Source organism: Mus caroli, unplaced genomic scaffold (genome assembly GCF_978045245.1).
Source record: "Mus caroli unplaced genomic scaffold, Mus_caroli_1 scaffold_5, whole genome shotgun sequence".
In the NCBI taxonomy this organism is placed as follows: domain Eukaryota; kingdom Metazoa; phylum Chordata; class Mammalia; order Rodentia; family Muridae; genus Mus; species Mus caroli.
The window spans coordinates 88198066-88270154 of record NW_028227260.1 but is presented as its reverse complement, the minus strand read 5'-3'; the positions used below and the strand labels follow the sequence as shown (position 1 = coordinate 88270154).

The following is a 72089-nucleotide window of genomic DNA, read 5'->3' as shown; positions in this document are numbered from 1 at the left end:
TGCGGGAATCCTGGGGCTGGAATACCTAGGGAGAAGAGGAACAGCAGACACAATCATCACCAACAGAATATGGGAGATGAAATAGGGAGTCTTAGGCATGAAAGATACAATAGAAGAGTCTGATAAAGAAAGTGTTAAATCTATAAATTTTCCAACACAAAATGTCCAAGAATTGTAAGATACCATGAAAAGACCTAACCTAAAATAACGGAAATAGAAGGAAAAAGTCCCAGCACCAATGACCACAAAATTTTTTTTCAAAGAAATCATAGAAGAAAACATTATCAACATAAAGAGAGGCCTATAAAAATATAAAACGCTTATAGAACACCAATTAAACTAGACAAGAAAAGAATATCCTCCCACCACATAATACTCAAAATAAAAATCTATAGTACAAAGAAAGAATATTAAAAGCAAGAATAGAAAAACACCAGGTAATAAAAAAAACCCGACTTATGAGAATTGTATTAGACTTCTCAACAGAGGCTCCAAAATATAGAAAGGCCTAAACACATAGATAGCTTACAACCTTTAAATCAAACCACAGATACCAATTTAGGCTGTGATACCTTGCAAAACTCTTAATCACCACAGATAAGGAAAACAAGACATTTTGAGAAAAATCCAAATTCAAACAATACTATCCATAAATTCAGCCCTACAGAAATTACTAGAAGGAAAATGTCAACCAAAAGAGGATAGTGCTATACAAGTAAACAAAGGAAATAAGTAATGCCATGTCAGGAAAAGCAAGGGAAGCACACACACACACACACACACACACACACACACACACACACAAACACACACACACACACACACACACACACAGAGCGAGAGAGCGTCACAGACACAACTAATACCACCAATATCAAAACAACAGGGAATAACAATCACTGGTCATTAATATCTCTCAATATCAATGGGAAATATTCACCAAAATAAAGACACAGGCTTACAGAATGGATGTGAAAACAGGATCTGTCATTCTGCTGCATACAAGAAACACACCTCAGAAATAAAGATACATATTACCAGAGAGTAAAGGTCTGAGAAAAAATTTTTCCAAGCAAAATGACACAAGAAAGCTGGAGTAGCTATTAAAAATAGCTATCTAATAAAAATAGAATCTAAACAAACTTCAAGTGCAAAAGAAGGATGCTTCACATTCCTCAAGGAAAAAGTCTATAAAGATAATATCTCAATTCTCAACATCTATGCCCCAAACAAAAGGGCCCTCACATTTGTAAAAGAAAAATTGATAAAGCATAACGTATGCATCAAACCCTACACATTAGTAGTAATGGTAGATTTCCATACCCCACTCGCAGCAATCCACATGTCATTCAGACAAAAACTATAAACAGATAAATATTGAAATTAACCAATGCTATGAATCAAATGGACATAACAGATATCAACAGAATATTTCACCCAAACACAGAAGAATATACCTTTTCAACATCGTATAGATCCTTCTCCAAAACTGATTACATAGTTGGTCACAAAGCAAGCTTCAACAGTACAAGAAAATTGAAATAAAGCCTTCTACCTTATCAGATCACCGAGGTTTAAAACTGGACTTAAACAACAACAGAAATACCAGAAAGCCTACACACTCATAGAAATCAAACAACTCTCTACTCAATGATCTCTGGTTTAGGGAAAAAAATAAGGAAAGAAATTAAAAACTTTCAAGAATTCAATGAAAATGAAGGCACAGTAAACCCAAACTTGTGGGACACAATGAAAGCAGTGTTGAGGCAAGTTCATAGCACTAAGTGTCTCCATAAAGAAATAGACAGTGCTCATACCAGCTATTTAAAAGTATACCTGAAAGCTCATGGAGAAAAAAAAATTAGGAAGAACATTGCAAAAGAAGAAGTCAGGAAATAAGCAAAATGGGGATGAAAACGATCAATTTGAAACAAAGGAAACAATTCAGAGACTCAAAGAAACCATGACTTAGTTGATTTCTTTGAGAAAATCAAGAAGATAAACAAAACCCTAATCAAAGTAACTAAAAGACAAAGAGGCAGTATCCAAGTAAACAAAATAGCAAAGAAAAGGCAGAAAATACAGCAGACAATGGGGAAATTCAAAGAATCAATTCATTAGGTATTACTTCAAAAGTCTTTATTATATAAAATTGGAAAACCTTAACAAAATGGATAATCTTCTAGACAGATTCAACTTACCAAAGTTAAATCAAGATAAGGTAAACTATTTAAACAGTTCCATAGTCAGTAAGGAAATAGAAGCAGTCATTAGAAGTCACCTAACCAAAAAATGCTCAAGGCCAAAAGGTGTTAGTGCAGAATTCTACTAGATTTTCAAAGATGACCTAATAGCAATTCTCCTCAAACTATTCCACAAAATAAAAACAGAAGGAACACTGCCAAGCTCATTCATTAAGACACAGCACCCTGATACTTAATTCACACAAAGACTCAACAAAGAAAAAGAATTTCAGACCAATTTCTGTCATGAACACTGATGCAAAAATAGTAAGACACTCACAAACTGAATCTAGGAACACATCAAAAACACCATCCACCATGATCAAATAGGCTTCATCCCAGGAACCCTGGAATCATTAAATACATGAAAATCCATCACTGTAATCCACCATATACATAAACTGAAAGAAACAATCACATAATCATTTCATTAAATGCTGAAAACACCTGTGACAAAATATAACACCCCTGCATATTAAAGGTCTGGGAGAGATCAGGGACATGTGCCTAAATGTAATAAAAGCAATATTCAGCAAACAAATAGCCAACTTCAAAATCAATTGAGAGAATCTTAATTCCATTAAAATCAGAGACTCCAACAGAGTCAACTAGTCTGGACCCTTGGGGGTTCTCAGAGACTGAAGCACCAACCAAGAACCATACTAACACTTGAGCTAGGTCCCCTGCATATATGTAGCATATGTACAACTTAGACTTCATGTGGGTTCCTCAGCAACTGGAGTGGGGTTATCCCTAAAATTGATGCATGCCTGTTAAATATGTTCCCCTAACTGGGCTGCCTCGTCTGGCCTCAGTGGGTGAGGCTATGCTTACTTAGTCCTGCAGAGATTTAATGTGCCAGGGTCAGGGGATACTCAGGAGGGGTGTCTCCATTCTCTCAGAAAAGGGCAGTGGGAATCAGAGAGGGACTGTGTGAGGGGACAGACCAGCAAGTGGCAATGGGGTGGGTGATTGTATGGAAGAGGTTGGAGGGAGGAAAGGAAAGACAGAAATGTTGCAATTATATTACAATCTCTCCTCCCAAAAGATAATAGTATCTGTAATTTATGATGGTGAATTAATAAGCAAAATTAAATTCAAATAGCAAGGAATATCACAAATGGGTGTAGAATTAAGATGTATTAAACAACTGGAATTTTTATAACAAGTCTATGCTTTGTTAAACCCATGGAAAATTTCCCTTTTAAAATAAATGTGTTCTTTAACATTTTTCATACATGCATACATAACATATACAGTGAATTTCTACTATTCTTATTTCTATCTTCTGTTTCACTTCTCTCCCTATCACTCTCCGACTTCTCCCCATTAGTCCCTTTTCCACCATGTTAGTTTTAACTATGTGTTTAACCTCCACCATTTCTATGATTGCATGTTTCAAATTCTATCTGGAACTTTGAGAGTTCATAAGTGTTTAATCTACCGAAAGCAGTGAGTGACTCTCTAACTTTCATAATCTACCATTGACTGTTAGTTCAGTAGAAATATGACAGATCACTTGATCATCTCTCTCAATTTGGTTGGTTTTTCTCAGGACCATTTTTATACAGGCACATCTTAGGCAAGTTTTTACACAGAGTTTATGAATGAAATGAGTGTATTATATCCATATGATGGTATTAAATAGCTCTTCTTCCTGTCTTCCAGATATTATGATTTTCTGCCCCCTATTCTTCAATGTTTCCTGAGTCTCAGAGCAGATGGTATGTCTTACTGGTGGCTGAGAATTAATGTTTAATTTATTCTCAGTATTTTAACCAGTTGTGTGTTACAATCTTTTGTCACCTTTCACTGCAAAGAAAGACTTCTCTGGTTGTAGCTGTGAATAACATTTGTTTATGGATATAACTAAGCAAAAGGTACTTTTAATGTCTACTTAGCTGATCAACAATAGTTGGTTCCTCTCTATGATCCTTTTTTTCCAGGCATGAACTTTTAATAGAAATTTACAGTGTAAGAAGTGCATTCTCTCTTGTGGCAAAGACCTCAGGTTCTAGCAAAGAGTTGTTTGCTACACCTGTAACAGTTGTACCACAGTAGAATAATTAAGCATATCTTGACTGGTAAGTTGCTATTTCAGTTTATAGAGTAAGAAGACCATTATTGCTTTTTTTCCTCAAGTAGCCTACATACTATATTATGGTACTATGGAAGCTCAGCTCATCAGCACAGAATGAAGCTTCTATCTTACTTCTAGCTTTTTTTCTTCCCTTTATCTTTCAACAAAGGAGAATAATGTCTTCACTAATAGGGCACTATTTTTTCTAGTGGACCCCAGTTAATACAGATATTCTCAACTAATTAAAGTGAGTAAAATAACTATATGAAGAGTACCAAGTCATAAATGGGATATTAATATCAAATTCTTTCTCCCCAAGGCTCATGAAAGCTCCTGAAGTAAGGCTTCATCCCAGGAATGGAAGGTTGGTTTAATATATGAAAAACCATTAACATAATCCAATATATAAACAAACTCAAAGAAAAAAATCACATGATCATCTCCTTAGATGCAGAAAAAAAGCGCTTGACAAAAATACAACACCCCTTCATGTTAAAAATATTAGCGAGATCAGGAATTCAAGGCCCATACCTAAACAAAGTAAAAGCAATTTAGTGCAAACCAACAGCAAATATCAAATTAAATGGATACATCTTGAAGCAATCCCAATAAAATCAGAGACAGGACAAAGATGCCTACTCTCCCCATATCTATTCAATATAGTACTCGAAGTGTTAGCCAGCACAATAAGACGGCAAAAAGAGATCAAGGGGATACAAATTGGCAAAGAAAAATTTAAGGTATCACTATTACACATGATATGATAATATGAAGAAGTGACCCCAAAAATTCTACCAGAGAACTTCTACAGCTGATAAACAACTTCAGCAATGTGACCGGATATAAAATTAACTCAAATAAATCAGTACCCTTCCTTTATACAAATGATAAACAGGCTGAGAAAGAAGTTAGGGAAACAACTCCCTTCACAATAGCTAAAAATAATATAAAATATCTTGTAACTCTAACCAAACAAGTGAAATACCTGTATAACAGTAACTTCAAGTCTCCCAAGAAAGAAAGGAAATAAATTCTCACAAAATGGAGAGATCTCCTATGCTCATGGATTGGCAGAATTAACATAGTAAATATGACCATCCTATCAAAGGCAATCTACAGATTCAACACAATTCCCATCAAAATCCTAACACAATTCTTCAAAGACATGGAAAGAACAATTCTTCAATTCATCTGGAAAGGCAAATACACCAGAATAGTGAAAACAAGCCTTAACAATAAAAGAATGGATAGGGGAATCATCCATCATCTCTGGTTCTCTTTAATAAAAAATTTATATACCTTCCATCATTCTGGAAAATGCATATTTACTTGTTAATTTTCATCATGTTCAGTTGTGATTTTCCTAAATGATATCTTTAACTGGCTTTTGTATCCATAGACAGTTTTTCTTCCAACACAGTTTCATAGTAGTTTTTATTTGTCAATTAAGCTATAGAAAATATTTCAAATCTGATAATTTAACTGGTAAATGTAAGGAATTCCAAAGGAACCACTGGATCAAAATTTAATTTCATCTTCTTACCTTTCCTCTAGCTATCATTTCCAGGCCAGTGATACTCCTTGCTTAAAGGTCCTAATCAATGAGGACTGGTCTTTTTTTTTTTTTTTTTTCCTTTGTTCATGATGCTCTTTGGAATGAGTTAGACTGAGCTAGTTCCAGGTACTTCATATACTATGAAAGCTCATGAATTTCCCCAAACGATTTCACAAGAAACTAGCTGTCATTTCTTCTATTCCTAAATCATAAAATTAATTTTCAAGGTCAAGTTTTAGGAGTAGCATCATTTATCATTAGTATATTAATAGACTATCAAAATCATGCTTGAAAATAAAATTGTAACAAAGTAAGTGTTTAGGACCATTGATTCAAGAATATACCAATGATAATTAAACTAATTGACTAAATTATCAATGAGAGCATGCCAAGAAATTTATATAAAAGAATCTCATTCTTCTGCTAAACATATATGTTAAAATGTGAGAGCATATTCTTTATTTGCTTCACAGCTGCAAATATGGGTGTTTTTAAGTAGATGTTGAGCACAGAGCACCTGAGATGACAGATTAGTGATTCATAACTGTTAGTAATAAATTAGGGGTCTCATTATGCTTCAGTTTGAGGGGAAATAAGAAATAAACATTTGCAGTGAGCTTCAGAGTGACTCTAATATTGATTGCATCCGAAATTCAGGGAGCAAGGAGTAAGGACCCAAGAGATATAAACCTTGGAATGAAGTGTGTCTTTTGGGAGGGGAGAGGATATTAGATCTGGATGACCCATCTATCATTTCACAGAATGCTAGCATTGGTTCAGTTGGCTAGGTGTATGTTACCTTCCTCACTCTTTCATGATACCATGGTTTTCCCTTCCAAATATGTACACTTGCTTAAAAAGAAACATCTTAGCAGATACATGAAGTCATTTTGTTGTTTGTTTAATTATTTTTACAGACAAAGGTTTAGAAGCAGCTGTGCATCTCTAATAGAACCTCTAAACAAATCCTCAAATGGTCACAGATGTTTCAGAAATTCAATACTATATTATGATATTTAGTATGCTTTCTCCAGAAATTTATAAAGGGACAGATTTTGCATCAAACTTTTTATAAGTAAAACATTTGAATAAATACAGACGCAAATAACAAGATCTTAAGCAGTAAGGATTTGGAGAATGAAATTGGATTGTGAAGGATCCTGAAATTAGAGATTTGAGTAAATTGTTAACTCTCCTAGGGACTTTGAGGCCTTAGCTGACATCTGGATTTTAATAATGTAATGATTATGATCAGTGCCTACCATATGTCTAGCATTACACCTTATGGAAATTGCTTTATTAATTCTTACAACAATCCAGTAGTATACCATTCCGTTTTATAAAGAAGGAAACTAAGGTTAATGGCTTGGCCAAAGTTACACAGTTAATAGTTTCCATAGTGAGTGTTTTAACCTTGAGCATTCTCACTGAAATTAATTTTCCACTGCTATTTACAAAAAACTAGACAACTTGAAAGAAAAGGGGGATATAAAAAAGATAAGTTTAGGAAAGTTGGAAAACTTATTGAGAGAATAGAATAAGAGAGAAAATTTTATATTATTCTGGTATATTTCCAGCTATGTCTGTTTAGAACCAAATGAGATGACATTTTGAATTCTGATTGATGGCATATATATCCAACTTACTCACTTTGCAGACTAATTTCAAAAGGTGAAACTAGAGGTGAGAGCTACAGTAAAATAAAATTTCTCAGAAAACTTCCTTTTTCACTTAGTCTCAAGCCCTTTGCTTGACATTTAAGACCCCCCACTTGAAAACCCCAGAGAGTAATTGCTTAGTTGCATTCTTTTGTTTGGAATTGTGAGTATAAATCTCTCTAGGTATCCCTTCATTGTAAGCTTCTTTACCTTCAACCTTCCCTTCAATTACAGCAAAGTACTTGAAATGTAAACTGTTGGATTCAAATTTCCCTTTTGAATATGTGACTCCTTTAGACCACAAAGAAAGGAAAAGATGCCTACTTCCCTACACACACACACCTGCACATGCACACGCACATGCACACACACAAATACATATGTGCACACGAGCACGGTCACATTCACAACTTTTAGAAAAGAATTTTCTGATTCTTCTGAAGCAGTTTCTGCTAGAATGCAAGATAAACATTCCCAGATACAATAATATTTACATCACAAAAGTTAATTTATGAGAATGAATACAACACTACTTATCAACATAACATAGGTAAAGTAGTTTCATTTAGTTAGTTAGTTAGTTAGTTAGTTAAGTAGTTAGTTAGTTAGTTAGTTAGTTAGTTTTGATACAGGGTCTCATGTATTCCTGACTTACCTCAGTCTCCTTTTGTAGTTGATGATAACCTTGAATTCCTGAGCTTCCTGCCTCCACATCTGAAGAACTGTGGTTGGAAGCATATATGATCATGCCTAGCTTATATGGTTCTGGGCATGGAATTCAGTGTCTTGTGCATTAGAGACAAACACTCTACCAATAGAGCTTAAACTCCAGCCCTAACTTCTTAAGTTGGGAAGTTGATGCTATATTTGATCCTATAAATTGAGGCTATTTTGACAATGTATCTAAGCAGGTATTTCTTAGATATTTCCTGCTGAAATGGCCTCTATTTGATGCTTAAATAAAATTAGGCCCTTAAACAATTTTTAGGAGCATTCAATTGAAACGTGCAATGAATTTAGAGTAACAGTGGATTCTTAGCTAATGAGTTCCAATGAAAGTGGGGGTTGGGGGAAGGTCCACCTTTTCAGGATGACTTCAAATTTTCTCTTCTACTTCCAACTTCGTTAGTATGTGTTCATGTTTACTGCTAGGCCATGGTTGAATAGCATGTCCCTTCCAGACTCTTCTACCAAGCATAAGCTATAGTTTCTCATCCACCTAAATTTCAACTCTCAGAGTAAGCACTTCTGAGGTTTTTAGCCTTTTTTGTCAATTAGTTCTCTAACAGAAGTTACTCTGTACCAGATAATAAACTGATGGGTCTCTATGATGGTGTTCAACCAAAATCCAAATCAGTTCATGATCAAGTTTGTATTGGTAGAGTACCAAATACTACATTGACTGAAAGTGATAAAAACAGAGAAATAAAAAACTAATATTCAGGAATGACAAGCTTTACTAATTTTTAAATATCTTCATTCCTACTGACAGTAATCTTATTTCCCCATATTCCTGCCTCCTGGGCTTTTGACTCAGATTTTTCATTACAATAAACATATTTATTTAGAACTAATCATTCATTCCCTCCACTGTTCTCTAATGCCTTCACTTTCCTAATTTATTTCATTCCTTTGTGAACTAGAAAATTATTATGGTCATGGGTTTTTAATATGAAACATCAATTAACATGAAATCAAAAATCAATAAAATGTGAATAATGAATGTACTATTATTAACTGAACTGAATACACTGTGTAATACAATTTCAAAATCAGAGATTATATTAAAATATAATTAAAAATGATGGAATTCAGCTTTTAGATCTGGAATTCTTAATTTTTATAATTGTTGCTCTTTAAAAAGCTGGATTAACAATTGCTAATAATAGTTATTTTGATAATCCTAAGTGCAAAATGTTTCATAATGAAAGAAACTTCAGAAATGCAATAAAGTACATAACCTGAAAGTCTCTTGACCTCATTAATTTTCATAAGTAGCAGGAAGTCCTCATTATATTATGGTACAATGTATGTAATACCCCAATGGAGTGACCTGGAGACTCACTTAGAAGAAATTTGCCAACCATCTTGCCAGCCACATTTGAAAAATACTTTTTAGGTATTTCTAATCTCTCATTGTTTTTCCTTCAAGAAAATTTGTTTCTTCCTGGCATTTTTTCCTCTCTGGGAACAAATAGGATCCCACCCATGGAAGTCTGCAATGATCCCAGCATAGACCATCATTTTTCGGGTCTCAAAGGAGAATACCTATCTGAAAGTACCCCTGTAATCTATAAACAGAGAACATTACACGTTGGTGGTAGATTGAGTTTAGATGGAGAACACTTTTACATGGTTCAAGTACAGTAGATTTAGGGTTAGTAGTAACTAGCAGCTTCCATGACAGTAAGAAATTGAGGACTTACACACTATACTGGTTGTGCTACTCTGAAAACAATATTTCCCTGTTAACTCTTCCATTGAACTTAGTCACATAAACATTTCAACCAACAAGCAAACATAGACATGGTGCCCTTGCTTATAGATTATGCTTAAAAACATAATATTAATTCCCTTTTAATTTTTAAGACATGCTTATATAGCATAACACATTCTATCCCTATTTCTTATTCTCTTTGTGTTGCAGCTGTGACATATTCCACATGTCTTCTAAACTCTTTAATATCTTCTGCAACATGACTTCTCACAATTGCTGACCCTTTTTGTTTTATTTGCTTCACTAATTAAAGATTTTGGACTGTATTGGGGTTTCTATTGCTGTGATAAAAGACTGACCAAAAGCAATTTAATGAAGAAATAATTTATTTCAGTTTATACTTCACTGAAGGAAATCAAGACAGGAATGTGGAAGCATGTCCACATTCCTGAAACAGAAGCTATGGAACAGTGCTGCTTACTTGCTTACTGCTCATTGCTTGCTCAGTCTGTTTTCTTATATCATTTAGAACTAGCTGCCTAGAGAAAGTATCATCTACAATGGGCTAGGTCCTCTTATTTCAGTCCATCAATCAAAAACTGTCACACAGGCTTGACTACAGTGTGGACATTTTTCTCAATTGAAGTTCCCTTTTGTCAAATGACTGTAGCTTGTTTCAAGATGACATAAAACTAGCCAATGTGGGACCTGACCTTGTAATTGACTTCAGAGTCTATAGAGAGATTGCTTTCTATCTTTACTTTGCTATTCAGTACACACACTTCATTTGCTTGAGCCCTTATACCAGCGAAACAGAGTTACTGACTTTTAACTGATAAAAAATTTCCCCAGAAACAGGAGTGATTAGGCAGTACAACATCTTAAGCTATACTTAAGTGAACAAAACATCTGGACTTTCTGTGATATGCTAGTGCTAGACCAATAAAGCCATCCCTTCTAACAGATTGTTCTTTGGTCTGAAGAAAATTTGAAACAAGTGTCACTGAATATCTGTGGTTCTTCCCAGAACTTCTCACCTTACCCCCTACCCTAAACCTCTCAAGCTCAGTGGCTAGGCTTCCTTTGGCTTCTGATTCCTATAGAAACTCAACCTTTCTCTTGGTTCATGCACTTTCTTGACTCCTGACTGACTTTGCTTCTGGAACTCTTTTGGCCTGCTTACCCCACTTTTTCCTAACTTGCTTTCCTCTGATTTCTCTCATGACCAAGTTTAATCTGTTGTCTATGTTCAGCATGTACTCTTCTAGATACCTCTGGTTGTTCTCCCCCTCATATCTACAACAAAACTTCTCCTCAGCCTTACCTTGTCCTCATTTTTCATTCACTTGCAAGTCAGTTTCCATGAGGTAGGAGTTCTTCCTTCACAGTTCACTGTGATCAGTCTTCATCCATTTCTATCCTATTTTGTACAACAGACACTGTGCATATAATATATGATATATACATATATGATAGCCCATAAAATATATGTGTATATGCATGTATTTTTGGAGTCATGGGAAGACATATACATACACACATGTGTCTGTGTAATTCAGTTGTCATGTCTTCCCTTCATTTCCAGTCAGGTATCTTTTTTTGATATCTTTAATTTGTCATTTTTTTATGGTAAGTTTTGGTCTACCATTTCTTCAGTGAAGTTTTGAGATGACAAAATCACAAGTTTTCAGATGCATGAAGGATAGTATTTTGTTTGTTCCATAAGTTACACAAGACTCTGATGAATCTCTGATTATTCACAATGAAATAAATCAAATCTATAATTCACCACAAAATAGTTTCAAATAGAACTTTCGACCACATGAGTTAACTAATATATTATTTAAAATAAATACTATTTTTTTTGTTTAAAGCCCTTATATATTTTACAGGTGAACACTGAGGATTGTTGATCCTCACTATGCCATGCAAATGTTATAAATGTAGGTAGAAGAATCACAATATTTTAGCAGAATTTGGCCTTTTGTTGTTAGAGGTAGTTTACTTTTCTACTTTTTGGAGATAACAGATTTGTTTTTTTTTTTTTTTTGAAATAGTGCAAAGTAGCTCCAACAAGCAGTCAAAAACAATACAGAACAAATACAGTAAGTGTGGAGGTTGGTGTAGGAGTGGTGTAGAATGAATAATAAGCATGATGAATAAGGAAAATGTTAGTTGAGTCAGAAAAGTAAGATGTTAGAATTTGGAGGGTGAAACAATGTCATTATAACCTGGAGAATGCTTAGGAAATTTTCCTAGAGATTATTTTTGGATTATAAATTTGCAAGTGTAAATCTGGGCAAAAGGATTTTGTCACAGCCCTAGTCACCAGAGTTCATTCTTCAGGTTTGGAAATTTTCAATGTTTCATAAGGATCTGTTTTAGCAAGGTATGGGGGCACTTAGTACTCTAACCCTGCATCAAAGAAGCATTTGGAAGATCTAGGTAAAGGAAGGAGGTCCTTTAAAAAAAAAAACAAAACTGGCTATTTTATTATTTGTTTACATTTCAAATGTTATCCTCTTTCCTGGTTTCCCTTCTGAAAACAACCTATCCCATCCCCCCTCACCCTGCTTCTGTGAGGGTGTTCACCCACCCACCCATCCACCCACTCCTGCCTCACCAGCTGCCCTAGCATTCCTCTACACTGGAAGAAACACTTTTGAGTGTGTTCCTTGCTTGTTTTTGGTGCCTCCTGAAGAAATTAACCTGATAATGGTTCAAGAGTAGAAAAATAGCCTGTTCTCCTATTTATAGTTTTAAGAAAACTTTGGGTTTCATTCTACTTGGGGCTTCTTTTTCTCAGATCACCTGATACTACTTTGATTGCTTCTTCCACTCCAAGTGTTCTTGTCAAAATGTGCTATGCCTGTGCAAAGAGGATGTTAGAAGAGAATGAGTGCTAAGGACCCCCTTATCATCCCTGCACAGAAAGTATGAGAGACATTAAGGTTGAGGTATTATGTGAGGGGTGAGAAGCACGCCAAGGGGCATTCTTCAGGTCAGTGTCCTCATTTTTGACTTTCACACTAAGTTATTGAAAAGGTAAATGATCTGGAAACACTCTTAGACAATAATCTGATCATTAAATTGCCTTTTCTTTTTCTTTTAGGCAAGATGGAAAGTAGTTAAAAAAAAAAAAAAGCATGAAACAACTCCCATTCCCAATCACGTTGAATTGACAATTACAAACCACAAATCCAGTTTCAAGGGGTGTGCAGTTCTCATAAATCAGCTAAAAGCGTGAAGCCCCTCCTCAAGAACCAAGACAATGCCCTTTGAAGAGTCCTTGTGTAAGTCAATTTAATGAAAAATCTATGTAGATGCATTAGTTCCATTCAGGAACCTTATATCACAGCTTCTTATCTCAGGCCCTGTAGTAGAACTTGTGGAAGAACAGGGAAAGCTTATCACCAAGGGTAGGAATTCAGATCTAGCTGAACACAGTGAAGAGAAATTTAGGGATTTTTGCCAAATTACAAAGGACAGAACAGCGGAGTTGCAAATAGGGCTAGCTTTATGCTTGTTTGTTTGTTTTTTGTATTTTTTTGTTTGTTTTGTTTCTTTTCTTTTTATTTTTCCCAAAACAGGGTTTCTCTGTGTAGTCCTGACTGTCCTGGAACTCACTCTGTAGACCAGTCTGGCCTCAAACTCAGAAATCTGCTTGCCTCTCTCTCCCAAGTGCTGGGATTAAAGGCGTGAGTCACCAATGCCCTGCTAGCTTCATGTTTACACTTTGTGAAATCTCTCATTCATTTTATCTCTCACTTGCCCTTCAGAGGAGAGCAAAGGCTGTTTTCAGATTGAGAACTGACTTATTTTGGAGCTGGAAGGTAGGAATGGAAGGGTGGCTGCAGGGCTCGTCCTGGGTTCAGAGTGGGAAGTGTTACTTTTCCCCTCCTTCCACAACCTCATTCCGGATGTGAATTGACTGGCAAGAGGGCAGAACGTCGCCATGTGTGGAACCTATCTTTTCTCCAAAGGCCACAGCCTAGGAAGCCGCATCAAGAAGAGAACTAGAAAAATGGTCAGTCCCTGTTCCCTAGGAAAGGAAAAGCCACGTGACCTGGAGACAGGGCGAGGGAGCGACCCCGGAGCAACCGTGGTCCAGCTGGCTGCAGAGAAGAATTGCTGCGCGCAGTGACCACGGGATTAGTGGCGAGACCGGCGGGAGCCAGAGCCTTCCGCCGTCTGGGTGCAGACCCTCAGTCTCTCTCCTAAGGCGCCGCCTCCCGCAGCCTGGGGCGGGGCTAGGGCGGAGCCAGGTTGGCCGCGCCAGGGAGGAGCGGGCGCGGGCGCGGGCAGATCGCTTGCTGAAGATTCTCTGTGCGTTTGCTGTCGCTGCAGCAGCGGACGACCTCCTTAGGGCCAGGCGTCCCAGCTAGGCAAGTCCCGTTGAGCACTCGGTGTGCTTAACCTGAGACCCAAGGTACGACTTCTTGGCGCGGTGTACCGCCGCTTTTCCGTTCGGGAGGTCCCGCTCCAGGCTCTTCGGACCCTCCTGGCGTCCTCATTTGCGTCGGGAAGGGCGGCAGCGGCGCCCGGGTATGGCTTCGGCTGGCAGCGGCATGGAAGAGGTGCGAGTGTCGGTGCTGACCCCGCTCAAGCTGGTCGGGCTGGTGTGCATCTTCTTGGCGCTGTGTCTGGATCTGGGAGCTGTTCTGAGCCCGGCCTGGGTCACCGCGGACCACCAGTACTACCTGTCCCTGTGGGAGTCCTGCCGGAAACCCGCCAACCTGGATATCTGGCATTGCGAGTCCACTCTCGGCAGCGGTGAGCGCCCCCACCCCACCCCCGGTGCCGCGCCCCTTGCTCCCGCGTGGCCATCCAGGGCTCCTCTGCTGCCACCGCCTTTCTGGGAGCCACCTCCCCCACTTTCCTTCGCTCCCCTCCCTTCCTCCTTGCCCTACCTTCTCGGCCCTTGGACCCCAGGACCCTCTTGCTTGTGCCCCTCTCTCGAAGGGGTCCGGGTAGGCAAGACTCCAGAGACCTCCTACGCCCTCTACTCCTCCCTTGCTTATCCCTCCAGTTTTCGAGTAACACGTATGCTATTTTGGGCAATTGTTATCATTGAGGGCGAGAACCATGTGGCTGTGTAAAAGACGCAATGCCTTCCACACCCCCGTTAGAAAAGAAATGGGTAAAACGCTCCAAATCTGTGTGGGTTCTCTGTTCCAACCCTCTAAGAGAAATTTGCTCAAGTTTTCCTAAAGGCCCACATTTCCCCCTATTCTATTTCACTTTACCTGGTGTATTGGCTAGAAACCCTGACTAAGACAGCTGGCTTTTCCCGAGTGAATTTTCTTGTGTGTGTGTGTGTGTGTGTGTGTGTTTCCCCTTTAAATTTTGGGGAGGGATACCGAGAGTCAGGAGAGACTGATGAATTTTCTTTCCTTTTTTGGCGACACCGTTGTTGCTTCTGAGTTGCCTTTCTTTCACTCCCACAGTAAGAAACTCCCCTTTCTTCCACTCCGTTTTCTCTCAGCTAGTTACTCACAGTTGCCTGGAAAGTTGTGCTTCATTCAGCAAGCAGTGAAAATTGTGTGCGGATGGGAAACGGGGTAGAGTAGGCGGTAGCCATTGTGGCTACTAGCTCAAAGGGACTTTGTGGCTTTATTCTCTTCCTGACCCTCCAGTTTTTGTTGTTGTTGTTTGTTTTTGTTTTGTTTTGTTTTTAACCCCATTTCCAGAGTCGCATTCCTAAGAATTTGCCAACTTCCAATTTCTTGCTGAAAACTATTCCTACTTGAATTATGTTTCTTCAGCTGCTGGTGTGTGCACAGATTAAGGAATGTAAAAGGAAGGCTCTGCTGGGTGCTTTTTTTTTTTAATGCTGGCGCTCGGGCTAACACACACACACACACACACACACACGCACAAGCTCACACTCACATACTGACCTGAGAAACTCATTAAATCCCTTCTTGATAGTTTCAAGTCTTTTCTGAGACAATTTTTTTTAAGCTTTGCTGGAAACGTTTCAAGTTCTAATAAAGTTGAAATAGCACAAAGACCACAAAAAAAAAAAATCCGACTTTTCTTTGTCTTACGTTTTTTGTTATAGGAGAAATTAGTTCACTTGGTTAAATTCCTTCCAGAAATTTAATTTTGTGCTTACAAAGGCTTTTTCTTTGCTGTTACCTCAGAATACCTATTGAAGGCTTTCTTTGTTGATTGATTCATAGAGGAGAGGACTGGTTGGCAGCAGGAGGTCAACACTCAGGCTTTCTAATTCTTTCAGGATTAGTTGTTTACAACTGAAGATAAAATAAACCCACAAAACGCCTTTCTTTGGTAACCAGGGGATCCAAATAAACTTTGGAAAAAATATCTTTTCTTTCTTCCTTCAATAGAAATGGAAATTTATGTAGGAATGCCAGCTTCAGCAGATCTCCTTAGCAACGTGAATCTTTTGCCCCCTTCACTCTGTCTCCTGAAATAATAGCCCTCTGATTGCATAAAGACTTTTCAGATAGGTTGGAGAAACCAGCTTCAGCTCCCATTTGCTTTTTAGGCTATTATCCTTTTCTCTTGGCTTGGAATGTGGGGAATGGAGGAAAGGCAGCTTCAGTTTGTTTGCTAATCTTTCCTTAATTGCCTCCATACCCATTGATTTTAGCTACAAAGAAATTTGTAACTGGACCAAAAAAAAAAAAAGTAAAAGAACAAAAAAACCAAAGATTTCAGCTGGACAAATACGGAGACATAAGCTTAATGCAAATATGGTGTCCATAGGACTGTGGAAAGGGAAAATCAAAGGCCAGAACGCTTTCTGAGCACCCCCCACCCTGTACCCCAGCCTAGGCCCCTTATTCTATCTCCCTGTACTTCAACTTGGGTTCCTTGGCTTCAATTTGCTTGAAAAAAAATAGTTTTCTGCCCCTCTAAAAGATAACAAGATAGGTTACAAGTGAGGTGGTTTGGTTACAAGTTATGTGGAAGTTCTTGATTTTGTGTGTTAGCAGAAAAGTTGTGAAGGGAAGGGCCAAAACACAGAAAATTGCTATGGCCACTTAGAAAATGTGCTCCTAAAAATGTTATATGGGCTTGAAGCTTCTATCAAGCAGTGTTTTAAGACAAAGAGGGACACTAGGATCAGCTCAGGAATGCTGTTCTTGTCTGTTCCAATGGTGGGCAGCTTATTTAGTCTGTTCGCTGTACAGAGTAGCAGAGGGATAGGAGCAAAATGTCTTTCTGAAGATTTTTAAAGATTGACTTCATTCTCTCTGGAAAATCAATTACTTTGGGAAAACCCACCAAGGACAGTTTTACTTCGCCAGGATCTTCAGGGCTTAATTAAAAACCTTTGTTTTAATTAGTTCAAGAAGGAAAATTTCTGGAATGTTTTTCTTCTGAAAACAACATTCCCTACTTAGGCCCAGTTTGTACTGAAACTTTCCCCTAAGCCATGATTTCAAACTTGCATTTGAATTTTGGTACCAAATATGCCTCATTTGCTGTTGATAACTGGTTTTGTGGTTTTAAGCTAGTGCAGAGCCATGCCTCTTGTGTCCTGTTTTATTGAAGGTTGCGTCAGCACTTCTAGTATAAAGCAGTAATCTGGTTGTCAGTCAGCCAGAATGCTTTTCACTAGAGTCTCAATTCGCGATATGAAGGACAGCACTGGCATTATCTTTGCTTGTATGGTTTCTAGGAAGACAAATGGGAAAAGGGAGAATTGGCTGTCACTGATAGTTGGGTAGGGGAAGTTTGGAATATGCAGTAATCACATGGCTGCCTGCTCCAGAATTTTTTTCTAATGATGATTTTACCCGGGACATTGGTACAGCATTTTAATATGTCTTCAGTCCTATTTAAAAATTTTACAATGTTTAACCACTGCTTCCTGTTTAGTTTGATAACTTTTCCCCTAGGATACAATAGTTAGGGTTTCATAGCCATAGCAATTACAAGAGAATACAGGATTAAGGTTCCCTAAACTCCATATCAAGAAGTTGTGTAATTCCTAGGATGATTTTATGTTTCTGCTAAAAACAATTAATATGTAACTACTTCCCATGAAGCAGATGGCTTTTTACTGTCTGTTTTTTGACTCAGCAAAATAGAAAACATAGGTGACTCAATAAACAGGTTTAACTAAGAGTGATTTGGGCCTATAACAAGGGCGTGTTTTAACCATTTTTCTATCAACAAAACACTTGATCAAATAGTACCCTTTTCAAGGAATATTAATAGCATCATGGGTGCACTTCTCTAAGAATAAGCTACACTTGTAGCATGAGTTATTGGTAGTTTTGAAATGACAGGACACTATGTACTAAAACAGGTGAATATTATTATTTTCAGTTGACAGAAAGCTCTTTCAAGAGTGCTTATATGTAGCTCATGTTTTTAACTTCAGTATAAAAATTCCCTTTAAAAGGAATTTATGACTAAAACTATCTGAGGTGTAATTTAAGATAAATGGAACTGTCTGAACACCTGCAATTCCTAGAAATTCTAAGATACCGTGATTCCAAGTTCAGGTTCATGTCATCTTTGAATATTTTGAGATTACACCTTGATTTGGAAATGGAATTTCATCAGAAAATCTCACAATATGATTTGGTCCAGGAAGGTTTAGGTGCTCCCAGAGATGAGTTGACACTGATAAATGTGTTTACAAATAGCAAGCTGCCTACTTACTACAAGTATACCCCCTTCCAGTTTCTTTTATGAGAACATCATCAGGGAAAATGCACTAGTGGGTGGAAAAAGTACCAGCACTAGCTAGCACCTTAACTAATAAACCAAAGAAAACCCAGGATGAATTAAATCAAACTATTCATGATGATTTTTTCCTTTAAGGTCTTCTTGGATTTCAAATTCACTAAAGGATATTTTAATTTGTGGTCAAGAAGAATCCTTCTTTTGCTCAGACTCATGGAGAGATTATAGTCTCCAGGGAGTCCCCTAGTGGAGTCTATTGGCAACAAATGGGTTTTGATAGGAGTGTGAAAACTGGCAAATAAAACAAATGCTGGCATTGCAAAGCAACAAAACCACAACAAGCAAACAAAAACTTTTCTCAAGCAAAGGATCTTTCCTGTTGAAAAGAAATGAATTTCAAGATTTTGTTCATTTTGTTTATTAATTATACAGTTTAGAGAGACCAATAGCTAATATTTCTGGTTTCTATTAATGAAAGTGTTTGTAGGTATTTCAAAATAAGTCTCCACAATAATCTTCTGTATGGACTATGATAAATTATAGCATAATCTAGTGGTAGGACAAAGTGCTATTATGAAGAACACATGGGACTTCAGCTCCCTTCTGGCCAGAACTTGGCCACTCACTGATCAGCTTAGCATAGAAACTGTAAGGCTTCCTTCTGAACTTAACACCAGCCAGGGCTGGCATGTAGATTGTGTTTTTAGTAACGTGTACTGTGAGCTGTCCTCTGTATAATGTATTTTGTAATGTATTTTTCTCATCTACCAAAGGATGAATCAAATAAAGTTATTTAAATAGTTTGGCTCTCATAAACTTATTTAAAGAAAAAAAAAAAAAAGAAAATGTTCTTAACTTCTTCAGATGGCACGTCATGAAGTTTAAATACATGAAATATTGTTTTTCTTTCATATTATATCTTTAGAAAAGTAAGCTCAATGTTATTTTTCAATGCAAGTAATATTTCCTTTTACATTGGATAGTGAAATAATTGTTTTTGTATCAGAATTAAATATTGGTCTGAATTAAATATTGGTTACATAGCATTTAATAAAGCCCCTGGTAGATCATGGCCAGAGAACTATTATCTTAGTAGCTACATTTTAGTCAATAATATTAAAGGCCAAATACCTCACTTACTTCCAGTGTCATATTAATGTCTGTAATGTTTCACAGAATACTATGGACTTTCGTAAGTTTACAGGCTCTCAATTTGTGATAAGAGATGAGCATTTGCTCATTTCACTAGTTCAAAAAACCTAACTCTACCAACATTTAGTTGTATAAAATAGGCATACTGTGGAATACTGAAGGTAAGGAATGCACATAGAGCATAATGAGCCTAACTTGTCCATAACCCAGATATCTGTGGTCATAGCTGAGCATGACTTTTACAGTAAGGGACTGGGATATTAATTCTGTAGGATCCTGTTCTAAATCCTTTTGCTCAAGGGTTTGGCACTTTGATGGGAAAGATTGATAGGCTTGTCTTGCCTCCAGAGCACTTGCAGGCAGTCTTTTTAGCATGGGGATCTCAGGATAATTAGACTGGTTACCTACCAAGTGAGAATTTTAATTGAGCTATCTTCTCTGTGAACCAGCTGGGAAGTCTTCTAGCTAGCTTTCCTATTACATTATATTGGTTACACCTAGCCACATGGCTAGCTAAGATTTAAATGGAGAGTTGGACTCCACTTCTCAATGATATTCACTAATATTAAAGGCCAAATACCTCACTTACTCCCAGTGTCATATTAATGGCTGTGTAATGTTTCGAAGAATACTATGGACTTTCGTAAGTTTACCAGGCTCTCAGTTTGTGATAAGAGATGAACATTTGCTCATTTCACTAATTCAAAAAACTGACACAATCTAGTTATACATCTCCAAAATCTTTATTGCCTTTGAAGAGCAAAGAAAACTACTTATGTAGCTTTTGCACTTGATTTTTCTAATGCATATATAAATAACCCGTGGCTAGTATCCTAAATACTATCCTTAGCCAATACATGGCTTCAATGATTGGTCACTTCTAAGAATTTAGAATTTATTTGGGTAGGATGAGATGAGCATAAGAACATAAATGCAAATATGGGTGGGGAGCTAGATAGGTACATATAGATACAGCCATCTTTGCTCTTTGAGTTCATAGGACCAAAAATCAGGCCCATTAGAAATTGGTTTAAATATTTCATGTCAACGGCACTGACAGATGAATCTACCACTCTTCAGATTATTAGATCATCTCTCTTGAAAATTAGAGAAGGGCACTTTAACTTTTGCTGTTAGATTTATATTGGATTGGGGAAAACTAACTAGTAAATACTTGATTTTCTTTTCTTTTGGAATCTTTGCCACATAAACAACATATAACCCCACATATAAAGTGCAAATATATACAAGAATGAAGGACATTTGTGATCTCTCAAAGAACCAGGAAAACATATGTGGACCATTTTAGTTTGTCAGCATGATTACTAACTGTTGTGAAGTTTAAACTGATAATTTAAGGAGTCATTTCTGTACAGTGTCACAAACTTTGCATATAGACAGTCTTTTTGTTAAACTGTTTGTCTATTAGAAAAAAATGTAGGAAAAATAGAAGATGAAATCTCCTCAATTCTCTATTATTTGTATCAAAACAGGCACTAAACCTAAAATTCAACTTTTTTTTTTAACAAGAGAATTTCTTGATGCCATATTTAAGACTTCTAAACCAATAGTCACCAAAACATTGCTATAGTCTATTGAGAATAATACTGGGAGACTATTCCTAGCACCATCTCCATTTTCTTACTGTCTTAGAAAGCACCACTAAGTTGACCTCACTAATTCATTGAATAGCAAGGGGTAGATCCTTATCTGAACTTAGCCAGTAAGTCTTCTGTACTATGTAGGGAGACTAAGTGGTTGGTGAAACAAATGATACAATTTAAGCTAATGAAATAAGTTTAAAACTTGCTGAAAATGAAGCAGTAGAAGTTCTACCCTGGGAAGTGAGAAACAAAGAGCTTTCTGAGAGATTAGCTCATCTGTTTTATTCTCAAGTATTTACTCCTGCATTATATAATGTATGTGTGTGTCTATTTGAAGATCTTCCTTCTTTTTTAATGTTATTAGCTGTTTTATATGTTATTTTCAAAGCTTATAGTGGCTAGAAGGGTGTCCATTCTGTGGGTTTTCAGCTTCCAGCTTTTTCCAAAGAAACCCAGGTATTTTGTCTTTTTCAATTTTCTGTGCTTGTTTTTCAAGAGAGGGATTCTCTTTGTTGCTATGGCTATATTGGAACTTGCTCTGTAGCCTAGTCTGGCTTGGAACAGAGAGATCTGCCTGCTTCCCTGAGTGCTGCAATTAAAGGCTTGTCCCACCACAAGAGTCCTCTCCTCTCCTCTCCTCTCCTCTCTCTTTTTCCCTCTCTCCCCCTCCCCTTCCCTTCTCTCCTCCTTCTCTTCTCTTCTCTTCTCTTCTCTTCTCTTCTCTTCTCTTCTCTTCTCTTCTCTTCTCTTCTCTTCTCTTCCTCTCTCCCTCCTTCCTTCCTTTCTTTTTCTTTTGTTTCTCTTTTAAGAATTGAATGGAAAAAGCCTTCAGTTTACCAAACCTAATAAATCTTTGAACAAATACTCCTTAGTAGTTACTATTGAGAAGTAGCAGTGCTTGCTAGCTAATAGCATCATCAAATGCCAGTGAAAGTTTTCTCATACAGCACATGAAGATACAGCAGTCATTTGGCATGATGTTGGCTTTCTTTCTTTGTAAGTGCTAAAACATGCTTTAATACCAAGGCTCTTTGCTAAGCACTGTATATAACAGTTTTATTTGAGAGGAAACACCATATGTTACAGCACTCAGATTTTAAATTATATTTCCAGAGATTTCTAATATACAACTATGTGAACTAGCTAAGAGGTCCTTTTGTTAAAGAAAATGGATATCTATTTTTTTAAAACTAGTAAATAACAGCTTTAAGGGTTTGAATAAAATTGTCATGATTGAACATGAGGAATTCACCTGCTACTGAGAACATTTTTTTTTTTAAATATATTACCTTGGTGTTTTTAGTTCCTAATGATAGAAAGGAATTTACAATAATGAGTTATCTTTCAAAGTTGTCATCAACATAATTTAATTGAAAAGTTTTGTTATAAATATATCCTACAATTAAATTAAATTGGTCAGATACATTTGTTAGATAAGAGTGGGTGAAAGTACTCAAATTTATTTAGGTAGATTATGGAGAATTTGGGGAAAGCTTATGAGGAGTGAATAAAAATGATTTTTATTATTTGATCTACTGAGTGACTTTCACTAAAATTATGCATTTCATTTTAAATAATATAATTTCCTCCTATTAAAGATAAAAGATTAAAGATAAAAGATAAAGATTAAAGATAAAATAGAGGTGGGTACTAGTCAAAAAGATAAAAATAGAGGTGGGTACTAGTCAAATTTTATTGTGATTTTACAAGTTTGTAAAAATTTATATTTCAATTTCCAATGAGAATTTTAGAAAATGGTAAATAATTTATTATTATAGCAATATATTATATTAATACATTAAGTTGAATCATACATTATATTTAGAGAAATACTGTTCATTCAAACAATAGAACCATAATTTTAAAATAAAAGTGCATTTCTTTTTATTGTATCTACTTTTGTGAAATAGGAACAATTTTAAGTTCAGAGAGATATATAATTGAACTTAGCAAACAAAATAAACATGTATCCTCATTAAGATTTTCCTTTCTTGGAAATCATTAATGAATTTTGACTATGAATTTCCCTGTGTGAAGACAGTTCTCCAGCTGGTCAGTTGTACCATAGGCTATAGAATTTTCATAAAGTACTACTAACTTCTAACCAGTCTCACGTATTACACTGCTAAAAATAAGTCAGCACAATTCTGTAGAATACTAATGTATTTATAGACAATGGAAAGTCTGATGCTTGTGAGTAAAAATACCTTGAAAGAAGACTCAAATTTAGTTCCTGAACTGCATGTTAATAATATTGAACTTAATAGTATAATACAAGGGGCTTCCTGATTTTTGTTCTGTTACTGTGGAAGGAAATACTTAGTATGTATGCATTTTTGCTTGTTTACTTTTGCTTTTGTTTCTGTTAGGAAAAGTACACAGTTGTTTTAGGTTGTTGCTTCCCTAAGTTCAGTTCCAATGTCTCCAGTGTATTCCTTTATCATTTTTGCCCATATACTCTTGAGGGAATGTGATAAGTAATATGGCAATATTTCATTTTGTATGTTATCTGGCCATGTGAGCCCTCACCCATTTTATACACTAAGAATGTTAAGAATTGTATCAAGATTGATTATCACCTGTTCTCTCAGATCTTAGGAAAAGAAGTACAGATTTGCAATCAGCTACCCTAATATTAAAGAGAAGACTACAGTGTTTAAATCAGTGCCATAGGCCACTGATGTTCTATAGAACTGCTTTTTATATGTACTGTTCCACTACAGTATCACATCATAATTTACAGAAATTTGTAAAGTGAATACAGAACTATTACTCTCAGGGTTTTATACTTTATCTGACCCAGTTCTATGAGGTATTTAACTGGAAAGAAAAACGAAGATCAATATAGAGATTAACTGATAGTAAAAACTTAAAACATATGACTTTCTTTTTATAAGAAGTAGACCTGAAAATTACAAATGTTACTATCTTTTAATGTACCTTACAGACATTGACTGTAAGGTATCACTTTTTTTTTCTTTTTTCTTTTTTTAACTAAAATACTACTGAGGTAAAACTGAGTATTTTGGTCACTTGTTAGTGAATTCCTTTTATAATTGCTCGGATTTTGCATGCATTTGTGCTAAATCCAATTTTTAGATGTTGGTTGAGAAATAAATATTATAAACCCCAACCTGTTACTTTAATGACCTAAGTATACATAAATCCTTTATACTTTTGTTTTTAATTCTTGACATCATAGTATTGTTCCTAAAGAGAAAAGGGAAATGTTAACTACTTATCCATGACTTTAAGATCCCCTCTTAGCCTTGTCCTTTGGATTCGAGGCTTCTATTGGTACACAAAGCAAAAGCTCTGTTCTTAGCTCCAAAGGTTCAAACAGACACTTATAAAGCATACTGGACCTCCCTGATTATAGTAGCCCTTCATAATCATTGTTTATGCTGGTGAATTGAGTATTATCTGACTGGGAATGTAAAGTTTAAGTCCTAGGCAAACACTCAGCCTGAATGAATCCTTGCCAGTGGACATGATGACAATATTTAAAAACTTGGCACTCTCCACCAGGAATATAGTCTTGCTTTTCCAGTTCAAAGCCATGGCTTCTGGCCAGGACAGTGACAATCATGGCCCATTCCTAGTATCTCTTGGAAAATTAAATAGCTTTTCTGTTTGAGCTGTAACTCTGGTTGCAGACCAAAAGGAAGGGTAAGAGTATCACAGTAACGATGGTATTGTTTTTCCTTGTTGACTTTGAGTCTAGAGAGATGTTCTGCATTAGCCATAAAGCCATCACTAAAAATTAATACAGGCAATCTAGTAGAAAACCCAGAAGTGCCTCTGTTTATTTGCTTTTTAATGTCTTTCGTGGCCTGCAAGATGTTCCTTTCCTAGTTGCTAGTCTCTCTTAATCGTGTAGTTTTCCTGTGTCTACTACTGCATTTTTGCATTTTTTTTTTCTATATGAAAGGAAATACCATTGTTTGAGAACATTCAACCTTATGTGAAATTAGGAATTCTTATTTTGTTTTTTTTTTCTTCAGATTTGTATGAGTATCACTTGGTAATACAGATTTATTCCATTTAATTGTTATGTGATTTCAGTTGTTTGATTAGGCTTTGCTTAGGAGAAAAAGAATAACATTTGAAAATGAAATAGACCATAGTCATATAACAGTCCAAGACAAGGTAAAAACCATCCAACCAGCCTACCTCTTTTTTTTCTTTTTTCTTTAATGTTTTTACATTTATTTGGGGTGTGTCTGTGTGTGTGTGTGTGTTTTTCTGTGTCTCTGTATGCACAATTTTGTATAGCCAGTGTGCTTGGGGAGTAGGTGTATTTTCAATCAGATGTGATTCAGGGATTGAACTCCGGTCCTCAGGCCTGGCAGCATGTGCCTTTACTTGCTGAGCTATCTAGTTGGCCCACCATTCATTTCTGTAATATATTTTTATTAGCATCTGTTCATTTACTTGTTATGTGTGGCCACTTTTGCACTATGTCATAGTTAGGCAGGCACAACAGAGACCAATGCCCTCAAGGCTGAAAATATTGATTTGATTTTTTTTTTTTCAGAAAATTTACTGAGTGTTTTTCCTAGTTTGTCTTTACAAAATGCAAATAAATATGTGACTTGGGTCTTTGGAGCTATTAAAAAGTTAGATGATACTGGTCAAGACTATTTCTTGTCTGATTTTGAGTTAAAGTAAAAATAGTATAAATAGTGCCGTTTAACCTATGTTTTAGGAACATGGAAGAACTTAGCAGGAAAAACAGTAAGTTTGTATTGAGACTTTTAAGGAGGTGGCTATTTAGTTTTATCTTTATTCGAAGACAGCTAAAATTTCCCTTAAAGTGATAATTACTTTATAACAGTAATAATCCAACGAAAATTATCCATGATGTAGCTGTTTAAACATCAGGTGTTTTATTGATCTGTGAATGCAACAATGGATTTTGCTCTTTTCTTTTTTTTTTTTTTTCTATTTATTGTTTTGGTGTAATTGCACTGATTTTTTTTTTTTAATTCAGAAGTTTCAACTTACAAGCTTCCATTATGTCAAATAATGTACAATATATCAAGTTTTCCAAAGTAATTTAGAGGCTTCCAAGTACAAGGATTATTCTTTCGGCTTTTAAATTTAAAGCCACATGCTGTTGGAGAATAAAAATGCCATAATATAGCTATCCTTTTAACTTCTAGTTGAAAGCCAGATACACTTTTGTTTGAAGTTATATGGCTTTGTTACAAATAGATGCATTAAAATTGCTCTCTACTTTCTTGTGATTGCTCCTTATACTTTGAAATCTGTGGATCTGTTTTATGTATTTCTTTTCTGATGACTGTTCAGGTTCTAGTTGAAAGCTAGTGAAACATCCAGAGCTTTTTGGAGGTAAGGATGTGGAACAGGGTGTTCAAGAATCAATAGAAAAAGAATGACTTTAGGGTTTCTCTCATAAACCTGTCTCATATTTAAGCACTTGAGAAGCTTTGAAGGATAATTTCAGGGGCAAGCATCAAAGTATTATGGGTTATGGACTTTGAGCAGAATGCATTGCAGATGCAGTTTAGCAATTGATTAAAATCTATTTGCATTTCCTGTGCATACATTAAATTGAGCAGAAGAGGCATTTTGGGATTTTCATTCAAATTACTATGCTGTAGTGTGTCAATCCCTATTATATCCTTTATGTGATAGTTCCTGATCTATATGTATTTTATAAATTCATCTGTCTTTTTATTGACTGAAACATTCATCATTTTTCTGTTATACCATGGCTACATCTTTATAAGACATGGTAAACTGTCATCAGTGAGGGTTTTTTTTTTTTTCACTCAATCAAACATGCTAAGTGATCAATATAGCTTTACATGTTCTTGATTAAAGAAAGGAGCTAAGCAATCATTTAGAGTTTGTCTGACTCTCTGAAATTCCCTACTTCAGAAACCATTTTGGTGATGGTGATTTCAGACACATGAAATGAAAAAAAAAAAAAAAAACTATCAAACCTTTCTGATGGGAGTTGACTGGGAAATTGTTTTAGCAGTGAGGGAAAAGAATTTAAAAAACTGTTTTCTTGAAACATATAATAATGAGATGATTTTCAGAGACTTAAAGGAAAGGCACAGAATTGTTAATATCATTTATGAACAGATTAAACTAAATTAGTCATGGGACTAGATCTTGTCAGTAGCTCATGTAGTAAGAACGCTATTGACTAAGAAAAGGCAGAAGGGGAGTTTCTTGGTGATGAAAATATCTAAAATATACATCTGAATGGTGGTTATATACAATTTATCCTTGTCCTTATTTTCTATACTTAAAATTTGTTAACTTTATAGTTAAATGCAATTTTTAATCTTAATATTGAAAAAAAGTAGGTCATAGAGGTGGACACTCAATTTAACATTTGAAGATCCCATGTAAGAATTGTGGCAAAACTCTGGCCTAAAAACTGCTCTGAGCTTAGCAAAGAAACCATTTCTTAACAAGGACATTAATATTAATTTTTTTCACAAAACATTTCAAACCCCAGAGGATGCTTAGCATGAAAACAAATCACATCGAGAAGTGCTTCAAGGTGAAAGGTGCTGAGCAGAGTTCAGATGATTCTTTGGAGTCATTTTGCTTAAAAAACATCCTTTTCTTTTCTTTCTTTTTTTTTTTTTTTTTTTCTTTTCAGATTGGCAGATCGCTACTCTGGCTTTACTCCTGGGCGGTGCTGCCATCATTCTCATTGCATTCCTGGTGGGTTTGATTTCAATCTGTGTGGGATCACGAAGACGCTTCTACAGACCTGTTGCTGTCATGCTTTTTGCAGCAGGTAAATATATTCATTACATTCAAACCAGCATTAAAGATTCATGAACCTTTCTACCATTCTCCCACCTTATGCATCAGTGTGTGTTTGCTCCTTACATAAAAATTGAAAGGCATTTGTTATATTTTAAGGTAATTTGGCTGAAGGTTTATCTGAGTACCAGTTTTTAGCATGTTAAGCATTTCACAGAACACTGTCAATTTCTAAACTTCTTACTAAAGCATGAATAAATAAAACTTCTTGGGCTGCAAATTTCTTTAGCTTAGTAGTAGAGTGCATACATAGCATGACTTAAGCTCTAGGACAGGGCATGGAGACTAGATTCAATTCTCAGTAATGCAAAAATAAAGACACCAAATTAAAAAAACAAAAAACAAAAAAAAAACCAAAAATACCTTTCACAGGGCTGCTGGGCTATTGCTTTAGAAATTGTAGCAGATGTATTTATCAAATTTGTATTTTTTATTTTTTAATTTTTAAGGATCAGTTCTTCCCTATCTCAACACCTAGCCTCCTGTGTGATCTTAGGGCAATAGCTAGCAGTATTTTTTTTTTTTTAATTCTGAAATGAAACAAGGAAAAAAATTTTTTAAATATATACTCTTAAAAGCATACACATTTTGAAAAATAAGCACCCTTGTATGGAAAAAAAAAAAACATGACAGCTAATGTGAACTATCAAAGTTAATTGTATGAGGGCAGCTGGATGTCTACTACTTTAACAGCCATTATTCTGTGAAGCATATTTTAAATTGAAATCTCAAACAATGTAAACAAAAGACCAACAGCTGTGTTCAAAAGGGGGAGAAGCTTGTGGACTGTTACAAGCCCAGTTCATTATCTGATGTGAGTTGTAATTTTCATTTAGAAGAACATCCTTGAATATATTATTCATTTTGACTCTTAACTAAAATATCCTTGTGGTATCTTCAAAATTTCCTGTCAATCATATCTGATTTGAAGTCTGAAAAATAAGCCCCTGTGACTGTCAATAATGAAGACACTGACAGAACCATCTAGTCTGTTAGATGGAGTTTTAAAAGCTGTTTAAAGTTGGAAGAGATCAAATTTCTCAGGATTTAAAGGATAGAATGAGTTAAACACAAAACCCGAAGTGTTCTACTGCCCCCTGCTGCTTGTGTTCCATTGATAACAAAGAAGACTGATCACAGTGCAGACATCATGAAAGGGAAAATACAAAGGGCTGAACAATAATTTAGAAATATGTCTTATTCCCTTACTTAAATGACCTGCTCAAAATCAAGTAGTGACTGGCAGAGTTGGGACTACAATTGAGGACAGTGAATCTTAAACAAGTAGTTCATTCATTACTGACTTCCTCATACATCCATTCAACTATTTCTGGGATGTCTATTATGGACTAAACATTTTATTAGGACAGCTCTAAAACTGGTGGAAGTATAACCACAAAACTTCTTTTAGCAGACAACAAAAGTGTGACTACATAATATATTTTGAAGTGTTTGTAATACTATAGTATTATTGTTGCCACATGTAATAAGAGTCTCAGTTGGGAATGATACAGTAACAAATAAAAAGCACCCTTAAGATGTATCACTATTTGCTGGCTTATTTCTTGGTTCATTGATTTACCATTGGGTCTTTTCCTGTTTTAGAGTAGAACAATGTAGGTATTTTAATTAGGTGTAAGTTTGTCTTTGAAGATAGGACTTAAAAATAGAACAATGAGATAATAAGTTGAACTCTTTTTTAATAAACTGTTCCCCATAAAACACTATGTTATATGGCTTTAAAAAGTAGAATTGTTATCAGCCATTTTTAGAATAAAAATTTCTTATTGTAGAAGGGCATAGAGATACTCTAGTTATTTTTTTTTAATATTCAATGTTACTGTGAAAACCTAATTACTATTCCATTTAGCAGTTTAGTTACTGCCTAATGAAAACTGTAAAGATGTCCATTGCTGGCACCATCTAGAAATTTGTAGAAAACTAACTAGGAGTTTGTTTCCCCTTTTTTATCCTTAAAATATACATTTTGCCAAATATAGAAACATTTGTGAAAATGAGTCCTGATTATACAAAATATGATAGAATTTAGCAACATAAAGTTAAGAGGTTTGTCCAAAATAAAGTTTTTTATTTAGCTTTAGCTATTACATATTAGTAAATGCTAAAATAATGAGAGGAAACCCTGTAGCAAGATGCATATAGTGTCACTCCATGCACTAAGGCCTAAAATGGGCATTATACTGACAGCTACACTTTAAAAATGTGCATGTCCTCAGATTTAATATTTATCTCTTTGAAAATAATTATAGAAAATCTGTTTTGAAATAACCATTACCTTAATGTTACCTTTTCATATAAGGAAGATTAAACATACTTGTTATTTTATATTTCACAAAATGCCAATAAATCACTACATTTGATTGATTTTTTTTTGGAAAGCATTTTCATTGTACATAGTAATCAATTATTAATATGGATTTATGATATAAAAACTTGGAAAATCTGCATAACTGAAACTAAATGTACTGAAGTAGTTGGCTTACCTCACTTGTAATTTCAGTCATTCTTTAAATGCATATCTGAGAGCATTTCAGTTTTATTTATATTGGCATTTGTGAATATTGTAATTAGATCTGTTAACAAAATGTTTTCTTCATCAAATATCAACAAGCCTTGTACCACCAAGCAGTATTTGTCTCTCTTCATGTAGAGAATGAGATCTATCAAAGGAAATGTCTCTTTGCTTCTGCTGAGATGAACAGTACCTGTATTAAAAAATAGGCATACCAGTCTTCTGTGCTGGTTGATATTCATGGATACTCAAGAATAGTCCTTGAATGACTGGTAAACAACAACTACATTTAGTGGATAGTGTTGTGAGGGAAATCAAGCATGGAAACTACTGTATTTGATTCATGTGATATAACGTCTTTTTTTTCTCATTGAGGCTCAGAAAGAAACAGGTTTCAACTGACCCTAAAAGTTTTTGTTTGTTTGTCTTGAAATATTCTAAAAACAGCCAAACAGATCTTGTTTTTTGGTTTTTTTTTTTTTTATCATCTTTCTTCCTGAAACTCTTGACTTCATGGTGGGCTTGAAATTAACTTGAGCAGCTGCTAACAGAGCTAAAGGTAGCCATCATCACAGTTCATTTAAACCATTGCTTCAGTTTCCAAAACTTTCTTATCCTTTCTAAAAGTCAAGATTTAGATCCAGGTATTATCTCTAATAATACTGTTAATAGTAATAATTAACTGAACACCTGTCTGTGCCACACTTAAGCATATTCTATTTATGATACAACAGCCCTTATTGTTGAAGAACTAAATTTAGCATGGTTAATTAAGCTCCTCTCATCCCCAGTTATCCAAGTACTATGTTGGAGGGCCAGGGATTCTTTTTCCATTAATTTATTTATTCACTTTAAATTCCTATCACAGCGCCCCACTCCCACCTAACTTTCCTCAACATAGCTTTTTACCTTTTTTCACTTCTCCTCTGAGAAGGGTAAAGTACCTCCCACACCCTCCCAGGTATCACCACCACTCTGGCATATCAAGTCTCTGCAGGGTTAGGCACATCCTCTCCCACTGAGGCCAGCCAAGGCAGCCCAGTTGAGGAACAGATTCCACAGACAGGCAACAAATTTCGGGATAGCCCCACCCCCTTATGCACTCTAATTGAAGGTCATATGTTGGGGGCTAGGTCCAGCCTGTGTATAGAGAGCCAGGGTTTTCTATTCAGGGTATCTATATTACATGAAAGACGAAGATTTCTGAATCATCTTATAGGTTACCTGTCACATTAAAAAAAAAAAAAAATCCAAGAAGAAGAAGAAAGAAAGAAAGGATAAGAAGAGAAAAGGAAAAAAAGAAAAGACAGAAAAAATCAGCTTTGCATTTAGTTTTCAAACTAAAATTTTCCCTCTTCTGGCTATCCTAGAAACCTCTTTTTACTTTCTAAATTATTTACTGTAGTCTTTCTTTTATCTCTCCAATAGAGTCTATCCTGAAGATGCAGTTGTTCTATCTCACAGGAACAATACTCCTTTAGGAAGTCAGAAGCTTGAAATGTCATAAAGACCACAAACTGTCTTGTACTAAGCAACTGACCTGACTGAACTATAGCCGACTTTATCCTTTTTGGATAGCTGATAGTGATAGATGTGTTGAGATTCTGATACCTGCCATTCAACTTCCCTCACTAATGACTTAGTGAAATCAAAAAGATTGTCTCCTTGGATCTTCAGTGTCTGCTATTTTACTCTACTGATAATTAGAATGAGTGTTTTCTTTTGTCCTTCATGGATTTTGAATACAAATTAAAGAAAATATTTAATGTTTTGTAATTTAAAATTTGAGTGATATTGCACTAATTCATTATATTACTAAAGATGCTTCCTTTTTGTCATATCTGGAAGAAACCTCCTGTAAGTGATTATATGGAGTGATGGCTCTTTCCCTCATGATCTTGCAGCTAATTTTCATTTCTGAGTTTTCTCTGGTCCATGATTAGAAGCTTGTGTTTGCTACCTCTTGTCATCATCTTAAAAGATATTGTGAAAATGGGCAGTCATTTTAAATCTCTGTTTGACTAAAAATTAACTGAGATTACAAACTAAATGGATGTTCTGCTCACAGGTGTTTAGATACTATGTTACTTTCCATGTGTCAGTATGCTACTATACTTCTGTTAGTGTGTTTTACACTAATTTATTTTATACTTGTACTACTTTCTGAGTTATAAATTTAATTAATCGATAGCCCAACATTCCCTTTGTAGGAAAAATATTTTTATTATCCAAATTACAATTTCCTTTACATGCTATATTTAGGAACCTAGCTGGAAGACCTTCTACCTTTAAGTTGTCTCCAGAGTCTTCCCCTTGTTTGTTTACAGCATGAGAATTGCCTTAGTTGAGGCCACACTTTCTTGTTTTGTAAAAAATAATTATTTAGCTTATGTATGAGTACACTGTCTTTAGACACACCAGAAGAGGACATTGAATGCCATTATGAATGGTTACCATCCACCATGTTGATGCTGGGAATTGAACTCAGGATCTCTGGAAGAGCAGTCAATGCTCTTAACCACTGAGCCATCTCTCCAGCCCCTACAGTTGTTTCTCAAATGACACATTTCAGTGCCTAAATGTGGTCTTCTGTTTTATTTATTTATTTTCTGTTTTTTTCCCTTTTTTTCTGTTTTATTTTAAATTAGTAATTTCTAACTTAATTATGTGATTCTTTCCTTTCCTTTTTTCTAGAATCAAGATGATATTCCTTTCTTAATAGTTTCTTTACCATTCCAACCTTTATTTTTCACCTGTATCTTTTTCTCCCTTACCCCCACTGTCCAGGATGATACATGGACAAGTACTGATCTCTTAGGCCCTGTCTTTTCATCTTTTTAATTGTTCTTGTATACAAGTGTACTGATTCCACTTCTGAAGTAGGAATGTATTCTTTTCTCTTCCTGATTTGGTTCCCACAAAAGTAATCCTTAAGACAATGGACTCTAGGACAAACAATCCTATTGCAGAGTTAAAATAAGGACTACAGTGAGAAACCTAGAAAGTAAAAAGAGCTTCAAAGCACAGCCAGAAGAGAGAGGATTTTCAAATCCATTTTTCTGAGCCAGAAGCAGCTGGATTTTCTTCCTTATTAGAACAAGTTTCGAAACTGGTAGAAAGCACACACTTCAAGATGTCTCTCATTGGAAGCAATGGAAAGCTAGGGTATTTAAACATCAGTTTTTATGAGGTAGAGGCTTTATGAGGTAGAGGCTGTTGGTTTTGCTTAATGGACTTCAGCATTAATTTTCCAGAACTTGTCATCATTTTTCAGGTGAGCAAAATAAATTGAGTTACTAGAGGCAAAGAAATGCAAGTGGTAGCAATTGGAAATCTATTTGCTATGTGATAGAGTGCCAAGGATAAAAGTTTCTGGATGGGGCATTAGCAAGTTCTGTAACAGAAACAAATACCTCAACCAAACCACAGGAAGTACCCAAGACATTTTTCTTAAAATGTTAAAAAAAAAACATTCTCTTAGAAGAAATGTTGAATGTTTTTGTTGACAAACTTCTGATTCAAACTAAAATCAAAATAGTGGGTTTCATGTCTGTGATCTTGGGAGGCAGAGGTGTGAAAATCAGAAGTTCAAGATCAGCCTGTGCTGAAGTCAGAGGACTGATATAACTTCAAGACCAATTGGGCATACACATCACATCAAGTTCACTTTATCTTAAATCTAAGAAAGCAGATAAAACAAAACTAAAATCCACACAAAGGTTAGTAGCTTTAAGTTCCTCTCATATGTCTAGCCATGCAATTTCATAATCATATTTTTCATCACATCTGCAAAAGAAACAAAGAAAGAGAGAGAGAGAGAGAGAGAGAGAGAGAGAGAGAAAGAAAGAAAGAAAGAAAGAAAGAAAGAAAGAAAGAAAGAAAGAAAGAAAGAAAAAGAGAAAGAGAAAGAGAAAGAAGGGAATAAAGTAAATTCCAGCATTTAAAATTCTGAAATGCTCTGTAACTTTCCCAATGTTGTATCGGATGAAGGGCACAGAATACAGCAGACAATGCCCACTATTTTTATATTATATTTCATTGATTGGTGGTAAGATACAAATACAGCATGATGTCATTGTCCTGTACTGCAAATGTTGGTCCTTCTTCCCCCTTGCAGATATTTCTGAAAAGCAAAGAGGCATTTTTCTTTTACTATATATTTTATAAAATGGAGAGAAAAAACTGTTTGTCATTACAGGTTTATATTTTTCTTCAGTTTTTCTATTGCATGCATTTTTTTTTCTGTGGGTCCTGAAAGAATAACACAATTCAGAAAGCTAATTCATTTTAGGGTAATCTTTCATCTTGTTACAACACAAGAAATGTCTAAGCAACCGGTTCTACTAAGTTTCCCATTGAAGCCTTAATGGAATTGTATTTCCACTTGCCCTCTACCAGGAAATTATGTCATTACATTTTACAATAGGGTCTCAGATTTTGCTAAATGAAATACATTGAAATGAAGCTTTAGTGCAGCTTCGGTGAGTACCTTACTCAAGGGACTGGCTGCTTGCTTTTTGAATAAATTCAAGTTGGTTATTACTTCTTTGCTCAAATTCCTCTAGCAGCTACCTATAATGTACACTGGAGTACAAAACCCTAACTCTGGTCTCCAGGTTAAAAACCTAATCAGGAATTGATGCCTGATGGGTTTGTTTTGGGTTTTGTTTGGTTTATTTGGTTAACTTTTTACCTACCTTGTTATCTGAACCAGGCCTGCAGCATTGGCTTCTTCCTTATTTAATCCGTTTCTCCATCATGAATTTATCCCTGTCTGTTCCCTGGACACTCGTCCTGCTATGTTGACCTGTATCTCCATTCAGAATTCATGAATATGCTCCTATCAACTTCCCAGGAGGAAAAAAAAATCCTTTGTGAATGTAAAAAGCATCTCTCAGCTCTTTTTCTGGTCATTATTGGATCTTAGTAGTACTTGCTATTATATTCAGAGTAGACTGACTGATAGACTTGATGCTTTGTTTGTTTGTTTTTTGATACAGACTGCTTCTGTATGGTACAGTATGGCCTCCAGTATTCTCGTGCCTCAGCCTCCTCAGTTGCTGAATGGGATCATAGGCATGGACTAAATGGCCAACTTTCTAGTTTGTACTCATTTACTATTGAACTGTCCATAAATGAGAATAGTAGCTTTGATTCCCTTGTGATTAATAATGCTTTAAACTGTATATCTCAGAAACATGCCAGTATTCATTGAATGGATGAATTCATTAGATATATTTAAAAAATATGTAATCCACACCCCCATTTTAATTGTATCCTGGATACTTTTGCTATGATTTAGTAATGAGAGTAATAAGACAAGCCTTTAAAATGGGGGGAAAAACATGCTAGGTATCTAATGTTTTTTTTCTTTTGTTTTTGTTTCTTGTAATTGATTCATTAGCTTTATGACATTTAAAAGATGATCATTCCCTTTCACCAAGGTAGAAAGCTAACCATTTCTTTTTAATTAGTGCACATTATACCACTTAGTGGTTAGAAATAGATTAAGTGAGGTTATATAATTGTGCTGTAGGCAGAGGCTTAACTGATATAAAACTTTAAACCGAAAGGAAGGTGTGGTTTCTATTTTTGGTGTCAAGAGATTCTCCTTTTTCCTGTTTATCTACTCTCAGAGGTAATGTGGAAGAATGACAGGCAGTTGTAAGCCCAGTGGAATTGTGCAACCAAACAACTACATTTGGAATTCTATCTGGATCCAGATAGTCTTTGCTTTCTGGTTATTCTTACAGAAAGTATTGATTTTGAGGTACTATTCCCTTCATCATAACTTCACCAAAACCTCCTCAGTTTTATGCCAAAGGTAGATGATTACAATGTAGTCTTGCTAGGAGAGTTAATCATATAGGTAATGTGACTCTTAACAAAATTCAGAAGTGTTTAGGCACAAAAGTCTCAGAATGTGCTGAGAACATATGAGGATAGGTCTTAAAATCTGAAGTCCTTTTGTTCTATTTAAATTTAAGAAACCTCTCTCTCTCTCTCTCTCTCTCTCTCTCTCTCTGTGTGTGTGTGTGTGTGTGTTTGTCAACATACATATGTACATACACTGGATCAAAGTTTATTGTATTTGTTCATATTTTTGTCTGTGAATTTATGATCTTTTAATAAAAACTAAACAGTAATCATGTTTAACAAAAATTTTGTTTCTTAAGTCAGGGCTATTTTTAATTTTTTAAAGATACAAAAAGCAAATACTTTAGGGTTTAGAGATACTGGGTTTCTTTTGTAACTATAGCTTTGCCATTGTAATGTGAATAGCATATACCTGAATGAGCATGGCTGAGTAATTTTCAGCCCCATTTTATGTATATCTTTACCTGGATTTTAAATGGAAAACAATCACCTTTCTTGCATGTTAAAGCTAACATAATAGGCAAGTATGGAAAGTATAGCTCATACATTCTAATTAAATTATATAATAGTTGATCCAATAGGAAGCTACATATTTTAAATAGGTGACTTCATCTTCCGTGTAACACACAGTATAGTGACTCTCATATAAAAATACCCACAGGATATATGACACTCTAGTTTTAGATAGTTAAAAGAAACCTTCCCCTTCCTTCCCTTACTGATTAATGGGTTGTTTTCTTTTATTAAATATGACTCATCGTAGTTCTCTTTCATTCCTGAGTTAGAACTAAGAGCCAACTAAGAATTAAGATCTAAAGTTTGTCTCTGCTATAGTAGTCTTCTCGTCCTATCTTTTTTTTTCTTTTTTTTTTTTTTGGATCTCTATTCCTCATTCCTTCATTAATTCTTTTTTGAGTACCTGTGGGAAATATATGTGTATGCAAATATGTGTAAGATATACTAAAAGGATATAATTAGTTGTGGCTTTGTGGCAAAGATGACTTTTGAGTCTCTTAAAGATGAATGGTGTGGACTGTGAGAGGAAAAAGTGAAAGTAGTTTCTCATTAGAGTAATAGAAAAAAAGACATTAAGATTAGTCTTTCTAGAATATTGGCTGAGTCAGATGGTTGTGAACATCATTAAGTTATAGGTTGTTATAGGTTGCTCAGCTTTATCACTAAAAATGTTGAATTCTTCAGTTCCCTAAATTCAAAAATAAATAATGAGGGCTTAAGTCTGCATGGAGGCCACTCTTATTAACTCTATAGATATTATATGAAATACTTTAGTGTAAATAGTACTGTCATTAGTGATAAGTGTACATGTGTTTGCAGAGCAAGAATCACTTTGTATATTCATGAATTAATTTTTTAATAATTTCATTTTTGCTAATATCAACTACAAGTTATTAATAGGGCAATGAGTACTTAAGTAAATAAAGCTGTTAATATTTTAAAAGACAATATTTAGAATTAGAAGTGCTTTAATTTTTTGGCTTATACTTATTGTATTAAAAATTAACTCACTGTTTTGCTGTTTTATTTGCTATAAAATAACATCATAATTTTGTTTGCTTTTTCTTTTTCCAGTTGTTTTGCAGGTCTGCAGCCTGGTTCTTTATCCAATCAAGTTCATTGAAACTGTGAGCTTGAAAATTTACCACGAGTTCAATTGGGGTTATGGCCTGGCCTGGGGTGCAACTATATTTTCATTTGGGGGTGCCATTCTTTATTGCCTGAACCCTAAGAACTATGAAGACTACTACTAAAATCAAGTCTGAAAACAAACACACATATACATACACACAAAAAAAGCATACACTACACACACCACATTACACACAAACACACACACACACACCACATGAAAAAGAGAAACTAACCATCCAACAAAAGATTTGTGTTGACATCTTTTCTAACACTATTTTCTAAAACACTTATGGAGCCTCAAGCAGTTTGCTCAGTTGATTTAATATCCTTGCCTTTGGGTGTCAACATCATAACCAGCTTTTATATCCATTTTAGGGACCTGCACAAATTAAGAATGCTGATTAGATATAGGCATATGCTGCAAACTTCCAATATGCTTATGCCATTTCTCTTGACATGTGAAGGATCTGTATGACAGCAACCATTTTGAGAAGCTAGTTGGAATGAGAATTGCCAGAGTCTCTTATTGCCTGCAGGGAAACAGCTGCCTAAGCAACATGTAAAAGTTCCATTGCTCTGACAACATTTCTTCTGTTGGAGCCCTTATCACCTGTTTATACTGCACAGTGGCTATATTGGTTATTGGTTACTTTGCTTTGGAATTCGAAACTGCCATTTGGGCATCTAATGAGAATCCTAGATATAGCCATTTAATCCTACCTTTAACGCTGTTCTTTTTAATAGCAAATTATACTTTAGCAATTATCATCTCTTGGGAAGGAAGTCAATGTTTGGAGACATGTGTTTTTCATTCTGCAGTTAGAAAATTGAAGGTGTCTGCTTTCCCCTGGGGCAATCAGAAAGAAATGTGCATGAGTTGCTTTTGTACCCTTAAAATCCTTTAAAAATTTTGCAGCAAACAATTGTCCATATGTAACAAGCTTATTCTTCTACACCACAAGCCATTACCATACTGGTAATAAGTTGCTCATTAATAGTCCACATACATGTACCTATCATTCATATAATCAATACTTGCTCTAGTGAAGCAATTTGAACACTAACCTTGTATGCATCAACAGACTCAGTATTCACAGTTACTTACCATACAAAAGTTCATATACCTTAAAGCTTTTGCTCTGTGTTCTCTACTGATTCATTGGAAAGTATTAATAGACTTGCCTAAGAAGTAAAATTGAAATGTTGTTAATCTGAAATTTAATGATTCTTTTATAAGTATTGTAGTTCAAAAGAGAGTAGGAATTAGAATGATCACTTTGTGTAAAATTCATTAAAATACAAGGCTGCTATTTTTGCAAGTATTTTAAATGTCTTCATTTTAAAATAAAGGAATAGTGATAGATTTCTATAAATGTCTAAAAGTCTCAGTAGACGAGTAGTATTCCGTTGTTACCTGGTCCTCTGAAGTTAAATGATGGGCTAACTGATTTGTGCACACAAGTATGATGAATTTATGTTAGGGAAATTATTCACTGACTGTTCCAAGGGAAGAAAACATCAACAATAAGGAATAAGTTTGCAGTTGATCTTTACTGCAAACTTGTGTTAATTCTGTTTATTATACAAATCTGGATAGTTTAAGTATAAACCTATTTTTATATAAAATATACAATTCTGATAGGAAAGTTATAAATGATTATTTTTGTTAACAAAGACATTAAAGCAAGTTTGCTCTCATTTGACCCCCTTGAAGACAGAAACATTGGGGAAGAAAACATTAAAAATGCATCTATTTACTAATATATTATACAATCTACTAAGAACAAGACTGTGTCAATAGTATTTAATAATTTGCTTTACCTCCCAGAGCAGATTTCTGCTTTCAGCTTATCTTAAGAATGGTTGCCAAGAACAACTGTCTTTCCCTGACCTGAAAATGTTTTATTCAAATGTCAAAATAAATTGTGAATTTACTATGGAATCAAAGTAAATATGAATACCTTATTCATTCTTATTTTAGTGGTGATAGACAAACATTATTAAATGCATCTTAGAGATCAAACTTTATGAAAATGTATGATTCTATCAAGAATCATAAGGAACTGAATGGAAAATTTCCAGAAAGGTTTTAATATTATAGAATATTTTGAAGCCGCTTTCTTAAAATCAAAATCTGGGATAGGTTCTCTTATAAACTTCATTGCATATTGTGAGAACAGAATGAGGAATGTGATATTTGGATAGGGATTTCAGCTACAGACCACAGCCTCTTGTGAGAGGATCTCTTTATTCTTGAATAAGAGGAGATCAAAACTTTGGTGCTGGCATCAGTGAGGCTTGTTGAAGGATACAGTGTGCAATTAGACCAACATCAAGAATATTATAGAGGTTCCATTCTCTGTCCACATGGCAAGCCAAAAAGTGATAGGCTATGTTACAGGTTGAAGCACAGATATTTGTAATCTACTGAAAAAATAGATTCCTTCTGCAATTTTCTCCCTTCCCAGTTAAGGAGCCCTAAACTACATTTTTACCATATTTGGAACTTTTTCATTACTAAGAAAGCTTAGTACAGTGGGGAAATCATTTTTTCTTGTCCAAAGGAATATTGTGTCTATCTAAATAAACACAAGTGATAATTTCAGCTATAGTAGCATCATTTCTTCTAGCTTTAGGTTGGATTGGTGTTTTCTTAAACAGAGTTGTTAGTCATGAACCCATCCATGGTTAACTTAGAGAGATGATATACACACACAGAAACCCTAACAGTATTCAGCAGGGCTAGCTATTCAGATTTCTTGCACAAGTATTTAGCTTTTTGTAAGGTCAACATGTAAATTTTAAAGACAAATATAGAGAGACTTATGTGTTTGAAATATAAATGATATATATGGATTAGCATGTACCTGTATATTATTAAACATGCAGTGAACTGACTGGTAAGTGATTGTCTAATTGTATGGCTAGCAATGTAATTTATTCAGACTGTATTTTTGTACAGAGCAGCGCACACTAACCTATGCCTCTGTTTCCTCCTTAATGCCTAAAACTGTGCCTAGAAATTTCATCTGTCTTAAAGAAAATAAAATATATTCCATGCTGTTTTATGATATTAGTTTCTTTCCTGCTATTCTCTATTTATTATTTTTAAATATCTGACATGTTTACTACTTAAATATGAGTTTATGTTATCCTGGTTCTTTTTGTTTTATTTTATTTTATTTTATTTTATTTTATTTTCACGTAGAAGTCATCTGGGGAAATCTGTTTGTCACTCCAGTGATGCTTGAGTGTGCAGTCTCATTATCTGTTCTTCATTTAATGATTTTTGTAGTTGACCTAAAGTTATCTATGTGGAAAAAATTAAAAAAAAAAAAGTGGTTTCACTAACAGTGCTCTCACTTTGTGTCTTCTTTTTTGTGTAAACCTATTAGAGAAAAATTTCTAGATTGCATATCATGAGTTCATTTTCTATATTAAAATATATTTAAAAACTGCATAGTGCAACATGTGTATAGTTTTATTTTCAAATCATTAGTATTTATTGCATAAAGCAAAGGATTTCATAGTGACATCTTTGTTCAACTACAGCACTTTGACTCTATTGTCATGCTTTTTTCTTCTTAGTTCTTTCTCTTCCCAAATCACTGTTTTTTCTTTTAACTTTATTGTGGTGTGTGTGTGTGTTGTGTGTGTTTATTTTTGCTATGCTATCCATTGATCCTAAACAAGGTAGGCAAGCACTCTACTACCAACTTACACCCTCTGTCCCAAAAAATACAGTTTAAATTTTTCTTACTTGAGGTGGGAACATCCTCTTGGAGACATGGTAGGAGGAATGGAATGAGGAACTGTCAGAGGGCAGACCAGGAGAGGGATAACAACTGAACTGGAAAAAAAAAAAGGTTAAATAATAATAATAATAATAATAATTAAAAAAAATTTTTTTTATATTTTCATCTATGATCATTCTTGTCCTCTGCAAATGAGTGAAATGTAGAGTCTGATAACATCAGGAAATCTTGTCTTCTTGTCTTGAAGGTGTTTCCATTAAAATGTACATACAGGAGATGCAATGCATCACCTTTTCCTACCCTATGGAGATACCCTTTTGTGTAAATTTCAGTGTTTGCACATTGTATTAAAGCAGACTTGTTTGGTGCTCTGTATTAAAGAACTGCTCCCTATATGCAGTGGGGAAATGAAAATATACTCACACATACTTTTATGGAAAAATCATAAAATTATAAAAGAAATTGACCACTAGCTTTTTGTGTTTTTAAATAGTATATGTTGAAAGCAATTTCAATTAGACATTTAGCAGAATTCACTTAAATGTTTACCAGAAAATTTGTCTGAAGATATAAGTACAACCATTCAATTGAGCAAGCTTTTTTCAAGACACAAGTTTGAATATAAATGTGTTTGTCACAGAGATGGTTTTGTCAAATTGGATGAATCTTCAAATTTGAGGGGTTTATAGTTTTTCTGCTAAGAAAACTAATGTATTTCGCATCTCAAACTCAAATACATGTATTTAATAAATTCTCACCTTTTTCTTAGTCTTTCTATACGAATAGTTTTCCTTTTCAGAAACCTGGTATCACTCACTCACTGCATTATATTTTCCATATAAATGCTTACTGATTTCATTGAATTTCACATGAGAAAAATCACATTTATAAACAGGTTTTGCTTTGTAATTACTCATGACCTAGTTTCTGTGAATTTGCAAACATGGAAACAACGTCATAGGATATAACAAGGAAAAATACTTTAACTTCAGGGGTTTCATTGTGAACATAAAACAGGAGAGCAATTTCAATTTATTTTTTCATAATAGCCATGCAGTATGAGCAGTCAGCTTAATTAAGTCAAGCCCGAAATATCAAGTGTTCTATTTCCATAGTATCAGTCATTTTGCTTAGGAAATAAATTGATAACAAAAATTGTGTATCCTGCAGACAAAGTCTCTTAAGAGGTTATCAAATTTTCATGTTAGGACATACTGTATGAGGTTTCAGAAGTACAATTTCAAATGAGATAAGCTGGAAAGTGTAAATGACAATTAGAATTGTTGGCTTAACAATATTTTTACATGAAGCCTAATTTATTTGAATGATTTAAGTCATATCAAGTTTTGGAACACTATTATAACAACATTACCTCTAAAGCTAGAATGAATAATTAAATTCTTCATAATTAAATGGTAGAAATTTTCTAATATATGCAAGTTGTGTACTGTTTAGCTATGAGTAAACTTTACCCTGGGCAATGGTATTGTCTCATCTAGAGTGTAAGGTGAACCCTCATTCATGTGGAAATTAGAATAAGTACACACACTTGGAAAAATCTTTTTCATCTTCACCAGATAGGTGACTCATATGCAAATTTATTTTCCTGAAGTAGGTGTCAGAACTCCAAAGTTTGGTTAAGAGAACAGCAGCTGAACTGTTCAAGTGGAAAAGATAAAATGTGGTGTTACTAAGCCAAGGTTAACAACACACAAAGAATAGTCTTTGTCAAACTAAGGCTGTGTTGAATAGTTAACCAGAAAAACTCAGTTTGGGCAGGCAATTGTTTCCAAGTTGAATAGACTCCACAGAATGGCTATAAAAGAAGTTAGGAGCAAGTACTGGAAAGTCATGTCATCAAACCACAGGAAACCTGGAATACTTCAATCTACATGTCAAGAATTTATGAAGTGCATGTGTGTGTGTGTGTGTGTGTGTGTATGAGAGAGAGAAATTGAGCGAATGTATACATGAACGAGGATGCATCTGTTACTAGACATGACATTAAAGTAAAACATTTCATGTGTAAGACGGTGCCCCTCAGTTTGCTTTGAATTTATCCTCACAAGAAATATCAATAAACCATAGAATACATTTAAATTTTAAATAAGATAACTCACAAGTAAAGCAAAACAAACAACTAAAAAGCAAACCTGTTTGAACCTGAGCACTTTCTTAAGTTTATTCGGAATGGGAAGCTAAATTGTTTGGGTTAAATGGAGTAGCAGTACTGTCTTGCTGGTTTTGATAACTACATGTTAACTACAAAGGCAAATAATGCTGAAATGCTAATAAATTTTCTACATAGGCTTCTGCACAACTTTTTGCAGAGTAAGCTCCTTTTTTGCTTGCACTCTGTGGTAGTGGGACAACTTCTTCTATAAAGCATATACTATCTAGTTATCAACCTTAAGATGGTTCTTCCTCATAAATATTTAGCTACTATCATTGTGTTTATTCTAGGTATGTAGAATATCAAACAAAAAAGTTGTAATAAATGTTTTGTCACATGGCCTTGAAAATATGTTTCTAACTCCATTCTATGAATTCTTTTGACCACTGAGACAAATTTGGCATAAATATGACAAGCTATAGAAATCTCTGTGGAAAAATAAATTTTCATATGCAGTTTCCAGTTACATTCTCTAAATGAAGACTTGGTAATTGTTTTATTTAATCATAATATTTATTTGTCTTTTCTCATTTTATTTTATTTTTATTAATCATTTTACTCATTTACATTTAAAAGGTTATCCTGTTTTCTGGCTTCCCCTCCACACAGCCCCCATCCCTTCCCCCTCTACCCCCTCCCCTTTGCTTGTGTGAGGGTGCTTCTCCACCTACTCACCCACTAATGCTTCACAGCTATAGCATTCCCCTATGATGGGGCATCAAATCTCCACAGGACCAAGGACCTCCCTTCCCATTCATTTCAGATAAATGCAGTCCCCTGCTATATATGCAGCTGGGGCCAATGGGTCCCTCCATGTGTACTCTTTGGTTTAGTCCCTGGGACCTCTGGGTGGTCTGGTTAGTTGATATTGTTCTTCCTATATGATTGCCATCCCCTTCAGCTCCTTCAGTCCTTCCCCTAGCTCTTCCATTGAGGTCCCCCAGCTCAGTCTAATGGTTGACTGTGAGTATCTGGATGTGGATTAGTATGGTGCTGGCAGAACCTCTCAGGTAACAGCCATAGCAGAATCCTGTCAGCAAGCACTTAAATGCTTCATTATAATGAAGAATTTTGAAAAAAATCTGTCACTCAGATGTTACTGAATAAATCTCAGTCATGTGCACACATCTTTCTAGTAAACCTTCCCAATATGGAATTCTTTAAATTGCATTCCCCTACTTGTCAAGCTTTCATGGAATATTTCTGTAACCAACTCTGGAAGTTAATGAATATCAGAACATATATAGCCAGACATTTCAGCTTTAGGAAATTCCAGTATGATTCAAAGTAAACTACTGCCAGTGATTGTATGCTGTCTTCAAACCAGAAATGCTTTAGTTAAGATGGAGACAACAGGTAAACAATCTATCTACCTCATCAAACCTCAAACACTGTGTAGCTTCACTTAGTGTTAACTGACTTTTATGATGTGTGGATGGATGGAGAAAACACATGTAATAAACACTGACTAAAGTTAGCCAAGTTGTGATTCATAAGGATAAATAAGCACATTCCAAACATACATTCAGAATTGTTTCACAATATCCATTTTGGAGATGGAGTACTTTGTAAATGGTTTGCAATGTGTGAAAATACAATGTTGAAGTCAAAAGTAATGGCTGTGGAAAATAACCTACAGGAAAGGGATATCAAACAGTTGGCCATTCCAAGGGTTGTCATTTGTACATAATTGTATGCTATAAGGCTGTATGGATATGAGAAACATTTGATGTAGTTGATTGATTTTCAAATTTGATCCACCCATAATGATTTCTCTATGAACAAGACTTGGCATGCAACCACATTTCCATCAAATGATGCTGCACCCTGGTCAGAGATGATTGAAACAGAGATGCTCCCTGCCTTAAGCTATACTCCTCTGTTTCTCTTGCCCATTAATTTTGAATTGGTCTCCACATGTAGCTAGTAATAAAAGGCAAAGAATATGTGGGTCTAGGGTATTTTCAGAGATTCAAGTAAAACAAACTAAGAAAATAAAGGAATGAAATAAATACAAAGAGAAGAGTAGTTAACAAGTAGAACCCAAGTCTCCATACCTAGTTATTATATGTTTAATGAAACACTCATGTCTTTCTAAAAATTTTCAATTTTGGTGAACTAAATCCAGTTGGACATAGAGAAACCTTGACGATGATACTTTTAATGGAAAGGCTAATATTCAGGTCATGTTAAGATTAAAAAAATACAAAATATATGAATATTTCTTAACACATTTTCCATCTGATCCTAGGATGTCTAGTGATCTCTATCAACTGAGATTTCCTTTATCTTCACTGTAATGTTGTAACTATGCTACTTGGGTACAGTAGATTGAACCCACATATAATCAAACATGTGGTACCAGTCTTGCTAAGATTCTATTTATCCTCCCACCTTGGAGGTGGAACTACATAGTTGATTTAAAAATTTAACCCTAGAGTAGTTTTTTTTTCTTTTTTTTTTGATTTTTAATATTTTTATTACATATTTTCCTCAATTACATTTCCAATGCTATCCCAAAAGTCCCCCATATCGCCCCCCACTTCCCTAACCACCCATTCCCATTCATTTGGCCCTGGCATTCCCCTATATTGGGGCATATAAAGTTTGCAAGTACAATGGGCCTCTCTTTCCATTGATGGCCGACTAGGCCATCTTTCGATACATATGCAGCTAGAGACAAGAGCTCCGGGGTTCTGGTTAGTACATCATGTTGTTCCAACAATAGGGTTGCAGATCCCTTTAGCTCCTTGGGTACTTTCTCTAGCTTCTCCATTGGGAGCCCTGTGATACATCCAATAGCTGACTGTGAACATCCACTCCTGTGTTTGCTAGGCCCCGGCATCTTCTCACAAGAGACAGCTATCTTTGGGTCCTTTCAGCAAAATCTTGCTAGTGTATGCAATGGTGTCAGCGTTTAGAAGCTGATTATGGGACGGATCCCTGGATACAGCAGTCTCTAAATGGTCCATCCTTTCATCACAGCTACGAACTTTGTCTCTGTAACTCCTTCCCTGGGTGTTTTGTTCCCAATTCTAAGAAGGTGCACAGTGTCCACACTTTGGTCTTCATTCTTCTTGAGTTTCATGCGTTTATCAAATTGTATCTTATATCTTGGGTATCCTAAGTTTTGGGCTAATATCCACTTATCAATGAATACATATTGTGTGAGTAATCAGTAAGTACATATAGTGTGAGTTCTTTTGTGATTGTGTTACTTCACTCAAGATGATGCCCTCCAGGTCCATCCATTTGGCTAGGAATTTCATAAATTCATTCTTTTTAATAGCCGAGAAGTACTCCATTGTGTAAATGTACCATAATTTCTGTATCCATTCCTCTGTTGAGGGACATCTGGGTTCTTTCCAGCTTCTGGCTATTATAAATAGGGCTGCTATGAACATAGTGGAGCATGTGTCCTTTTTACCGGTTGGGACATCTTCTGGATATATGCCCAGGAGAGGTATTGCTGGATCCTCCGGTAGTACTATGTCCAATTTTCTGAGGAACCGCCAGACTGATTTCCAGAGTGGTTGTACAAGCTTGCAATCCCACCAACAATGGAGGAGTGTTCCTCTTTCTCCACATCCTCGCCAGCATCTGCTGTCACCTGAATTTTTGATCTTAGCCATTCTGACTGGTGTGAGGTGGAATCTCAGGGTTGTTTTGAGTTGCATTTCCCTGATGATTAAGGATGTTGAACATTTTTTCAGGTGTTTCTCTGCCATTCGGTATTCCTCAGGTGAGAATTCTTTGTTCAGTTCTGAGCCCCATTTTTTAATGGGGTTATTTGACTTTCTGGAGTCCACCTTCTTGAGTTCTTTATATATATTGGATATTAGTCCCTTATCTGATTTAGGATAGGTGAAGATCCTTTCCCAATCTGTTGGTGGTTTTTTTGTCTTATTGATGGTGTCTTTAGCCTTGCAGAAGCTTTGTAGTTTCATGAGGTCCCACTTGTCAATTCTCGATCTTACAGCACAAGCCATTACTGTTCTATTCAGGAATTTTTCCCCTGTGCCCATATCTTCAAGGCTTTTCCCCACTTTCTCCTCTATAAGTTTCAGTGTCTCTGGTTTTATGTGAAGTTCCTTGATCCACTTAGACTTGACCTTAGTACAAGGAGATAGGAATGGATCGATTCGCATTCTTCTACATGTTAACAACCAGTTGTGCCAGCACCATTTGTTGAAAATGCTGTCTTTCTTCCACTGGATGTTTTTAGCTCCCTTGTCGAAGATCAAGTGACCATAGGTGTGTGGGTTCATTTCTGGGTCTTCAATTCTATTCCATTGGTCTATTTGTCTGTCACTATACCAGTACCATGCAGTTTTTATCACAATTGCTCTGTAGTAGAGCTTTAGGTCCGGCATGGTGATTCCACCAGAGGTTCTTTTATCCTTGAGAAGAGTTTTTGCTATCCTAGGTTTTTTGTTATTCCAGATGAATTTGCAGATTGCACTTTCTAATTCGTTGAAGAATTGATTTGGAATTTTGATGGGGATTGCATTGAATCTGTAGATTGCTTTTGGCAAGATAGCCATTTTTACAATGTTGATCCTGCCAATCCATGAGCATGGGAGATCTTTCCATCTTCTGAGATCTTCTATAATTTCTTTCTTCAGAGACTTGAAGTTTTTATTATACAGATCTTTCACTTCCTTAGTTAGAGTCACGCCAAGATATTTTATATTATTTGTGACTATTGAGAAGGGTGTTGTTTCCCTAATTTCTTTCTCAGCCTGTTTATTCTTTGTGTAGAGAAAGGCCATTGATTTGTTTGAGTTAATTTTATATCCAGCTACTTCACCGAAGCTGTTTATCAGGCTTAGGAGTTCTCTGGTGGAATTTTTAGGGTCACTTATATATACTATCATATCATCTGCAAAAAGTGATATTTTGACTTCATCTTTTCCAATTTGTATCCCTTTGATCTCCTTTTGTTGTCGAATTTCTATGGCTAGGACTTCAAGTACAATGTTGAATAGGTATGGAGAAAGTGGACAGCCTTGTCTAGTCCCTGATTTTAGAGGGATTGCTTCAAGCTTCTCACCATTTACTTTGATGTTGGCTACTGGTTTGCTGTAGATTGCTTTTATCATGTTTAGGTATGGGCCTTGAATTCCTGATCTTTCCAAGACTTTTATCATGAATGGGTGTTGGATCTTGTCAAATGCTTTTTCCGCATCTAACGAGATGACCATGTGGTTTTTGTCTTTGAGTTTGTTTATATACTGGATTACGTTGATGGATTTCCGTATATTGAACCATCCCTGCATCCCTGGGATGAAACCTACTTGGTCAGGATGGATGATTGTTTTGATGTGTTCTTGGATTCGGTTAGCAAGAACTTTATTGAGGATTTTTGCATCAATATTCATAAGGGATATTGGTCTGAAGTTTTCTATCTTTGTTGGGTCTTTTTGTGGTTTAGGTATCAGAGTAATTGTGGCTTCATAGAATGAGTTGGGTAGAGTACTGTCTTAGTTAGGGTTTTACTGCTGTGAACAGACACCATGACCAAGGCAAGTTTTATAAAAAAACAACATTTAATTGGGGCTGGCTTACAGGTTCAGAGGTTCAGTCCATTATCATCAAGGTGGGAGCATGGCAGTATCTAGGCAGGCATGGCGCAGGAGGAGCTGAGAGTTCTATGTCTTCATCCAAAGGCTGCTAGTGGAAGACTGACTTCCAGGCAACTAGGGTGAGGATCTTATACCCACACCCATAGTGACACACCCATTCCAACCAGGTCACACCTATTCCAACAAGGCCACACCTTCAGATGGTGCCACTCCCTGGTCCAAGGATATACAAACCATCACAAGTACCTTCTGTTTCTATTTTGTGGAATAGTTTGTGAAGAACTGGGATTAGATCTTCTTTGAAGGTCTGATAGAACTCTGCACTAAACCCATCTGGTCCTGGGCTCTTTTTAGTTGGGAGACTATTAATGACTGCTTCTATTTCTTTGGGGGATATAGGGCTGTTTAGATCATTAACCTGATCTTGATTCAACTTTGGTACCTGGTATCTGTCTAGGAACTTCTCCATTTCATCCAGGTTCTCCAGTTTTGTTGAGTATAGCCTTTGGTAGAAGGATCTGATGGTGTTTTGGATGTCTTCAGGATCTGTTGTTATGTCTCCTTTTTCATTTCTGATTTTGTTAATTAGGATGCTTTCCCTGTGCCCTCTAGTGAGTCTGGCTAAGGGTTTATCTATCTTGTTGATTTTCTCAAAGAACCAGCTCCTTGATTGGTTGATTCTTTGAATAGTTTTACTTGTTTCCACTTGGTTGATTTCACCCCTGAGTTTGATTATTTCCTGCCTTCTACTCCTCTTGGGTGAATTTGCTTCCTTTTGTTCTAGTGCTTTTAGGTGTGTTGTCAAGCTGCTAATGTGTGCTCTCTCTAGTTTCCTTTTGGAGGCACTCAGAGCTATGAGTTTTCCTCTTAGAAATGCTTTCATTGCGTCCCATAAGTTTGGGTATGTTGTGGCTTCATTTTCATTGAACTCTAAAAAGTCCTTAATTTCTTTCTTTATTCCTTCCTTGACCAAGGTATCATTGAGAAGAGTGTTGTTCAGTTTCCACGTGAAGGTTGGCTTTCTATTATTTATTTTGTTATTGAAGATCAGCCTTAGTCCATGGTGATCTGATAGGATGCATGGGACAATTTCAATATTTTTATATCTGTTGAGGCCTGCTTTGTGACCAATTATGTGGTCAATTTTGGAGAAGGTACCATGAGGTGCTGAAAAGAAGGTATATCCTTTTGTTTTAGGATAGAATGTTCTGTAGATATCTGCCAGATCCATTTGATTCATAATTTCTCTTAGTTTCACTGTGTCCCTGTTTAGTTTCTGTTTCCATGATCTGTCCATTGGTGAAAGTGGTGTGTTGAAGTCTCCCACTATTATTGTATGAGGTGCAATGTGTGCTTTGAGATTTACTAAAGTTTCTTTAATGAATGTGGCTGCCTTTGTATTTGGAGCATAGATATTCAGGATTGATAGTTCCTCTTGGAGGATTTTACCTTTGATGAGTAAGAAGTGTCCCTCCCTGTCTTTTTTAATGACTTTGGGTTGGAAGTCAATCTTATCAGATATTAGAATGGCTACTCCAGCTTGTTTCTTCGTGCCATTTGCTTGGAAAATTGTTTTCCAGCCTTTCATTCTGAGGTAGTGTCTATCCTTTTCTCTGAGATGAGTTTCCTGTAAGCAGCAAAATGTTGGGTCTTGTTTGTGTAGCCAGTTTGTTAGTCTATGTCTTTTTATTGGGGAGTTGAGTCCATTGATATTAAGAGATATTAAGGAAAAGTAATTGTTGTTTCCTGTTATTTTTGTTGTTAAAGTTGGCATTCTGTTCTTGTAGCTGTCTTCTTTTAGGTTTGTTGAGGGATTACCTTCTTGTTGTTTCTAGGGCGTGGTTCCTGTTCTTGTATTGGTTTTTTTCTGTTATTATCCTTTGAAGGGCTGGATTCGTGGAGAGATAATGTGTGAATTTGGTTTTGTCGTGGAATACTTTGGTTTCTCCATCTATGTTAATTGAGAGTTTGGCTGGGTATAGTAGCCTGGGCTGGAATTTGTGTTCTTTTAGTGTCTGTATAACATCCGTCCAGGATCTTCTGGCTTTCATAATCTCTGGTGAAAAATCTGGTGTAATTCTGATAGGCTTGCCTTTATATGTTACTTGGCCTTTTTCTCTTACTGCTTTTAGTATTCTATCTTTATTTAGAGCATTTGTTGTTCTGATTATTATGTGTCGGGAGGTATTTCTTTTCTGGTCCAGTCTATTTGGAGTTCTGTAGGCTTCTTGTATGTTCATGGGCATCTCTTTCTTTAGATTTGGGAAGTTTTCTTCTATAATTTTGTTGAAGATGTTTGCTGGTCCTTTGAGTTGAAAATCTTCATTCTCATCCACTCCTATTATCCGTAGGTTTGGTCTTCTCATTGTGTCCTGTATTTCTTGGATGTTTTGAGTTAGGATCTTTTTGCATTTTACATTTTCCTTGATTGTTGTGCCGATGTTCTCTATGGAATCTTCTGCACCTGAGATTCTCTCTTCCATCTCTTGTATTCTGTTGCTGATGCTCGTATCTATGGTTCCAGATTTCTTTCCTAGGGTTTCTATCTCCAGTGTTGCCTCATTTTGGGTTTTCTTTATTGTGTCTACTTCCCTTTTTAGGTCTAGTATGGTTTTGTTCATTTCCATCATCTGTTTGGATGTGTTTTCCTGTTTTTCTGTAAGGACTTCTACCTGTTTGATTATGTTATCCTGTTTTTCTTTAAGGATTTGTAACTCTTTAGCAGTGTTCTCCTGCAATTCTTTAAGGGATTTTTGTGCTTCCTCTTTATTGTCTTCTGCCTGTTTAGCAGTGTTCTCCTGTATTTCTTTAAGTGTGTTATTAAAGTCCTTCTTGAAGTCCTCTATCATCATCAGGAGATATGCTTTTAAATCCGTGTCTAGCTTTTCCGGTGTTTTGGGGTGCCCTGGACTGGGCGAAGTGGGGGTGCTGGGTTCTGATGATGGTGAGTGGACTTGGTTTCTGTTAGTAAGATTATTACGTTTACCTTTCGCCATCTGGTAATCTCTGGGGTTAGTTGTTATCGTTGTCACTGTTTAAAGATTGGAGCAGAAGCTGTGTTCCACTCACCAGCAGTCTCTAAATCCTGCGGCGGGGGTCGTGGGTAGCTGATGGTACCCCGGTGCTGGTCCAGCCGGAAGAGGCCTGTGGTCCTACTCAGGCCGGTTTTCTGCTTCCCTAACTAATGCAGTCTCTGGTCCCGTGTGCAATTAGATTGGAGCAGAAGCTGTGTTCCACTCTCCAGAAGTCTTAAGATCCAGCAGTCCCAAAATCCTGTGGCGGGAGTCGTGGGTAGCTGGCGGGTGTCAGGCAACCCTGCGCTCCCGCTACCCTGGCGCTGATCCGGCCGGATGAGCCCTACAGTAGTTTTATTGTCCTTCTGGACACATGAAAAACATGTAAAACACCAGGACACTGAACACATATCAAGGACTTAAGTTTTGGCATATTTGTCATGTAACTCATTCTGGGGTTATATAAGATATGTATTACTCATATTTGCTTAGTGTTGGACTTTCCTAAAGGTAAATTATTTTTTAATAATTACACGTACAATATGTTTTTCAATCTCAAGTGGAGCACGATATAAACATTTTTTAAGGAAACTGACAGTTCCTTTTTTTTCACAATTTTTTTATTATGTATTTTCCTCAATTACATTTCCAATGCTATCCCAAAAGTCCCCCATACTCCCCCCCCCACTTCCCTACCCACCCATTCCCATTCTTTTGGCCCTGACATTCCCCTGTATTAGGGCATATAAAGTTTGCAAGTCCAATGGGCCTCTCTTTCCAGTGATGGCCGACTAAGCCATCTTTTGATACATATGCAGCTAGAGACAAGAGCTCCAGGATACTGGTTAGTTCATCATGTTGTTCCCCCTATAGGGTTGCAGATCCCTTTAATTCCTTGGGTACTTTCTCTAGCTTCTCCATTGGGAGCCCTGTGATCCATCTAATAGCTGACTGTGAGCATCCACTTTTGTGTTTGCTAGGACCCGGCATAGTCTCACAAGAGACAGCTATATCTGGGTCCTTTCAGCAAAATCTTGCTAGTGTATGCAAAGGTGTCAGCGTTTGGAAGCTGATTATGGGATGGATCCCTGGATATGGCAGTCTCTAGATGGTCCATCCTTTCATCACAGCTCCATACTTTGTCTCTGTAACTCCTTCCATGGGTGTTTTGTTCCCAATTCTAAGAAGGGGCACAATGTCCACACTTTGGTCCTCATTCTTCTTGAGTTTCATGCGTTTATCAAAAAATGGGGCTCAGAACTGAACAAAGAATTCTCACCTGAGGAATACCGAATGGCAGAGAAGCACCTGAAAAAATGTTCAACATCCTTAATCATCAGGGAAATGCAAATCAAAACAACCCTGAGATTCCACCTCACACCAGTCAGAATGGCTAAGATCAAAAATTCAGGTGACAGCAGATGCTGGCGAGGATGTGGAGAAAGAGGAACACTCCTCCATTGTTGGTGGGAATGCAAGCTTGTACAACCACTCTGGAAATCAGTCTGGTGGTTCCTCAGAAAATTGGACATAGTACTACCGGAGGATCCAGCAATACCTCTTCTAGGCATATATCCAGAAGATGTCCCAACCGGTAAGAAGGAAGCATGCTCCACTATGTTCATAGCAGCCTTATTTATAATAGCCAGAAGCTGGAAAGAACCCAGATGCCCCTCAACAGAGGTATGGATACAGAAAATATGGTACATTTACACAATGGAGTACTACTCAGCTATTAAAAAGAATGAATTTATGAAATTCCTAGCCAAATGGATGGACCTGGATGGCATCATCCTGAGTGAGGTAACACAATCACAAAGGAACTCACACAATATGTATTCACTGATAAGTGGATATTAGCCCAAAACTTAGGATACCCAAGATATAAGACAGTTCCTTCTTAAAGCGTTCAATTGATGTGCTATGCCAGTTTACTCTGTCACAAAATAATAGACATCCAAATTATATGTTGTTTTCATAGCTTTCATTGAAGGATTAAGTCATGTATATACTTTGAAAGTTTTTCTCCCTTCTCATTATTTAAAGTTACCTAGAATGGTATGGATTATAGTTAGTAGTTTTCTTTTTTTTAATGTGGACAGCTAATGGCCTTAACATAATGTTAGTTATCAGAAGCGTCTGCTAGTATAACACACAATCCCTATATTTTTGTGTATAATGAGTATCTTTTTTGTTGTGTATAGAAAATAAAATTATTGGAAATATAAAAACGATGTATTTATTTATTTTACGTAAAAGAATGATTCTGACAACTGGCATGATGGCAAGAAAGGTTTCCCTAGATTTATTAATGAAATACTTTAATGATACAATGGAATAACACTACCCCATTTTTTGTATTTGATAATACTAAATAATGCAGTTTTCTCATTTATTTAAAATACTCAGCCTTCAGGAGATTCTACAAAATATTTAAAGTCCTGTCCTCTCACATATTCCTTTCCTGTGGCAAATCCTTTTTTATTTCAAATCCCAGGCAATTGTCTTATTTCCTGGATCAAGGGAAAAACACATGTGTTGTTAGTTTCCATACTTACTTGAATCTACTAATGCAGAACAACATAAATTTTGCATCTTTCATCAGGAAAATGATATATGATTCCAAACAAACTTAGAACTTAGCACATTTAAATGTGCTATATTTTACATGCTGTATGTAAGTGTTGCATGAATAAAATTGAAGTCTCATACATCTGGTCAAGACTTTATTCTCTATAGTTCTTTAAATACAAACACATACATGCTGAGAGTACTTACAAAGCTACAATTCTCCCTTTCCCAAGGGATTCACTCTGTTACCATCTATTTATGGAATAATAGCTGGCTGCTAACTTCATTCTCGTATCACACATTTAAAAGACCAATTTCCATTTTGAAGTATTGTTAAAAGGAAATAAGCCATCTTTTATCACAGTGAGGAAAGGTCAGCAAGTCAGTAATCCTCCATTCACTCACTGACAGAAATATCCTCCTTCCTTCCAAAGTGGAGCAGAAAAATGATTTATTTGAGATTGGCATTAATGTATAAAATAGCCATGCACGTAGCTATGCTTCTGCTATCCCTTACATGGTCCAGAGACTTCTTTTATTACTAGATAAATCCATGAATTTAATCTGTTGGAGCAAGCATTGTAGACAGTGTACTCAGTTTCTCCCAAATACTCATCCATAATACCAAATGCTGTCAAGGCCAACATATTTTCATGATGATGAACAATCCTCAAGCTCTCCTCCTTGTTCCTGTGTTCCAGATGTTAGTCTTTCTCTTTGATTCAAATGGACACATGTTCATGCATATATGTACACACACACACACACACACTGATTTGCAGACATTTCTGTTTCCTAAGTGTTTCACATACTTTTAAAATTTACCCATCATTCAGTTCTATTATTTCTAAACATGAACACAAAACTGTGTCTGTATCTGTGGTACTAGATGTTGATAAAGATGTAAGCTCAGAGTCCATGGATCTTATAATATTGGATGAGAGCATAGTTATAACTCTATCTTATACTGTGAAGTAAATTAAGATTTCAAAGTAAAATTGCTAATAGCCTTGCACTGTTATTAATAATATAGTGTATTAAAATATAGAGTAAGATATTGGGCAATAAATTTTGTAGCTAATATAAACAATTCATGCAGGAACCCATATCACTTTTGTCTCCAATTTAAACTAAATGTTTTAAATTAAGTAAAAAAGTAAATTTCTATTGTCAATAACCTATATTATTAAGGTACAAATGTCTGTAACATTTAGTGGGATAATAGGAAAGAAAACTTTATTAAAACTGCATGGAAGGATGGTATGGTGTTAAATTTTGATTGTCAATTTGATTTGATTAGTAAATGCCTACAAAATAGTGAAACACAGATCATATATCCACAGGAGTATCTATATATGACAAGATCCTTACAGAGACACTTGCTCATCCTTGTTCACCTTGTTTGGTGAACTAAAGGTGCTGGAAATAATTGTTCAGAATGAGATAATACAAGCCAGAAAGACAAATATTGCATGTTTTCTCTCATATGTGGAACCTTACTTAAAATTTTGGATTTCTATTTAATTCAGAATACTTATAGAATCTAGAATGCTAAAAGAGGGCCATTGCAGATGGGAAGAGAAAGAAATTATGGTGCATAGATAGCAGACCACAGGTGCTAAGAAAGGAGAAATGGAATGTTCGGGAGAGAGTGAAATGGGACTAAGAGGATAGGGATGAGGAGGAGTGCCCAAGGAAAGCATGTTTGGAAAACAAAAATTTGGAAACCTACAACTTTATAAAATTCATAAAATCTTAAAAGGTGCTAATTGATGTAGAGTTAGTGAGGATCCTGCATATGCTCCACCATTGAGCTCAACCACTCAGGAAGGCAGGGCATGGGAGTTTTGACAGTGCTTACCCCAAGCCATCACTGGGCGGTTGTCTGGTCATAGAGTAGCCATGGGGTGGGAGAGCACAGTCTGAGGTGCAGAACAGCTGGAGCTAGCTCGGGGGTCCCCGGGCCTGCAGGGAGGCCAAGCCCATCTGGTTCTCAGGCTCTTGGGAACCCAAGTGCCACTAGGAAAGGCAGAAGAACTGAGAAGGAAGTGGGGGGCCACAGGTTGGATCTAGCCGAGGGAGAAACAAGGGAGAGCTCAGGCTGGATTCCACATGGAGAGAGTCTTTGGCTTTTGGGCAGCTGGCTTGGACTTGAGCTTGGTCTCACTCTGGCTGGGAGAGCAGAGAGACCTTCTATGAGAGATTAGATGGAGGCTAGGATCCTGATGAAAAGAGAAATGCCTTCTGTCCCCTTTGGGTCACTGGGGTTTCTAGCCTTAGTTCAACCAGAAACCAGGCTGCCTTTCAAGGTCCTACAGAGTGAGCCTATATGGAGGGGGATAATTCTTCTTCCAGAAGCCATAGATTATCAAACAAAAAACTCAGTGGCAGGCATGGAATACTTCCTTTTGTGTTACTAGTCAGGGGAGTTCCAGAGAGCACCCTAACAATAAAGATTAATGCAATTCCTCTTGGTTGCTCACCAGAGCTTGATCTTAAGATTTTACTACTGAAGACACTATATACTTTGGTCACAGGATATTGAAAAATCAAGCTGGTACTGACCTGGAAGCTCTTTCTTTTCTGCTTAGATTTCATCCTAATACCAGAAGATGCTTGTAGGAGATAAGAAATCATCAATAGCCTTATCCACTTGTTAACTATGGGAGCTCATAATGTATGCTCATTGGTGCAACAGTGTGGTGTCCGTTATATGGTTGTAGCCAACAGCTTTCTGTTTGAATAGAAGGCCTACTCCACAGGAGGAAGCTCATAACTTTTTTGCTGTGTTAAATGTGGCAAAGAAAACAAAGTTAGGGAACACACACTTATTATTGTTTTGCTTAATGGATGTATTATCAAAATTACTTCTAAATATCTAATTTTTTTTTTTTTTTTTTTTTTTTTTGGTTTTTCGAGACAGGGTTTCTCTGTGTAGCCCTGGCTGTCTTGGAACTCACTCTGTAAACCAGTCTGGCCTCGAACTCAGAAATCCACCTGCCTCTGCCTCCCAAGCGCTGGGATTAAAGGCGTGCGCCACCACCGCCCGGCTAAATATCTAATTTTTGTACATATCAATTGATGTGCCACTCACCCTACATTTGAGAAGATATTTATGGGAGTGGACATCCTTTAACAAAAAATTCATAACTAGTGAACATGCAGACAGAATAAGTGACATGAAGTGCTTAGTTGAAATAAAACATCTATATCATGCCCTCAGGGTTTAGGAAGCACCATGACAAAAGAAACAAACAAACAAAAAAAAACAAAAAAAGAAAGAAAGAAAGAAACAAACAAACAAAAAACTTGTTGGAGTTCAGGGAGGACTGTTGAAAAAAAAAGTGTCTTCTTGACATGATTGCATTTTACTAAATGAAGTCATAGCAGCGGCTGCTGCTTCAGCAAGACAAGATCAAAAGCCACTGACTACTCTACCATGAAGAAGGGAGGGAAACATGAAGTCACACTCCTAGATGAGAGCTACTCAAAATTGATAGCTGCTCAGTCAGGGTAGTCAAGTTTCCTCAAGAGATGTGATCTCTCGAAAGTTACCATGTCCCAGTGGATGAATCTACACCTATGCTCATTTAGGAAGTATTGACTGGATTCAGTGATCTTTGGTTATAAAAACAATATTAAATTTGAAGGGGGTCATTGAAGGGTATGGGAGAAGATAGAGGGATGGATATGATCAAAATGGACTGTATTCAAGTACAAAATTCTCAAAGAATAAATCAATAAATCAAACAAAATTAAATAAAATAATTAAATCAAATAAAATTAAAACAACAACAAAACTAGTAAAGTAGAAGAGGTACAATTAGGGAAAAAGAAGAGAATGAGAGAGAGTGATAGAGCATAGTTGTGATAAAAATATATTATCTTCAGATATGAAAATTTCAAGAGAAACCCCCAACTCTTCTTTTCCAGTATGTTTTTAAAAAATGGCAGACTGGAACTAAGATATAAAAACAAAATTGCTATTCAAATCTAATTCAGCAAAGTCAGTTTTATCAAAGCAAAATTTGTATAAGACAAACCCCGATAAGAAATTATCACATTCAGTTCAACTGACATTCAGTTAATTTTTTTATTGGGTATTTATTTCATTTACATTTCCAATGCTATCCCAAAAGTCCCCCACCCTAAAGTTACTATGTGAGTACATTATTTTGTTCAATGCTAAATATGAGGTTACATATAGACCCTACAAACAACAATATTAGAGTGTTTCATTTCTACTCAAATCTTTTTATATACGAAGAGACAATTCTTAGATTAATAAATAAGCAAAAATAAAGAATCCATTAAGTAAAATCTAGCAATTTTATTCTTTTAATTTCAGCTATAATATCCAAAGCAGATTTTTTTTCTATTCTGTCCAATGACATTTTGGGTTATTTGAGTATATTTTTCATTTCTGGATTTAAATTGCATTATTATCCTTCTGGATTTTTCTTTTAATTGCATTTTTTTTAAAAAAGCATAAGGCTTGTGCTTTATTTGTAAGAAAGGAATAATATATCCTGTATACCTGCAAGTTAAGTTCTTTTGCCTGCCCTGCTCAGCTGAGCTCATGCTCTTTAATATAGATATGTACATAATTTTACTACTGTTAATTCTTTCAAGAGAATAATCATCTTTGGAAGTTTAAATATACTAAAACATGAAAATCAAATTAATCTTAAAATATGCCTACAGACACTATTCCATGTAAATAGAGTTATAGCATATAAACATAATGCCTATTAGCTTTTCCAGAGTTTTTGTTTTATACGTTTACTAAACATCAAAGCATAATCAGCTTCCTCTTTTGAACTATTTCTATATGCATGGCTTCTGAAGCTCAGGAAGACATGTCCTGTTTCATTAGGATTCCCAAAGATTATTTTGCTTCATTGTGCTGAAATATTTTATTAACCCCTTCAGGTTTTTTGTCTGTGTGATCTATATTACAGATTACATTTACTACAAACATAATCTATTTTTAATGACATTGGCCAAGAAAAGCATGGCTTTATTTCTCTGTTTACTTTGTCATTGCCTAGCAAATAGTAGTACTCTATTACAAATTCAGAAGGAAGGTGGCATGTGGAATTTCACAATTTACCAACTCTTCCTATGTCACTGGCATATCAAAGAACTCTGCATCTTGAATCATCTAACACTTGCTTTAGGTTACATTTTATGTGAAATGTAGAGTACAATTAGCTGGAATTTTATAGTATCTCTGAAAAGGAGTTCCAGTCTCATAATAATGCTTCTTTGTGTGTGTGTACTTTAACATTGACAAGGAACTTAAAAAATAATTTAATTTCCTTTTCAGAAGAACAAAGCCACTCACTCAAGTATAATGGCTAGAATAATGACTCTGGAGCTAGACTTCCTCATTTCCAATGGCCTCTGTTATCTATTATCTGGTAATGTAATTCTGAGCAATTTACTGAACTTTTCTCTTGTCTCTGTATCTTTCTTTGTCTAATGTAGACAGTAATAGTGTCTACAGATTCACTGTGTGTATGGGTAGAGATAATTTCTTGTTACTTATTGCTTCTATTATATGAGCACCAAGATAAACTCTGAGTTGTCTACAACCTTAAGCTTACAGCTATGGATTGATGACATGGGTAGTTTTATTAACAGGTCTGGGATTGCTGAATGTGTAAGATCTAAGATGACCTGAACTATGTTGAAATACTGTCCTTTACTCTATTTCTCCATGGATTTCATTCTTTGTCTATCCTATGGTAGAAAAAGTCTAGCCTGTATTACATATGCTCATTCTAAGGCTCTGTTTACACACATACTCACATAAGCCACTGGACAAAGTAAATCAAATCGTCAATCCCAGACCAAAGGGAAAAGGTAAATTTGATAGTATGAAACTGAAAATGTACATTGAAAAGAGTGCATATAAAGGGATAAATGGAATATTGATGCCATCATTGTCATATGCCACATGTAAAACATTACAAAATCCCCACAACAAAGAAAGATTCTACAAATGGGTATTACTACCTGAATCTTCTAGATGAAATTAACATTTTTGCAAATAAGACGATCATATATATATATGAAACTTTATATGATGTTGTAAGACCCAAATTCAATGTGTTTCTTAGACCCCTAGAAACAAAGCCCAACATGGAGATCTTTGTTCTTTCACCTTCAGCCTGAAAGAACAATGGCCACTGGGCAACCCACCCAGGTGCCTGACTCATTGTGTAAGGGACCAAGAAATTTTGCCAAAGATAGCCTGTAACCTTTCCATGAGAGATGAGCTGTAATTCGTCATCCCCATTCCTTTTTTTTTTTTTTTAATATTTTTATTAGGTATTTTTTTTGTTTTGTCTTTTGTTTTTTTTTGTTTGTTTGTTTGTTTGTTTGTTTGTTTGTTTGTTTTTTCGAGACAGGGTTTCTCTGTATAGCCCTGGCTGTCCTGGAACTCACTCTGTAGACCAGGCTGGCCTCGAACTCAGAAATCCGCCTGCCTCTGCCTCCCAAGTGCTGGGATTAAAGGCATGCGCCACCATGCCCTGCATTAGGTATTTTCCTCATTTACATTTTCAATGCTATCGCAAAAGTCCCCCATACCCCCCCATTCCCCTACCCACCCACTCCCACTTTTTGGCCCTGGCGTTCCCCTGTACTGGGGCATATAAAATTTGTAAGTCCAATGGGCCTCTCTTTCCAGTGATGGTCGACTAGGCCATCTTTTGATATATATGCAGCTAGAGTCAAGAGCTCTGGGGTACTGGTTAGTTCATAATGTTGTTCCACATATAGGGTTGCAGATCCCTTTAGCTCCTTGGGTACTTTCTCTAGCTCCTCCATTGGGGGCCCTGTGATCCATCCAATAGGTGACTGGGAGCATCCACTTCTGTGTTTGCTAGGCCACCGCATAGTTTCACAAGAGACAGCTATAGCTGGGTCCTTTCAGCAAAATCTTGATAGTGTATGCAATGGTGTTAGTGTTTGGAAGCTGATTATGGGGTGGATCCCTGGATATGGCAGTCTCTAGATGGTCCATCCTTTCGTCACAGCTCCGAACTTTGTCTCTGTAACTCCTTCCATGGGTGTTTTGTTCCCAATTCTAAGAAGGGGCAAAGTGTCCACACGTTGGTCTTCATTCTTCTTGAGTTTCATGCCTTTAGCAAATTGTATCTTATATCTTGGGTATACTAAGTTTCTGGGCTAATATCCACTTATCAGTAAGTACATATAGTGTGAGTTCCTTTGTGACTGTGTTACCTCACTCAGGATGATGCCATTCAGGTCCATACATTTGCCTAGGAATTTTATAAATTCATTCTTTTTAATAGCTGAGTAGTACTCCATTGTATAAATGTACCACATTTTCTGTATCCATTCCTCTGTTGAGGGGCATCTGGGTTCTTTCCAGCTTCTGGCTATTATAAATAAGGCTGCTATGAACATAGTGGAGCATTTGTCCTTCGTACAGGTTGGAACATCTTCTGGATATATGCCTAGAAGAGTTATTGCTGGATCCTCTGGTAGTACTATGTCCAATTTTCTGAGGAACCGCCAGACTGATTTCAAGAGTGATTGTATAAGCTTGTAATCCCACCAACAATGGAGGAGTGTTCCTCTTTCTCCACATCCTTGCCAGCATCTGCTGTCACCTGAATTTTTGATCTTTTCCATTGTGACTGGTTTGAGGTGGAATCTCAGGGTTGTTTTGATTTGCATTTCCCTGATGATTAAGGATGTTGAACATTTTTTCAGGTGCTTCTCTGCCATTCAGTATTCCTCAGGTGAGAATTCTTTGTTCAGCTCTGAGCCCTATTTTTTAATGTGGTTATTTGATTATCTGGAGTCCACCTTCTTGAGTTCCTTATATATATTGGATATTAGTCCCCTATCTGATTTAGGATAGGTAAAGTTCCTTTCCCAATCTGTTGGTGGTCTTTTTGTCTTATTGATGGTGTCTATTGCCTTGCAGAAACTTTGCAACTTTATGAGGTCCCATTTATTGATTCTCGATCTTACAGCACAATCCTTTGCTGTTCTATTCAGGAATTTTTCCCCTGTACCCATATATTGGAGGCTTTCCCCTACTTTCTCCTCTATAAGTTTCAGTGTCTCTGGTTTTATGTGGAGTTCCTTAATCCACTTAGATTTGACCTTAGTACAAGGAGATAGGAATGGATCAATTCGCATTCTTCTACATGATAACTGCTAGTTATGCCAGCACCATTTGTGGAAAATGCTGTCTTTTTTCCACTGGATGGTTTTAGCTCCCTTGTCAAAGATCAAGTGACCATAGGTGTGTGGGTTCATCTCTGGGTCTTGTCATCCTCATTCTTATGATGTTTACTCAGCTTCCCCATTCTTTGTGGTCTTATCCTCCCCTCACTTTGGGGTTTATTCTTTAAAAACCCTTGACTGCAACTGCTGGGGGTCGATCTCCTCTGCCCCTCTGTGGGTTATGAGCTCGGCCTCAGCATGCTGATACCAGAATAAACCTCATGTGATATTGCATCAAGAACGGTTTCTCTCTAGTTATTGGGGTGTCATCCCGGGACTTGAGGGAGAGTCTTCCCAAAAATGGGGGTCTTTCAATATAATCTTAAATTACTATTATAACATCATATGATAAGCAATTATTATTTCCTACAGTCTTTGGTTGAAGAAACTGAAAACTAATATTTAAAGTTATTTAGGGGGCAAATTTTAGGGTGATTTAGAGAGCAAATTTTAGGGTGATTTTAAGAATTCTAATGTAGTATTTTAAATTTAAATCTAGTTATTTTCACCTATATTCTAATTGTATTCCAAGATGTGGTGACAGATACATAATTCTGGGGTATAACCTTACATTCAGCACACAGACAATTCTAAGCACTTTATCCTCATAAAATTTATGTGTAGACAGTTGCAAAACCTGGACTGTTACCCACAATAATCCTGTGGCATTCTATTTCTTGGTTACTAGGTCCTAGAAATAGAAACGTAGCTGATATAAATAAATGTTATAGTAGTACTCAGAAATCATCACAAGCAAATATGGAAACTTGTGAACTAAAGCCAAATACAAAAATTAGCTCCTAAAACTTGCTTACACTTCACTATACATGGATGAAATTTTTCATGCTTATTCATTGAACAATTATGTGTAATTATATTTGGACCATGTGAAGAGATACATTATTCATAAAAACCAAACCAAACCAAACCAGACACTATTGCATATGCCAGAAAGATTTTTCTGGGTTGTTATTCCAGTCCCTCTACTTGAGACCCAGTCTATCTACTAGAGATGGACTCTTGAGTTCCCTCTCCCCAATGTTGGGAATTTTGACAAAGGTAACCCCCATTGAATCCCGAGAGTCTCTCTCTATGTGGGCTGTTTTTACTTATGTTCCTACAATATGTTAAGAGTTAACAGTGCCTCAAGTTGATACTAGTTGTTTTACACTGGGAAGGCCTGCATCATGACTCAGAAAATTAACTTGATTAGTTAATAGCCAAGTAGTTAAAATGCAATCCAATCACAAAAGAACACACATGATATGCACTCACTGATTAGCAGATATTAGCCCAGAAACTTAGAATATCCAAGATACAATTTGCAAAACACATGAAACTCAAGAAGAAGGAAGACCAAAGTGTGCATACTTCGTTCTGTCTTAGAATGGGGAACAAAATACACATGGAAGGAGTTATAGAGACAACGTTCAGAGCTGAGACAGAAGAAAGGACCATCCAGAGACTGCCCCACCTGGGGATCCATCACATATACAATCACTAAACCCAGACACTATTGCATATGCCAGAAAGATTTTTCTGACAGGACGCTGATATAACTTTCTCTTGTGGGGCTATGCCAGTGCCTGGAAAATACAGAAGTGGATGCTCATGGTCATCTAGTGTATGGAACACAGGGCCCCTAGTGAAGGAGATAGAGAAAGTACCCAAGGAGTTAAAGGGGTCTGCAACCCTATAGGAGGAACAACAATATGAACCCCGCCCCCCTGTACAAGGAGGCTGGCCAGTGGCCTACATGAACTAGGTATTCCTGGAAGGCAGGCTGGGGCTGAAAGAGAGAGAGAGAGACTAGACAGTGAGAAAAGAATGAAGCCAAGGCAAATTTTTCTCTGATCAAGGCCCTCGAGTTTACTAAGAGATTGTGCTTAAAAGGGGGAAGGCCCATCCATCCCCCTACAACCCTACCCCCCAGCCCCCTACCAGTCCATCCTTGGTGCTTTGTCGCCATGCTGTCAGCACTTAGTCGCCATGCTATTGCTTATTCAGCAATGTCTCAGGAAGACAGGTTCAGTCTCTCAGAAGGTAGCAGAATCTCAGGGCAGTTGACACTTCAAAATAAGCCAGCCAATTTGGAAAGCTGCACCGCAGGTGGCCCCACCTCAGTGGTGACAAGGTCTGTACCAGCCAGCTTCAGGCTGGGGGAGGCTACACCCCTGCCCCCCAGAGCTGTGGCTCTAGGTGCATATGTAGCAGAGGATGGCCTAGTCGTCCATCAATGGGACAAGAGGCCCTTGGTCTTGTGAAGATCATATACGGACAGGGGAATGCCAGGGCCAGGAAGCAAGAGTGGGTGAGTTGGGGAGCAGGGCAGGGGGAGGGTATAGGGGACTTTGGGGATAGCATTTGAAATGTAACTGAAGAAATATCTAATAAAAAATTTTTAAAAATGCAATCCATTTCTCTATATGGATATTCAATTAAATGTACACCTATATAAAATTATTCTTTAAATTGTAAATAATTTTGCATAGAGCTAAAAGAAGAATTTGTTTAAAAATACAATAATCCATCGAAAGTATCTAATTATCCTACATTATAATAAAATTAAGGCTCTTAGGCTATCATTTATCACATTCAAAATAATAAAACTTTCATTTCCCTTTGCCAGTTCTTACTAATATAAGGATCATCAAAATGTTCTTCATTTCCTGACCAAGTGAGTATGAGACTGCAGGATTTTGGGACTTACTGTTCTTTAAATTGAATGAGAGCTGGAATATAGCTCAGCCATGGAGCCTTTGGTTAGCATACATGAACTTCTGTTCTTGATCATAAGCAGCATGCACAAATTGAATGAGCTATGCTGATTTATTTTGTTCCTGTAATGAAAACAAGAAAACAAGCCATGTATTACAAGTGCAAAAAGCCATAGCTTAGAGCTCTATTGACTCACCTGTCTTATGTATCATATTATTCTGTTTAAATATGGAAGCTAGCCGGGTGGTGGTGGTGCACGCCTTTAATCCCAGCACTTGGCAGGCAGAGGCAGGCAGATTTCTGAGTTTGAGGCCAGGCAGATTTCTGAGTTTGAGGCCAACCCGGTCCACAGAGTGAGTTCCAGGACAGCCAGGGCTATAGAGAGAAACCCTGTCTGGAAAAAGCCACAGATAAATAAATAAATAAATAAATAAATAAATAGGAAGCTGTGTGCATTTTAACATCATCTGAATATTACCTAAAAGAAATATGAGGTCAAATGATTCTACAGAATTTATATTTGATCCCAAATTTCATCTTTTACTAGTTGGTTGATATTAGATGAGGTTTTACAGTCCCTAATGTTTTTATAGTGGTGGCTCATTCCTTTAGTCCCAAAATTCTATAAACAGAACCAGGCAGATCTCTGAGTTCAAGACCAGCCTGGTCTACTGAATGAATTCTTGGACAGCCAGAAATAAAGAAAAACCTTATCTTGATACTTACCCCCACCTCAAATAGGAGGCCCTGTGTTGAGACAGGCCCAGAAAAGGGTCTAATGAATTTATAAGCCTTAAGTCATAGTTGGATGGCATATAATTTGGGTATATATAATTTACTCGTAAAATATTGTTATCTACTGCAGGTCAAAAAAACAAAACAAAACAACTCCCCCCAAATGAAAACAACAATAACAACAACAACACCCAGTGCACACAGTCCTTTAATTTTTAGAAGTAACAAATAGAATCTTTCATAATACTTTATTTTATACTTTTTCATGTTATAATTGCCACAGATTATTTTGAAGTAAGTATCGAGTGAAATATTTTCAAACATTTTAAATATAATTAGAAAGTTTTGCTGGTGGGATTGCACGCTGGTACAAACACTCTGGAAATCAGTTTGGTTACTCCTCAGAAAATTGGACATAGTACTATCAGAGAACCCAGTTATATCACTCCTGGGCATATACCTAGCAGATACTCCAACATGCAATAAGGACACATGCTCCACTATGTTCATAGCAGCCTTATTTATAATAGCCAGAAACTGGAATGAGACCAAATGTCCCTCAACAGAGGAATGGATATAGAAATTGTGGTACATTTACACAATGGAGTACTAATCAGCTATTAAAAACAATGAATTCATAAAATTTTTAGGCCAATGGGTGGAACTAGAAAATATCATCCTGAGTGAGATAACCCAATCACAAAAGAACACATATGGTATGTACTCACTGATAAGTGGATATTAGCTGAGAAACTCGGAATACCCAAGATACAATTCCAAGACCACATGAAGGTCAAGAAGAAGGAAGACCAAAGTGTGGATACTTCAGTCCTTCTTAGAAGGAGGAACAAAATACCCAGGGGAGGCAGAGACTGAAGGAAAGGCCATCCAGAGATTGCCTCACCTGGAGATCCATCCCATATACAAACATCAAATCCAGACACTATTGCAGATGCCAACAAGCACTTGTTGACAAGAGCCTGATATAGCTGTCTCCTGAGAGGCTCTTCCAGAGTCTGACAAATACAGAAGCAGATGCTCACAGCTAACCATTGAACTGAGCACAGGGTCCCCAATGAGGAACTAGAGAAAGGACCCAAGGAACTGAAGGAGTTTGCATCCCCATAGGAGGAACAACAGTATGAACCAACCAGTACCTCCAGAGCTCCCAGGGACTAAACCACCAACCAAAGAGTACACATGGAGGGAACCATGGCTCCAGGCACATATGTGGCAGAAGGATGGCTTTGTTGCACATCAATGGGAGGAGATGGCCTTGTTCCTGTTCTCATTGCTCCAGTGTAGGGGAATTTCAGGACAGGGAAGTGGGGAATGTGTGGGTTGGTGAGCATGTGGAGGGGGATCGGATTGGGGGTTTTTGGAGGGGAAACTAGGAAAGGGGATAATATTTGAAATGTATATTTTAAAAAATATAATAAAAATAAAAAGAAATGCATTTTATAGTTCAATATACAAATGCTATGAACATACACATTCAATTGTTTCCTGCACTTTTATCTAATGTTTTCTATTTAGTATCTTTCTAATGTAATTTAATTTATCTTTCAAAAAATTAAAACAGCACCCCAGCTATATGTGACAATATATGCTTAATATAAGTAAAGTAAGATAAGTCAGAATTTAAATGTTGAATCCTGTACTTGCTAGCAAGATGACTATGAACAAATTAAATACCTCAAATTTAGCATTTATAATATGGGAGTTACAAAAACAATACATCTTATTTCTTAGTAGCATTGCAAAAATGAAATTACATAATTAGTATGAAATAAAAGAATATGATTTTTTTCTTTTATAATTTGAGTATGATGTATTTTTCACAGATTCCTAAAGTGACTGTAGAGTCCTCTGCAAGTGTAACTATTTTTTGGGAAGTTGTGGAAACTTTCAGAGTTGACGCCTAGCAAATAAAAGTAGGGCACTATGGGCATATCTTGGGTGACAGGCTTCCTTATTACCTGTTCACCATAAGGAGAGTACCTTGTGACACATGGTTCTGCTACTATAGGACCATATCCAAAAATACAAGTAACCATAGATGGCATCCTCTGAAACCATAATGCAAAGTGAATTATTCCTCACTTAATTTGTTCATGCCTATGATTTCTTCAAAGAAACAAAAAGCCTGACAAATACAGGGACTTTCAAATCACCAACATCTTTAATCTTCAATGCCACATAAAATATTAACAAACCACCAATGTAAAACAATATCAAACTCGGTAGTATTTGTGCTTTCCCTAGCCTGTACATGATGAACAGGGTTATCCTTGACAATTTAAACACACACACACACACACACACACACACACACACACACACACACATATATATATATATATATATATATATGTATGTATACACACAAACACACACACACATGCCACCAACACCAAAAACAACAACAAAAACCAAAGTCAGTATATTTAATTTCATTAGATATAAAATTTTAAATATATTTGAATGAGATTTTCTCTTTTTATTGAATTTTTTCATACAATATAGTTTGATCACATTTTTCCATTTCCCTTAATTCACCACAGACCTTTTCTATCTCCTTAGCAATCAAAATGTATGTTCTTTGTCTCTTAAAAAAAATACAAAACCAAACAAGCATTCGTGCACGTGCACAACACACACACACACCACACACACATGCACAACACACACACACACACCACACATGCACAACACACACACACACCACAAACAATATCATCATCACTATCATCAACAACAAAAGCAAAAACATAAAAGCCCAACAAAACATTAAAACTTAACCAAACTATACAAGCAAAATAACAAGAAAAAAAAAACATGCCCAAATGGTACAGAACTTAAACAGTGTTCAAAATATACTACTGAGTTTATTTTGTGTTGAATTGGTTATTATCAATTTCAGAAAATCCAACAACAACCTGGACTCTTTTAAGTAGTGCTAAGGATAAAACCTATGGCCATGTATATGATAGGCAGGCACTCTCCCAATGAGCTATGTCCAAATATCTTATATTCAGATTGTTAAAGTTAGTTAGCCCTTCTTGATTTTATGAAAAGAAAAATCAAAATTAATTTAGGGATGTTAATACCCATAAGAAACAAATCTAAAAGGCACAAATATCTAGCATCATTCTGAAATTTGTCAGGTACCTTACTGCTGAAAGCCATTGACTAGTTCTGTTTTAATCTAACTCTATTCCCAAATGCTCTACTATGATGTCAACATTTGTAAATACCAGCTTACAACACATCACAGTGTCACTTGTTTCCTTTTACTGGATATGCTACTGAATAGAAATGAGAAGAATATATTCTCCCAAGGGAAATTCCCTAGTTAATTGCACTTACCAGGTGAATCTCAGATAAACACTTCTTCTGAGTGGAAATACTCTTACGTAGTCCCTGATGGAAGATGAAATTTACTTTGTTCTAATGTATTTTAGTCACAATTTCATTAGGGAATCCCTAAAAATATTTTTGAGACCTATTAAGTGTTCAGGAAGCTTTAAGGATGAAGTAGCTTTACAAAAGAAAGAAATCCCATTATAATCATTTACATGCCCTGTAGTTAATTGGTAAGTCCTGTGGAAAATGATCATTACAAAATGAGTTTCCCTCAGAGAATTAATGGTATAGACCTTAGAATTTGATCTCTTTATGAGAAAGTGAAAGGTTCCTTAGAGTCCCCGTTGCTATGAAAAAACCACCATGTCCAAAAGCAACCTTCCTTGGAAATAAAGATTTTTTTTTCCTTTTTTTTTTTTTTTTTTTTTGTCTTACACTTCAGGCCCATCACTGAAGAACATCAAGGCAGCAGCTCAAGCAAGGCAATAACTGGTGCCATGGAAAAGGGCTCCTTGCTGGGATACTCTTCCAGGCTTCCTTAGCCTGCTTTCTTATACAACCTAAGAACACAAGAGAGGTCACCATCTATGGTGAGATGAGCCCTCCCACATCGATCATTAATTAAGAAATTTCCCCATAGCCTTGTCCACAGGCCAATTGTTGGGAACATTTTCGCAATTGAGGATCCTGATTCCCAAATGACATAAATAAATAAGACACAAACAAACAAACACAGCCAATAGCCCCTAAAGCTGCCTCAAATATACACCAATATTCTATACTTTTTAATAATTTCACTTCATCTTTGTGCCTATTTAAAATCTATCAAAGTTCAGAGTTTCTGTGTTGATGGTAATACTAATCTCTTTGCTTAACTGCATTGACTATTGTATCAGTCAAAATTTTGGATCAATTGTCCAAACGATGCTTTGGCTATAATGTCCATATGTATATATCACAAATGTATGCATCATGTTGCCATGCAAACAAAGCAAAAATAAAATGATAGTATCACATCAGGAGTAAAAAAATATAATATATGCCACCAATAAAAATCTCTAAATGCATGAAAGATGACTAGAATCATGAATTAGATGATCTACAAGCTTGCAGAAATACTATAAATTATTGAAACTAGTAGAATGAAATACACATTTGAGAATGTTGGGGTCTATGTCCGTCTGAGAATTTCTGGGATTCATTTTAGTGAACATATAGACTTAGTGTGAAATGTGAAGGTTTGAATGAGAATGGTCCCAGTTAGTCTTATATATTCAATGTTTGCTCTACAGTTAGTGCAACTGTTTCAGAAGCATTAGGCCTTTTTGAAGGACTTTTGCCACTGGGATAGACTTAGAGGATTCAAAATCCCATTCCAGTCCCAGTTAGCATTTTCTCCCTCTCTGCTTCATGTTTGTGGATCAGCTGAATCCTCTCAGCTACTGCTCTAGTATGGTGTTTGCTTACCTGCTGCCATGCTCTCTACCATGACAGATATGAACTCTACTATTCTCTGGAACTGTGAGCCCAAGTTAAATGCCTTCTTTTATAAGTTGTCTTGGTCACAGTGTTTTGTTTTTGTTTTTGTTTTTGTTTTCAGAAATAGAAAAGTAGCTAAGGCTAATC

The 72089-nt window shown here is 36.1% G+C and overlaps 1 protein-coding gene across 1 annotated transcript; it reads left to right on the top strand.

Annotated features, from left to right (window-relative positions):
• Positions 1–14237: 14237 nt before the first annotated feature.
• Tmem47 (transmembrane protein 47) lies at positions 14238–41714 on the top strand. Its single transcript, XM_021153686.3, has 3 exons — positions 14238–14746; positions 28046–28186; positions 38216–41714. The coding sequence occupies exons 1-3, from the start codon at positions 14521–14523 to the stop codon at positions 38392–38394; spliced, it is 546 nt and encodes a 181-aa protein (XP_021009345.1). The 5' UTR covers positions 14238–14520; the 3' UTR covers positions 38395–41714.
• The last annotated feature ends 30375 nt before the right edge of the window (positions 41715–72089 follow it).

Coding starts and splice junctions, on each gene's coding strand:
- Tmem47 (XM_021153686.3), top strand. CDS start 14,521: ATGGCTTCGGCTGGCAGCGGCATGGAAGAGGTGCGAGTGTCGGTGCTG. Junction 14,747..28,045: donor CGAGTCCACTCTCGGCAGCG/GTGAGCGCCCCC, acceptor TTTTCTTTTCAG/ATTGGCAGATCGCTACTCTG. Junction 28,187..38,215: donor TGTCATGCTTTTTGCAGCAG/GTAAATATATTC, acceptor TTCTTTTTCCAG/TTGTTTTGCAGGTCTGCAGC.